Genomic DNA, 72,089 nt, shown 5'->3' with positions numbered 1-72,089 from the left:
TGGATATGCAGAAAAGACGTTGGCCATGGAGGAGAAGAAAATGATTTTAGCTCAGAAGCTGAGCTTTTAGAGAGCTGAATTTGAAAGTCACTGTCCTCTTTAGAAGAGAGTACACATACCCAAGGGTCAGGAGCATGATTATGGAGTGAGAAACAACATAGATCAGTGGTTTGAGGCCTATGAGATAGCTTTGCAAATGAACAAGCTCCCTGAGGGACATTGGGTGGCAAGTTTGTGGAAGCATATCCCAACTGAAGGAAGGGATACCTTACTGGCCCTAGAGGGGGGTGCCTGGGTGAGATATTTTGCCATGAAGGAGGCCTTTACAAGGAAATATGGGTTGATCCCAGAGAAATACAGGCAAATGTTTAGGGACAGTGTGAAGCTTTTCCCACAGACCAGGATGTTTTGTGTTGATTTTTTTCCAAGGCACTGGGTGGCTTAGTGAAGGGCAGTGATGTGACAGATTATCAGGGGGTGTACATTTTAGCTGTGTAAGAGAACACATTTAGTCTTTGTTTTACAGAGCTGCGCCAGCACTTGATTGATAGTGAGCTCAGTGCCCCAAGAGAGCTTGCTAGTGAGACAGACCATTGAGTCAGCACCAGAGTCCACAAGGAGGTATATGGGGGAGATCCAGCTAAAGGTGGGCAGGGTCCCTAGCAGAAGATAAATGGGGGGACAAAAACAAAGGTAAGGACTTCTGTAAAGGGCCCCAAACTAGTTCCTAGGGTCAGGTTTCTCAACTCCCCTACTGAAAAGAAGATGTGGTTCCCTACAAGTAAGCCTGCAGGCCTGAAGTGTTTTGAATGCAATGAGGAAGTACACTTCAAGGGGAATCCAAAGTGTCCTGAGTGGGAACAGACCCCCACCGGTGGGCAGTCACTGGGGATGGATAATGTGGAGCTTGTGGAGGACTTACCCTACTGTCCATCGGTGACAGTAAAATGGTACAGAGAACCCTCATGCCTGAAAATACTAGGAGACGAAGGGGAACACTGGCTGGTTGTAAATTTGTGCCAGTATGGTGATCCCATGCAAAATGTGAGGAAAATATGATGTTTTAGCTCAATTTGAGGTTTGCAGGGGCTTCTGGATAACAAAACATGGGGGGATCCTTGCAAGCCATAGTTCCCTGGACTCCTATTGATGTCTAGTTTTCAGACAAGTCTGGGTTTGGTAGGTTCCCTTAGATGGCCACCGAGCACAGGACCAAAAATGCAGGTGACCCCCTTGCAAAAGCAGGTTGTTTCATGATCGATAATTCTGATGCCTACAAAATAGGTTTTGGGCTTTTACCTGTCCCGGACACTTGACCCACCCACACAAGTGAGATAGCTATTTTATCAGGAGACCTGGGGGAATGCTGGGTGGTAGGAACTTTGTGCGGACCAGTTGATCCCACAACTTTCCCACACAGAAATGTGAGGAAAACATGATTTAATTAGCAAAATTTGAGATTTGCAGGGAATTCTGGGTAAAAATACTTTGGGGGATCCATGCAAGCCACTTCTCCCTGGACTCTTCTGGCTGTCTAGTTTTCAGAAATGTCTGGGTTTGTAGGTTTCCCTAGATGGCTGACAAGCCCAGGACCAAATGCGCAGATAACCCCCTTGCAATACCAGGTCATTTTGCGCTTGATTATTTTGATGCCTTCACAATATGTTTCAGGTCCTTCCCTGTTGCGGCCTCTTGAGCTAGCATTTATATCAGAATACCTGGGGAACGCTTGGTGGAGTAAATTTATGCCAGCTCAGTGATCCCACAACTTTCCCACACAGAAATGAGAGGAAAATGTGATTTATTTACCTAAATTTGAGGTATGCAGGGTATTCTGGTTAAGAAAATGTTGGGGAATCGAATCAAGCCACACCTCCCTGGACTCTCCCAGATATATAGTTTTCAAGAATGTCTGGGTGTGGTCGGTTTCCCTAGATGGCCGTCAAGCCAGGGACCAAAAACACAGGGGAAACCTTAGTAAAACCAGGCCGTTTTGTGATCGATCATTTTTGATGGCTCCACAATATGTTTTGAGCACTTCCCTGTCGCAGGCACTTGGCCCACCCACATATGTGAGGTAGAACTTTTATCAGGAGACCTAGAGGAATGCTGTGTGAGCAGAATGAAATTTGTGCCGGCTCAGTGATCTCACAACTTTCCCACACAGAAATGTGAGGAAACAATATGTTTTGTTAATGAAGCATATTTACAAGGGCTTCTGGGTAAGTGAACCTTGTGGGACCCACACAAAACATATCACATATTGTTCCCTTGGTGACCCGTTTCCAAAAAGAATTGAGAACAACAGTTTTTTACTGCAGAGAAAGTATGCACTGACAGTAAAAAGCAAGAAAAATCATCAAAACATTACTGCAACCCATCCACTAGTCAATCAGAGGCATCTGGTTGGATATGGCACATAGGTAAGTAAATGATGCATTCAAAAAAGTTTATTCACCAATGACTTTATGAAATACAATCCATAAAAGTATTTGTTAATAATTTCAACATTAGATCAAAGAACCGCTGACTTACAGCTTGTGAGCTGTAAAGCCACGTCAAGGCACCAACCTCTTAACTGTCAACTCACATGCCTTCCATGCGTCAGACACAGAAAACCATTCACGCTGCCAGCTGCAGGCCCAACACATTACAAAACTTACATTTACAAACAGCAACATTTAGGGGCCCCTCACTCTCCTACGTCAACAGGTCTAACATGCCAATCTCACCACCAAAAACCCAAATATCACACAACTGACAAACACACCTCAAGCAAGTCCATACACATACTGATTACCAGCCATCAACACACTGCCAGTCCATGCACACTGCCAGCCAAGCACCAGTCTTCACACTCTGCCCACCAAGCAAGCACCAGCCTACACACACAGCCAGCCAAGCACCAATCTATACACACAGCCAGCCAGACACCAGTCCACATGCACTGCCAGCCCAGCGCTAGTCCACGTACACCACCAAACAAGCGCTAGTCCACATGCACTGCCAGCCAAATGCCAGTCCACACACATGGCCAGAAAGTGCCTCTCCACACGCACCCCCAGCCAAACGCTAGTCCACCCACACTGCCAGCCATGCACCAGTGCACACATACCGCCAGCCACATGCCAGTACATGCAGACCGCCAGCTGAACTCCACTTCACACACATCAACTTTCCCTGTTGTCTAGTGGAATTCTGTCTCCCTTGGGGGAAGATGGGCCTAAACGTAAGGCTTATCTGCCCCCGGGGGGGGGGGGACAGAAACATTCAACGTTGTACCCCCATATTGGGAAGTGAGTCTTCGTATCCCTTGCCATCCTTCCTTTTCCCTTGTGGTCTTTTCCATATCCACTTCTCATTTTTCCCCCCCTCGTTTTCCACAGAACCTCGAGGGAGAGAATTCCCTCCCCTCGCACGTCACTGTGCAATCCACTCACAGCTGAAGTCCCCGTTCTCTCGTCAGCGCCTTCTCTTCGTGCGCAAGGTAGGCTTCTAGTCATTGCCTGCCACACCATGACTTCTTCCTTCTCTTCCTTCTCTCTATCTTTTTGCCCCCTAACCACCCCCCCACCGCTCTCCTCTTACTAAAATAGAACCCCTCCTTTCCCCATCACACCCCCCTCTTCGCCCCCCCTTCCCTAATTTCCGTTTCTCTTCTAACCCCCCTTTCTTTTCCGCCCCAGCCTCCTTTCTCTTTTTCCCTTCTGTCCGCCGCTCTGATCTAGAAATAGTTTTTTACAGAGCACTCCCAAATTAGGCGACCCAGGTCCTGATGATGATCCTAAATTGACAGGATCGAAACGCCGTCGACCACTATCCACCAGCCCAAACATCTTTGGCGCATTCAAACTTGGTTCATGGAAATAATGAAAAATACCAATTATACCATTGAGTAAATTGTTATATGAACCTTTTTATTGTATATATTGCTTCTTCTGCGCCGCTTGCTGTGGTTTTTTTCACGTTGTCACTTGCGCCGTTGTTTCACTAGCACGAGCACTTTGTACACCTTCTCCACTAGGGTTGCCTGAGTATTCATACCCTATTGTGCTCATACTACTACTTTTTGAAATTCTTTTGATCTTCTAAATATATGACGCCTATTGGCGCTTTGAAAAAACAACCCTAAAGTCTCCTCTCTTTTGTTTTTGCTTTTTGTAATGTCTTGTACATACCATTTTAAATAATTCCAATATATCCTGCTGAGATATTGTCGAATTTACACAGTATTTACCCAATCTCAGTTGGGTCTACGGGTATTACTCCTGTGATTGTTCTACAGTGTGAGCAGCTGCCTAGCTGCGAGAGTAGGTCTTCTGACCCCTATCTCCAACTAATTTTAGTTGTTTCTATCAGTATTTCTTTCCTGATTGAATATATCAAGAGAGGCCCCAAATTATACTGAAGATTATATTCAACGTATCTTGAGCGGTCCTTCCCTCCTTTCCAATTCTGGTCCCTCCCTTACCACGACCACTCCTACCACCAGTTCCTCGAAGATTTTGCTCGACAGACTTGAAAAACTTAAGAAAAAACAAATCCGTACAACCCTTCATGCCCGGATGCTCACAGAGTACCTCAAAGCAGGGATTATTCCATTAGGCCTTCAAATACGTAACGTTCCAGCCATCTTCACTCAGGATCCCAAATTTCGCACTGGTTTCAGTCATTTGGCCACCACTTGCTCCCGTCACTGGATGGTTTTGGGGATTGATACAGCCATAGAACACAGCCAAAAAGAATTAGAAGAGATTGCTGAGATTGAAAAACTCATTTTGGAAGACAACTCTATACCTGAAGCAATAAACCTTCTGGAGAAAATCAATTCGACCATAACAACTTTCAATACCTTTGAACTGAACAAAAAAGTCACCAAAATACAAAGGGACATTAAATATTACAGCATAGATAAAACCTATCCGTACCTGAAGGACGAATTCTATAATACTCCCTACAATCCACCTAGGACACGCAACTGGGGCAGATTCAGGAATAATCAGCATATCACCTTCTCAGACTCTTCCAACACCTCAATTGAAGACTCGGATCATAACGAAGAGCCCAGCACCTCTAGAAACCAACACAAACTTCCATCTCTGCTGCCACCCGGTTTTTTAGAACAAGGCCGCGGACGTGGCCAGAACCGTCCACGCGCACGGAACAACTACCAAAATCAATACTCCGGCGAAAGACAAACCAGAAACAAGTTTTACCGTTGGGGCCCTCAACAATAATTACCCCGAGAAACATCATGAATGTACCCGTCATCGCCATGGAACCAAATGACCATGAATCGAGTACCAACCCGGAGGTGATCCCCATATTCAATCTTTCCAAGCATACTCTCTCAGAAGAAGAAACTTGTCTGCTCAGTAGGGGCTTGAGCTTTGTACCTACGGAACGCAGCAACTTTATCGATTTACGTGCACATTTACTACAGTTCTTCAGACGCATCAGACTACGGCAATTCTTTGCAGATAAACCGAATCCTTTTCAAACTGACACTCCACGTTTTCACCTTCCCTCTACCTTCCATCCCCCCTCACACACCATGCCTCCAGAAATACTGTCTTTTGAGCGATTGGTGCTCCATGAGATTTCAGACGTGCAAGAAAAGTTTGAATATGTTCCTTACAATCTCCCGCTGGTTGAAAAACAGGCCTTACTTAGCTTGAAAAACAGATCTGAACTAACCATCAAACCGGCAGATAAAGGAGGTGGAATTGTCATCATGGACAATCAGAAATACGACTTGGAAATTAAAAGACAACTCTCTAATGTGGCCCATTACCGTAAGCTCACATGCGATCCCCTTCCAGACATAAAGAAAATGATACACCACGTCACCAAACAAGCTCAAACCAACAACATTATTTCCTCTAAGGAATTTTCTTTTCTAAATAATACCCACCCACGTACACCAGTGATCTACGTTTTACCTAAGATCCACAAGGACCTTCAAAATCCCCCTGGGAGACCCATTGTGTCTGGGTGCGGTTCCGCCTTGGAACCTTTGGGGAAATACATAGACGCTGTCATCAAAGAATTCGTCCCGCTTACTGACACTTTCATAAGAGACAGCATGGATCTTATCAAGACCATTGAAGACAGACCTTTTGATGTAGATACGAAATTAATGGCTGGTTTGGACATAGAGTCCCTTTACACGAACATCCCACACGAAGAAGGACTTCTGGCCATCTTTGAACTACTGGAAAACAGACCCAAACCTACCCGCATTCCAACAGAATTTGTCATGGACTTATTACACATCGCCTTAGAAAATAATTATTTTTTCTACAAAGAGGACTTCTATCTACAAATCAAAGGTGTATCGATGGGAGCATGCTTTGCCCCGAATTTTGCCATTCTCTTTGTTCACAGACTTGAAACCTCCCTTATACTCTCACCCACCAACCCATTTCGACTTCAAATTTCCTTGTGGCGCAGATACATCGACGATGTCCTTCTACTCTGGAAAGGATGCGCCGCCACTTTAAACTGTTTTGTTAATTGGTTGAACAACTCCCAAATCCATCTGAAATTCACATGTGAACATACTACTAATGACTTGCCGTTCCTAGATCTGACCATACATGCTGAGGAGGGATTGATCGGAACATCACTATACCGGAAGCCAACCGAGAGAAACACACTGCTGCATTACTCAAGCTACCACCCACGTGGGCTCAAAGATGGGTTACCTTATGGTCAATTCCTTCGGATTCGGAGAAACTGTAAATGGCGCAAAGACTATTTCAAAGAATCCGAAGTCCTATGCAAGAAACTCACAGACAGAGGCTACCCACGTAGATTGGTTTCACGGGCTCGAAAGAGGGCATGGTACTGCCATCGTGATCACTTACAGCCCAGCCTAAGAAAACCAATTCCCGGATTCCATTTGTTTCCCAGTTCAGTCCGAGTAGTAACCAGGTCAAGAAAATCATTACTCGAAATTGGACACTTCTACGGACGAACAAATCTTTTCAAGAACCGCCCCTGTTTTCATATAAGCGTGGCAACAATTTATCCAACCATCTGGTCCATGCCATCACTTGGCCCAACAAATCGACCACAACTAACACCATTACCTCGAGTTGGGGTTTACCGCCCATACTGGGTCATTACAAATGTCAATCATGCAGCGTTTGTGAATTAACTACCAACACCAAGGATTTTAAATTCAATAACCAATCACATGTCCTGAACACATTTACTAACTGCCGCTCACAGAATGTGATCAATGCCATCGAGTGCCCTTGCAATCTCATCTATATTGGGCAAACGACACAGATCATTAAACAAAGAATCATTCAGCATAAGAGCAGAATAAACTGCAGGACCATTACAGCACCTTTGGTCTCACATTTTCTGGAACAAAATCACGATGTTCTGGACATGAAATGGCAAGTCATTGATCAGCCTCGCCTGCCTCCCAGAGGGGGGAATCTTCAAGCTCTCCTTGACAAGAGTGAATGCAAATGGATAACTCGTTGCAACTCTGTACACCATGGGTTGAACACGATTGATGAGTGGAACAGTACCATCCATTACACCACCTGATGTTTTGCCCTTTCCAGCCCCTCTGATTTTGCCAACATGTATTCTCACCCAAATGTCCTGACAGACCCGGATATCCTTACCCATTTTTCCCAAAAATGTCAGTTCATGCGTATTCCGATTTATAACATTGTTGTTTTTCCACAATTCACTTGTCCATTTCTCCTAGATGTCAGTTCATGCTCATTTCTCCACATAATGTTGTTATTGTTTACTACAATTGAATTGTTCGTATTGTTGAAATTGTCCCCTCTTTTGGTCTCCCGTCTGCCGTCTGTGGCTGCCCCCTTCTTTCTCTCTTCCTCCCCCCCCTTCTCTTTTCTTCTTGTTCCCCTTCCGCGCCCCCTTCCTTCTTTCACCCTCCGACCTGCCTTGGCTTCCCCTTGATTTATGCCCTCCGTTCCCCGCCCTCCCTCCTGCCCTTCCTGCCTTTCCCAATCCTGTATGCGTTGGTTTGATCCCCGCAGCCCCGTACAACTCTTCCCTTTCCTTTCCCCGTTCACTGAGCGTCCTTAGCAACCACTGCGCTTTCTCACACCCCCGGTTACCAGCTTGCTGACTCATACCCCTCCTTCCGTCCCCTGCGTCCTATAGACGGCCTCTCCGCGTTACGCTAACTCCTCCCTCATATAACAGGTACTGTGGTTCACCACACAGTCCCTGATCGTTCGAAGGCTGCACATGTCCGTGGCTTCTCTCGTCCCCGCTGGATTTGTTCCGCTCTGGATTCATTCTCTGACCCGCTGCTGATCTCCCATTGACATCGCGACCGCAGCCTTACTCCTGCTCCATTAATCATCGGGTAAGCTACACCATGTCCTTGCGCGCTCCAGCCTTACACCCCGCATTTACAGCTGGTAACCTCCTGCCCTTTTGTCCCCAGGCTGTATACCGTTCCTTCCCCTGTCTGGACCCCTGTACCGGTTGCCCTCCCTGTGAAGTTTCGTCAATCAAATTACACGGGTGAGTCTTCGTATCCCTTGCCGTCCTTCCTTTTCCCTTGTGGTCTTTTCCATATCCACTTCTCATTTTTCCACTGAACCTCGAGGGAGAGAATTCCCTCCCCTCGCACGTCACTGTGCAATCCACTCACAGCTGAAGTCCCCGTTCTCTCGTCAGCGCCTTCTCTTCGTGCGCAAGGTAGGCTTCTAGTCATTGCCTGCCACACCTTTACTTCTTCCTTCTCTTCCTTCTCTCTATCATTTTGCCCCCTAACCACCCCCCCACCGCTCTCCTCCTCCTCTTACTAAAATAGAACCCCTCCTTTCCCCATCACACCCCCCTCTTCGCCCCCCCTTCCCTAATTTCCGTTTCTCTTCTAACCCCCCTTTCTTTTCCGCCCCAGCCTCCTTTCTCTTTTTCCTTTCTGTCCGCCGCTCTGATCTAGAAATTGTTTTTTACAGAGCACTCCCAAATTAGGCGACCCAGATCCTGATGATGATCCTAAATTGACAGGATCGAAACGCCGTCAACCACTATCCACCAGCCCAAACATCTTTGGCGCATACAAACTTGGTTCATGGAAATAATGAAAAATACCAATTATACCATTGAGTAAATTGTTATGTGAACCTTTTTATTGTATATATTGCTTCTTCTGCGCCGCTTGCTGTGTTTTTTTTCACGTTGTCACTTGCGCCGTTGTTTCACTAGCACGAGCACTTTGTACACCTTCTCCACTAGGGTTGCCTGAGTATTCATACCCTATTGTGCTCTTACTACTACTTTTTGAAATTCTTTTGATCTTCTAAATATATGACGCCTATTGGCGCTTTGAAAAAAACAACCCTAAAGTCTCCTCTCTTTTGTTTTTGCTTTTTGTAATGTCTTGTACATACCATTTTAAATAATTCCAATATATCCTGCTGAGATATTGTCGAATTTACACAGTATTTACCCAATCTCAGTTGGGTCTACGGGTATTACTCCTGTGATTGTTCTATATTAAGTAATATCACGGCGGAACTACAGGCGGATCGTCTTATGACCTTACAAAACCGAGTTACCTTAGACTTTATTCTTGCCGATCGTGGTGGAGTATGTAAATTGATCGGGTCAAGCTGTTGTATTTTCATTCCTAATGACGCTCCGACAGTATACCAAGCTATCTCCAAGTTGCACATAATCTCCGAGTCTATTCATCAGGACGAAGGAGATTGGTCTTTAACGGAATGGTTTTGGGGACTACTATCCAAATGGGGCTGGAAAGCATTGACATTCCTTGGAATAATCTTGACTATTGTATTTTCTTGTTGCCTTTGTATGCACTGTGGTCCCGCTATCTGTGATCTTTGTGCTACTATGTGCATCCCAAATCCCAAACCTCAAGTAACAGAAAACATAAGGATGATGTTACAGCAACAGCTCGATGATCTCATGGCTATTGATGTGGACTCAGATTAACGTGAGTCTATCTTGCCTGAGTTCTGGCAAAAGGAGGGTCTGAGGAACTTCGATTTTCGATCACGATCGCCATTTTGTGCTGCCATCACTCAGGCAGCACGGCGAACGAAGTCTATTCTGCTTTTCCCGTAGCTTGGTGTCGAAATACGTCCTCGGCCTTTATTTGTGAAGCTGGTGTTTGGACTAGCGGAGTACACTAATCCTTGTCTGGCTTTCCTAATCCCTGTTTCAACTATCTGTAGGCTCACACTATTCTTTCCCGATCATATCTTATCGACTGGCCTTCACTGTCTCCTGCTAGCATTCTCTTGTGTCATGACTGTCCTCCAATACACACACACGTATCTCACCACCTGCAAGTTAGTTATAATCTGTTAATGAATTAGTTCGGGGGTGGGATAGCAAACACAGTTGGAGGAGAGGTCTCTTCGAGTCATCTGATATTTCTATTTTCGAACCTTTCTTACTGGTTCCGCTTTGTTTTCCAATTACCCTACTGGCTCTTTTCTTCTATGCTTGGGGCGTGTGTCTTGTTAATAATTATGTATTGTATGATATTTAATCTAATGCGCCAAAGAGTGAAGTGGCAGTCTCCTAAGAACCTACTTTGTGTACTTCTAGGATAACTGTACTAGCTGCAGCTAAATAAATCCAATCTTCTAACGCCGACAGAGTGTCCTGTGTCTCTGTGTAGCAAAGCAGGTGAACTCCGAAGACAGAGGGCGTACCCTGCGCCGCCAGGTCCAAAAGGTTCTGGTTCTTCATAGCTATAGACCACTTCTGAAACCTGAGATCAAAATTGTAAAAAAAAAAGCAAATGCCGAGGCGGTGGTGAGGTTTTAAAAAGACAATTTTTGTAGAAAAGGAATGCCCAAAACTCTAGTGAGTGATAATGGGGGACAATTTATTTAAGACATTTTCAAAAATGTATAGCAAAAACTGAAATAGAACACTAAACTATGGCTCTTTATCATCCCAAAGGAAATGGTACTGTAGAACGTTTTAATAGGTTGATTATAAGTATAATTGAATTGGCTAACAACAACAATATGAATCTGGAGGATGAACTAATGAAAATGTAAGAAGCCTATAGGATAGCTTGATGTGACTCTACAGCACAAAGTCTGTTTGAATTGATGCAGGGGAGAGCTCCTTCTGTCAAAGACAACATGGGGTGGTTTACTAAGACAAAAAAAAATTGGTTGCCCATGGGATTAAAGGAACGGATTAAAATAAACCAGGTGAAGTACAAAAACAGATATGATTCTTTATATGGAGTCAGGAAAGTCAACTTCAAGGTTGGAGATTTTGCAAATGTAAAAAAACGAAGACTAGTCAGGAATGGTAAGCACAGGTGTTCAGATCCTTTATGAGTTGAGAACATTTTGGGCAACTCAGTGTTGTTGAGTGATGGGAACGTGTAGCATGCTCAAAGATTGTCATTGCTTAAAAGTGATAAAATGAATGTTTTAAAATAGAATGAGGAAGGACTCAACCCTGATAGGAGGAGAAATGATTGGGTAGGTGATGTTTGCTCTTGTAAGAGGCATTCTCCCCATTTACACCGCACTTTACAGGGATTAGGTAATTTTGACTCTGAGAAATGCTCACCAGCTGCATAGTACGTTACGAGGAACTCATATGAGTGAAACCCAGAGAGAGGAGATTCATGCAAACGAACCTAGTGTAGTGTGGCTAGGTCAGGTAGACCAATTGTGAAACCACGATGTTATTATGATTTTGTAGCAACTTGCACTGTGAGGTAGGGAGAGTTGTTCTGTCTAGTCCTCATATGTATATTTGCGAAGTTCACCTTAGCATTTAGTGCTTTTTGTTTAAATGTGTGGCATCCAGTAGTTCTTGTACAAAATTCACCTGTGTTTATCTCACATTTATTTATATTATATAATGTTTTCCGTATTGTTTATTTTACATATCATATTATTTCCTTTGGGAATGATCTTGTTTGGACAATTAAAGGGGGAATATATGTTGTGTTATTATGGTATGTGAGGTTGGGGTTGTCATGGGAATGCAATGATGCCATAGAATGTTCATTCGTCAAGAGCTCTAGAATGGTGTGAGCTCAAGGGTGGAGACGGTTGATGGTAGAAGTGAGTAGCTGATGTCAGGGTTTGAGCTATGGAATTAAAGGAGTAAAGCAACTTGTGTGGTTTCCTGACTCAGCACCCTACTTTCCAGAACAGCAGTCCCTAGCTAATGAAAACATTTCCTCCGAGATGTCTCCACATTACCCAGAATACCATAAAGGAGTAATTAACAATGAGCACTTCCTATTTGTTTTCCTCTGTGAAATATGGACACTCTTCTCTGCAGACAGTTAGGTATAACTGCCTCGATTTTAAATCTTGTCGAAATATTTTTTATGTTATTTCCTTCATTTTAGGGCAGCAGGCTAATTTATGAAAAGCCTTTTTATTTATGATGTGCTGAGTGTATTTCCTGGAATTTCTTTCAGGCTGTGCAGAGCACTCTTGATATGTGAGGCTGGTCCAATTTTTAACAATGTAAACAGCAACGGAGTGCTGTGAAATTATTTAGGACTGTGCCTGATTTCAAAATGGAGGCTCCCACAAGATGTCAGGAGCTATGTGAGATACTAAGTCAAACAGGAAACTTTGATTTCTTGTTGGTGTGCTGTTTCTGGCCATAATGGAGGAACAAGATGGCTCTTGCTTTCCTCCCCACTCTTTGCAGTCAATAGAGCAGATGATTTAGGCAAATGTGGAGGCTGTCTTTAGAGCAAGGGATTCTGCTGCAACTCATCCTACGACAATATCTTGCCAGGATGATGTCCCTACAGATGATTTAGAGGAGGAGAACAAACAGGGTCGCTCAAGGCACAGTGTTGGTGGAGATTATTCAAATGTTACAGAAAGTCAGAATTTGCCTACACATTAAACAAGTACTGATGAGGAGGATTTCTTTAATGAGGTACCACTGTCCGGATCTTGCATCATTTCCCCTTCACAGTGTGGTGTGCTAGGTCTCACCCATGAGTGGAAGGACATTGATAAATCCTCTTTTCCATGTTTTCTCTTGAAGTGATATCCTTTGGATGGTTTTGCAGATGAATTCCCTCTTTCAGTGAAGGTGGACGATCTTATGTCTGGACTTCCTTCCCATAGTACAGTAATCTCAAAGGATGTTTTGCCCTCTGATAAAGTGTATAAGAATGTTGAAGGGGTGGTTAAAAGGGCATAATCTGTGACCAATTTTTCGGTACGCACCAATGCTCATTTGGCCTACACCATTCAGTCATTACAGAAGGATTTCCATGCTCTAGCAGAACAGATGAGAGAGGGTCAGGACTCTTCTTTTCTTCTGCTGATTATAGAGTCTCAGGTCTGCTCTCTGTCCGTAATTTCCTTTGAAAGTTTGTGTGCGTCAGCAGCAGCTGCTGGGGAAGCTATTGCTGCTAGAAGTCATATTTCGATGTGGGCTTAGAAGGTGGATTCAGCCCAGAAGCTTATTCTGGCGAAATTGCTTTTTGAAGGAGCTAAAGTCCGCAGCTCCCAGATCGAGGACATGATCAAAAAATCAGTGGAAAAATAGAAGCTTCTATCCCAATCTCACCAATTCTCAAGATGCAGATGATTTGGATATCGCAGGGCTTCTGGTCCTTTCTCTGTTAGACCCTCCAATCAGTGCTTTTGTGGTAGAAGCCGTGGCTCTGGGGCCCCTAACAGTAATAAGCTCCTGTCCCAGCAATCTGGTTCCTCAGGTTCTACTCCTACAAAAGCCTGACTTTGCTGCACTTCCAGTGGGGGGTTACTTACCCTTCTTTCCAGAGGAATTGGGTCATTCGATTTTGGATATCTGGGCACTTCCAACTCTTTTTGAGTATTATCACATCAACTTTTATATCCTGCCGCAGGACAGCTTCTGTCAAACTTCCCTGCCAAGGCATTTATTCTACTACCAACCTTTACTGTCTGGTGTTCAGCTCCTTTTGGAAAAGCCAGCAATCCTCACAGTCCCTCCACACAAACAGGGGCTCTGCTATTATTCCATTCTCTTTTTGGTGAAGAAAGCATCGGGAGACTATCCCTCAAAATTATTTCCTTCCTCATCTCCCATTCAAGATGGTTATGATATATGCCCATTCTGCAGCTAGTCCATCAAGCATCCCTGGACCTGATGGATGCATATCTGCATGTTACGATTTTTCCCCAGCACCAGAAGTTCCTGTGGTTTGCCATCAACGGGACTCACTATTAGTTACAGGTACTTCTTTTCAGCCTTTCCTCAGCCCCAAGTGTTTTTACCAAGCTCTTGGCACCCAGGGTGGGTGTTTTGCATCCTTAAGGTATACCCATATCTTGACAACTGGCTGATTGCGTCTTCTTCCCTTCCGAAGGCAATGGATCATATGAGACGGGTCCGTAATCATCTGATACGGTTCAGATTCCTTCTCCACTACAAGAAATCACACCTCCAGCCTTCTCAGTCACTACAGTTTCTGGGGACTTTGTTTTTCAAATTAGATTTGGGGAAGGTCTTCTTGATCGAGGCCCGAAATAACAACCTGATGTCTCATCTGTCCTGCCTGATGTCAGCTGTTTCAGTGAAACTGTGGCTATGGAGACATGGAGAAATGGTTTCGACTGTAGCTATTCCTCCATGGAGCTGGCTCTATTTGTATCCCTTTGATCACCAACTGTTACAGTTCTGGAAGCCCTAATCTCAGGATTACGAGCCCCTTTTCCCTGTCATACCTTGCATTGCTCAGGATCTTCAATGTTGACTCTCTTCTCTAAACCTAGGCATGGTAATCCTTTTCAATCCTCCTCCATCCTCAACCCTCACCACAGATGCCATTGGGAGAGATGGGGTGCAATCTGGGAGGGACTGCCAGCCCAGAGTAAGTGGAACTCTCTAGAATGGCTTCGAACTTTTCAAATGGAAAGAACTAGGAACTGTGTGGAATGCTCTCCTTTGGTTTTCCCCTCTTCTTTATCCCTAATTTGTATGTCTTCAGACAGACTATCAGATTATCAGGACATATGTCAATCGGCAGGGGGATATGAATCCACATCTTAATCCCCTTTCTTGGAAGATCTGTTTCATCTCTTGGCATTTAATCTCCTGAGGAAGGAGAATGGGCCTGCCGAATGCCTGAGCCTGAAATGTTCTTCCTCGATTCCTCTCTGCCTTTCTCCTAATCTCAGATTGTCCAGAAGTTCTGCCTTCTGTGGCTTAGATCTTTTTGTCACAGAAGAGAACTTTCTGCAGTCATACTCCCTCCAGGAGGGCCAGCGTTCAGGATTCCTTGTCCAGTTCCTGGTCTTAGGGTCTTCTCTATGCATTTCCTCTTTTCTCATTCATCTCAAGGCTGTTGAGAAAGACTCAGAAAGATCGGGAGGAGGTTCTCTTGGTAGACCTAGTCCCTTTTTAATTCAAAAGGTTTCTTCTCAGTTCCACCGGGAAGAAGACATTGTATTGCCAGTGTTTAACCCCAATTCATCTTCTTTACATGAACAGAGCCTTCCTTCTCTAGATGTTCAGTAAGCTATCTCTAACTATCTTCAACTGACTGTTTCATTTCCTAAGACTGATTCCGTGTTTGTCACATGTGGTCTTGCAGGGAAGGGTCTTCACACTTCATCTTCGACTCCTTCAGGATGGAGTAAGTTGCCAACTATTCAGGTTTATGACGTTTCAAAGGTCAGCATTTCTTCTTCTTCCTAATCTAAGTCTACCATGGGCATGGCCTCTTCTTGGGCAAAGTTTAAGGGTGTTTCCTAGAAAGACATTTGCAATGCAGCCAGATGGGCTTCCCCTCACACTTTCATGAAGCATTTCCATCTTTGTGTAGAGTAGGGCATCAGCAGATTTTAGCACCTGAGTATTGTCTTCTGTACATGATGTTTGATGCCACAATCATTATTGATTGTACTTTCATTTGCAGTATTTGGCTTGTGTTTTGTGATTTCTTTTGGATTAAGATTAACTGTTGTTTTTTTGGGTATTGGCTCACTTTCTAAGGACTGCGTCAGGAAGACAAGGAGATAATGACCCAGTTACTTACCCGTAATCTTCATTAATCTCAGTCCAGGTCTTCCTTTCACAGTTCTGAGCTCATCCTTCAACTCTTTTATTTGATATTGGATTATTTTCTTTTTCTTTTCTTTTTAGCTTGATTATATCAAGAAGTGCTCATCTTTAGTTCATCCTTTATGATATTCTGGGTGAACTGGAGCCATCTTGGGTAAACATTTTTATTAGCTACGGAATGCCGTTCTCCCATTCAGGGAACCTGCTCACTTGGTAAGGACTGCGACAGAAGACCTGGACTCGGAGTAATGAAGATTACCTGTAAGTAACCGGGTCATCAATATGCTCTGTGCTATTTGTAGAAAATACTGGGACTGGCTGTTTTAGTTTTCCAAATGTGCTATTGTTAAGATTTTATATAAGATTTTAAATATGACACGACATTATGCAATTAGCAATCGAAAGATTAAATGTCATTACTATATTTTGTATGAGATTTAAAGGAAGAGAGGATGTGAGAAATGAAAGGTGCAAAGAGAACTGTTGCACCAGTAATACTGGCAACATAACAGTTATGCAAATGGATCTAAGTAAAAATACTATTATTATTAAAGTTGTCTTTTCCCCCTAAGTTTGAAAGAAACTTCCCCAAGGAAGCTTGAGATGCCACGACATTAGCAGTGCTTTAGATTATTTACTTTTTATTGCTCTCCAATTCATCGACATTATTCTTTTTCCTATTTGCTGTTTTATTTTTTTCAAAAACATTTTAATGATTGGAAGAAACTCACAGCACTGACCCAGTGGGGCAGCGAGGCTGTCATGGGCCCGATGCAAGGAAGGAAAATGCTGCACTGCTGCCTAATTCCTTAATGCACCTGGTGAATGTTAGACAAGAGCAAGTCCCATCAGCCAGGGCGCTCTGCAGAGCTCCGGGATTCTTGAGGCTCTCCTGCTCTACGTGATTGCTATTCTGAAATTAAAACTGCTTTTCTTCATCAGGCAGAAAACTCTGGGCAGGGATAAGTGAATCAGAGCTCGCGTTAATTCAATTACCGTCCCCTACTCACGTAAAATCAGTTTGGAGCAGTTACTCCGTTCTCTGTTCATGGTTACGCCTTTCAATCACCCTCCAAGGACAACTCGCAAGGACAGGAGACTTAAGAAGACAGAGCATGTAATGTAATGTATTAATGCAGAGTTGGGCAAATTAGGCGCAGACTTGTAGTATCGCAGGTCTGTCTCTATCTCGACCACAAGCCAGAATGTACCTAAGATGTTACAAAGACCAAATGATGCGCGTGCTGAAAAGGTCAGACTTGGAGTGACTTAAAATGGGGCATATTAACAAGCCAGGCGATAAATTTATCGCCGCGTCAGCGGCAGAAAACTGCCGCTGAAACGGCTATAATAGGCTTGAAAATATGCTCTATGGAATTCCATTTGAAGCCCATGTTAAATGTGAAGGACATCTAACATGGGCTTCAATTGGAATTCCATAGAGCATATTATCAAGCTCATTATCGCCGTTTTAGCGGCAGTTTTCTGCCGCTGACGCGGCGATAATTTTATCACCTGGCTTGTTAATATGCCCCAATGTGCTTTAAATTCTACTCCCTTTCACTGTAAAACCAAAAAAATGGTTTGGAAAAATAAAACCCTACAAGCATATTTAAAACAATATTTAAACTGGTTCGTTCAAAGTACGCCTTTAGTACTTTAATGTATTTACTTCATCAGTGCATTTGATTGACTGCTATGTAACCGATAATACATTACATTGGGCCGTGGTTGTAGCGAGTAGGAGAATCGTTCATACCAAACTGTAATGTGTTAATTACATAATGGTGGATTGTTCCACGAGCGCATCAGTCAATGTCCTTTGCAGTGTGTTTCTCACGTTTTTCTGTAATGATTGTCAGGGTGCATGGCACTGCTTGCTGGGCTGTACCATTATCTTTAGATCCTTCGGATTAACAGTCCCTTCTCACCGACTGCCCAGATATATACCACATTTATTCTAACTATGGGCTCAATATAGCGCTGTAGGAAAGATGGGTTTACAAAAGTTCTGCATTAAAGGTGGAGGAGGGATTCGGATGTTTTGTGGTTCATAGCTAGTAAGTCCCCTCAGTAGGTTAATAAAAGGTCAAATCCCGAAGGGGTTAGTTCAGAAAGTTCAGCCTCACCAGGTCGAATAAATGTGAAATAGGTACCTAAAATATTAGGAACTTAAAGGCCAGACTCAAGGTAGCCCTTTGGATTTTTCCCAAATGCATGCATTGCGTATATAATGAATAGAATTAAATATTTCGCAAAAATGGGGAAAGAAAAACATGCATGCAGAAATATAGACATAGACCTTATATGACAGGTAAAGCTATTTGCCCCTTCTTTACCAAACATGATTTTGCATCCTTGGAATGGATTGCAAGGCAAGTCATATTTACCAGAAAGTATTGCAATAGGGTCAAAGATGCCACGAGTGGCTAGACATATAATATTTTGAAGCCTGGTGCACTATGACTTGATGTAATGCTGATATACTGCTGATAGTTGTTTTACATGGAGAGCTTAGGAAGTTTCAAAGGTGCACATGGTCATGTTCAGTACTGTCTACCATTCGTAGACATGCAGTACCATTTGCTCTTGGGACTCTGAATGATTGTGTTGCATCAACGCATCTGAACATATTTTAGCTGTCTCAGGTGGGACAAGGAAGTGGTTGTCCACACGGGTAGGATGATCACTACGGTGCAGTCATCCTGTTATCCGACGGAGCGCTTAACAGAATGCTGGATAAGGAGATATTCACTAAGAAAAACAAAGGTTATAGTGACGTCATAGCGAGATAAAAATGCCTGTTAAAATGTCACATTTTAATTTAAAAAAAAAATGAAATTCACCAGGAATTGCTAATTGAAGTAATTGTAACTCGTGCCCCCGCCATGCACAGTGATGTCATCCATTACATATTATCAGAAGTCGCATTGATTTTCTCAGTGAAGTCATAGAACATGTCCTAAGTGGTGTCATATGGGAGTTAATAAAGTGCTTGATGGGAAAGGAGGGATAGTTATATCAGTTAACTTTAACTGGAGTATGTAATATTTTTTGTGAGTTCAAATGTTACTTTTAAACTCATATTTCCAAATTGTTATATTTTATTACCAGATATTAGGTCTACCCCATGCCACATACAGTTGAAGGCCGTGCTCGTCTTGGGTTGGCCAAAGTGCCTGGCCTGCTTCTGGGTAGTGCCCAAACCAGCTGCGGCCCGTGGAGGGAGTTCCGTGGGGCGGTAAGGCGGGGCGGGGGAGGGGCAGGGTGGGGTGTTCTAAAATCCGGAATATGGATAATTGCAGGTAAGTAAACAATTAAATAAATAAAACGAATTTCGTAGCGCGCGCTGCATCGCATTTGCGATGCAGCGCGCGCTACGAAATTCGTTTTATTTATTTAATTGTTTACTTACCTGCAATTATCCATATTCCGGTTTTTAGAACCCACCACCCTGCCCCTCCCCCGCCCGCCTTACCGCCCCACAGAACTCCTTCCACGGGCCGCGGCTGGCCGAAACCCCTGTGTGAGCCCACTGTGCCTGTGCATAACATTTGTCAATTCGCAGCATGGGGTTGGCCTTGTCTACTGTAAATGGCCAACTCTCCACAGCATGCACAGCCTTTGGCTTTTCGCAGAGTGGGGTATGTCGCAGGGCCTGACACCCCCCCTCCCCCCATGGCAGGCCAACACCTTTCTGCTCATGGCTTCAGGGCACATCATGGAGTTGACTGCAGAGCCTGGCCTGTGACAATACTCTGCGCCCAACCGCCCATTGACAGCTAACACCTTGCTACACATGGTCTTTGGCTGTGTACAGCATGGGGTTGGCTGCAAGGTTTGGCATGCACTGCAGCCAAGGCCCCTGTGCTGACCAGTTCACATGGTCTTGCAGCGCTCCAAGACCCTGCTCCACAGTACCACAAAGATACAGCAAAATTACAAGGGGTCCCATGCGCACCCCCATAGTACTGCTGTGGTATTGCAATGCTGCAAAAAAGAATCTTTTTCTACCACAGGGCCTGGGCTTCAAGGCACCCCTATTCTGCCCTATTACTTCATTATTTAGTTTCATATAACATGGGGCTTAGGTACCCTACTAACAAAATGGCACCTGCAACTTTCACTTCATGTTATGGCCAGGCATTCCAATTTCATGTTTTGAGCGGTAGTTCCACAGTGGTACAATGTCACCTCCATTTCTCAAAAACTACTGAACAGATTTACACCAAATCACAGAAAAATGCTTTTTGGGTAAAGATCTAGGTTTGTGACAAATTTGGTGTAATTCCGTTCAGTTGTTTTGGCACTGCTCAATTTCCCTGTGAGAAATTGCATGGGGAAAATGTGTTTTGGACATCCCCTTTTTTTTAACACCCGCTTGACAGACTTCACCTTGTAGAGAGGTCTTTCTGTTAGGCCATTCCCTCACCAAACCCTATTACACACAACCTTCACCCAGAAAAGAGGTGTTTGCAGACATGCCTGTCCCGCACCGAACCCTAGAACGCAGAGCCTTTGCTCTTTACAGTGATTGCAAACATGCCATTTTCACACCCAACCCTACTATGCACAGCCTTTGCTCTATACAGAGATGTTTATGGACAGGCCTGTCCCTCGCTAAATCCTACTAAGCACAGACTTTGCTTTGTACAGAGGCCAATTGCAGACAGGCCAGTCCTTTACTAAACCCCACTACACACAGCCTTTGCATTGCACAGGGGTCTTTGCAGCCAGACCCATCCCTTGTCAAACCCAACAACCACATACTTTGCAATGTAGGAGACCCTTTGCATTAAGGGGATATCTCAGCCACAATCAATGAGACACGAGTGGCCAAGTCCCTACAACTTACAGGTTACGCCTTCTACAGATGTTTTGTCTTAGATCTAACTTCCTCCAGACATCCAAGCCTCCTAGATGGCCAGGCTCCTTCTAGACACACCCTGTGCCTTGTACAGAAGTCTGTATGGAGAGCAAACTCTCTGCACACACCCATGCCCCCTTAGGTGGGAAAATCTTCTTCTACCTACGCACTATGTCTTGTACAAAAGTACTAACAGGGAGTGCACTCTCTCCACAGGCCTCTATTACACACACACTTTGCCGTGTACAGAAAACTTTAATGATAGCCCACTCCCTCCAGACACTCAAGCCTTATTAGGTGGCCAATGCTTAAAATGCACACTCTCTTTCTATAGAATTCTTCACAGAGAGCCCTATCTACACATTCATAAGGCTAATTATTTAGGAGGAACCTACTATGCACACCCTACACCTACTACAGAAGACCTTACTTATAGCCCACAACCTTCAGACACCTAAGCTCCATTAGATGTGCTAGTCCCCACTACATAAACCCTATGTCTTGTACAGAAGTTTTCATGGAGTGCTTACTCTCACCAGAAACCCACACCCCCTTAGTTCACCAAAGCTCTACAATGCACAGGGCTCACCCACTCCCGGGAACCCACCCCGTAAGAGGCCAAGGCCCTTCTATGCACACTTTTCACATTGTACAGAAATGTTCACAGCAAGCTTAATCTACCTGTACACATTAACCTCCATTTAGGCGGACAGGACCCTACCACACACACTTTTCTCTCCCTACCCGACCCTTTGCAGGTTGGCAATCTGCTGAGGGCAGTCAAGAAGATGTGACCAGCTAGGTCTGTACAGTGCACAGCCTACACCCTGTACAGAAAAGAAACCTATACAGAACTTCTAGCATGATTTATGTCAAATCTAGAATCTCACTGTTTTGGGATGTGGCCAACATTACCCTGGAAGTACTGTATATGTGGCTTCATTGCCAGGTGATGTTATGTGTGACATCAATACTAATTTGGAAGTGTCATACTAGTGACCATACCAGTTACGAAAATGAATACACATTTTTTCTTGCCCTGAAGAAGTTTCATTATTGAAAGGAACAAAATGCGTTGTTGTGTTGTTTTGAATCAAGAATATAGAAATAATACTTTAATTGATATCTTGAACTTTTTGTTGTACTGAGAGGGGGCTCTCCCCCTATTGGATTCATAGATTGTTCCTGCAGCACTTTGCAGTGGTATTGGAGGCAGCTGGGTACCAGGAGAATATGCCTGCTTTCTTTTTTAGTTCTATTATAAGGGACTAATCTGGGGTGTGCTGAGTTCTCCCCTTCCCTTATCCCTTGTTTGCTACAGCTGTCTTTATTTTAGATTTACCCTGCATAGAAATGTTTGCAGATAGCCCACTGCATGCTCACAGACACACACACCCCCCACATACACACACAAACACCATTTATTTGAGGAAACCCCTACAACATACACTCTTTGCCCTGTACAGAAGTTGTCACAGAAAGCTCCCTCCATCTAAGCACCAAAGTCTTATTAGGTAGCCAAGCCTTTACCAAGTTAGGGACACAATGATCCCCCACTCCCTGGTTCCATTGAGTATAGTGTCACCAAAGTTTATGAGAAAGGGAGGAGAGAATTTGGTCCAGGTCTCATAAACCTCGGCTCTGCTAAATAATGACAGTTTGGCAGACCCAAGGAGAAAAGGACTGACTGTTGCACTGTTTCACGGCTCTGCTAATTGTATGCTTGATAGCAAAGTCATGAACACAGCAGAAATTGTTAAAAGACTCAAATGTCTTGAAGGTGTGGAGGGTTATAATCAACTTGCGCCTCCCAGAAAACATTACATTTGAAATTAGAACATTCTGCCCTCATGGGGTAGAACGCTGTAACTGGTTTTTAGCCTACTCTAGGGGGATGTACCGGTTATTAAAGGCCTGCTCCTTTGTTATAGGTTGTCATCTTTGGCTCATGACAATAACACTGGGTTGAGCTTTTAATGGCAGGTGTAGCTTGCTACAGTGGGCTATATGACTATGGTATGAATTGTTTTTTATGTCTGCATTAAAAAAGTGTTTGTTATATTTTTACTTACATGGATGTATTCACCTTTTATCACTAACAATATACTTCTGTAAAAGACTATTGTTATACAGCAGCAAAAACACATGACAAACTACAAATATGATGTTTATTTCTAAACCAGCATAGCAAAGAACCATCTTTTCTGAAGTTTTTGAGACCGGAATGCAAATAAAAAAACAATCAGGGTATCAAAATATGGGCACTTATGCTTCTTCACAAGATGATTGCAAAGGGAATGCTCTGCTGAACACCACTTTGGAGCACATACTGTAGTATAAAATCTGGTCTTCATATGCAGAACCCAGATCCCTATGAGTAGCAAGAATATTAGCATGCACAATCACCCTTTCAGTTTGTGAAGGCCCTGCTGAAGATATTGAAGGTGGGTCTTCTTATTGGAGCTGTAGCTCTGCATGAGCAAGTTTGTACAGGGTGCATGCAGTGCAGGCGTTGCCATGTGCCAATTGTCCCAAATGAGTATTGCCATTTGCGCCTGCGAGACAACTCTTAGTGACAAGTCGTATGAGTCTCAAAGCTGCTAAGAATATTTTTCATCCCATTATAGATGAAAAAAACTACCACACAAGGGACTCCCTCAGAGATCGCTGGGTTGTCTCTTCTTTCTGATCCTCCAAAACATCCTGCTCATCTCCTTATACCACACTTATTACCCAAAGATTGAACTTCCAAAAACAGAAACACAAGCTCTCCAAAGAGTATTCTATCCAGCAATTATGAACCTCAAACAAGAGTCAATGGATGGGTACTTCCTGTAAATGAACCATGACAATGATTTCAACCAATGAGATGTCTTTCTTATATATGACATCACTCAAGTTGAACTCTCAGGAGTCTCCTGTGGGAGCGGGAAAGTTGAAAAGATAAAAGCAGAGCAATTGTCACACAAAAAGCTCAAGGGATCCTCAAGAACTAGCTCAGTTAGAAAACCCTTAGGATTATATCTAAATAAAAAGGACTATTTTGCAATATATACAGCTTTTTAAATGTTTGATGCTCTTGCTGGACTTCCATGCGAGCCGTAACAGGAAGCAGAGCTATCTTGAATTATCTGTTGGGGACTTTCATTTGCCGAGAGACTCCTGAAATAGTTACACGAAACCTGCTAGACTCTCATGGGCTCAGGAAACTAGAACAAAATACACTATAAAATACACTGTAATTATTAGTATTAGATGGGCAAGCCCTGTTATGCTGCTAACTGATTTATAACATGTTTGAACAATGGTCTCCCTTCAAAACTATCAGGTCTCACTCTCATTGGACATTATTTGCCATAACCATCTCATCACCCAACCTTTCCATCCTCAAAGGTGGAGGTTTCCGACCCAACAAGTTGTTCCCCCTCCTTTGGAAGTGCAGATAACGATTGTCAGAGTGGGTGATCATGACATGCTAAAGGAGGATGCGGAGGAACCAGGGATCATCTCACTAGAGAAATCGACATCTCAAGTTGTCCCAGAACCTGTGACCTATTTTTGTTTTACTTTGCCCTTTTTGTTTTGAATTTGTATCCTTTACTTCACCATTTCCTTTCTCATTCAATGACTTGGAAACTCCTTTGTCTTTGTTTCTTATCCACTGATCCCCAAAACCTACTTACTTTCCTCTTAAGTTATACTGTTTTTGTGTTCATTCTTCTCCATCTCATTCACCATTAAAATCTTACCTACACTCATGTGTATCAATCAGTTTATCACGGTCTTGTTGTCAGGGCTCAATTTTGAGTGATTAGCTGGACTGAGCATGAGAAGATATGGGTACTTCATATTCAAATTGCATATTTTATGTCTTACATGCCACTTTCACATTATCACACGTACATGGTGGTGCAACACATTGTCATTGTGTTGGTTTACCAGTGGTGCCGGGAAGTTAGCCTTTTCCTCCTAGCGTGCAGTTCTCATGTAGGGGCAGTGCAACATCATTATCTGTTGGCTCTTTTGTCTGTGGAGATGAGCAACTGCCTGATGCAGGCAATCTTGATGCTGTGCCAGGCACATCATATGGAAAGCATGAGGTTGCTTCATACTTTAGGTTGTTTCTTACATGCAGCAAGTGTCCAACGGAGTTGCATCATGTTCATGCAATGCTTTACCATGTCCAACCTCTCGTTTATTATGTTATAGCAATGTTGCTTTGTCAGAGGTATCAAACAGCTGTTGTAAGACCATAGGAGATTGAGATCACTCACATCCTATGGTTACTGTAATTGTTAAGACATGTGTTATAGGCTTCTGAGTCCCATGAATAGGTTACTCTATTTCATTCTCCTTCTTCTGAACAAATCCCCCAAATGGTGCCTATTTACCATGGCTTTGTCACAATACATGCATATGCTTTCCATTATATGGTAGAATAGTGGGTTACAAAGGTAGAGTAACCAGAGAAAAAGGTGCACAGTGGCATTGCCCCGGGTGTAATCATGTCTGGGAAGTGTAGAAGAAGTGTAGTGGACTGCCATTCCGAGTGGTGCTATACAGAAAAGAAGTACATTTAGATGCATCTCTTGAAGAACAGGGGAATGTGGAGTGATCAGATAAGTCCTGGTCTGTGTTGACCAAGACCAGTTTTGTGGGATATCTGTTCCAATCAGGAGATGGAAAATGACCAGGCCTGGAGAAGACACATCACATAAAGAATGAGATAGCAGTAAAGAAACATGGAAAAGAGGGGCATCAGAACAAGGATGGGAAGAGAAGAGAGGAAACCATGGAAACGTGGTTAGAGGGGAAGAGGGAAGACAGTGGAAATAATATAGACTGAGTTGACAAAGAGAAATAAATAGTGGATTGGCTTGGATTTGCCTGATAGAGTTGCCGAACTCTTTTAAAATGACAGGCCATTCAGATTCTTTTGGTTGATCATGGTAAAGAATGGTGCTACTTGATACATGGGGGATGAGTCAAGGATATATTACCTTGTTGTCTTCCACTAGGAAATGTACCTTCCACAAGCATCCTGATGAGCTTCTACACACAACTTTTTCCTATTGCAATTACACAATATATCTAACCTCAATTTGAGCATTCTGCACTCTGAAATTGTTCTTTTTGTTCAAGGTTTTGGATTCCATCATGTAAGGGAGCACGGTCTAGCATACTGCAGCCAATGAAGATACACATGACTTTTACGGCCCTGTTGTTGATTTTTTTTTATTACTGCTTCTTGGAGATCAATGGCTCAGCTGTGGTGAGGTTTCTGCCACAGATTCTGTGACCCTAGGGACTGCATGCACTTTATGCATTGAACAGCTGCATAAACAAAGTTCCAGATTTGTTAAGCCTTTGCATTGTCCTTGTGTAGCACTAGGCGCCACAAGGACAACACAAAGGCTCCAATAAAATTTGCAAAGCCACATAAGGGGCTATTTGCACCGCCTTGCACAGCTTTGTCAAGAAATGTAATGCAATGTTGCAGCTTTTGCGCTGCATTATATTGCATTTCAAGCTGGTAGGCTTTCCCTAGTATAGACGTTTCAGTGCATCCATCCATGGATTTGATGCTATTTCAGATTTTCAAAGGTTTATAAACCTGGGTTAGCAATAAATGGGTACCACTCTCCTTGCTATTTCCTCTTTCTATGTGTGAGGGGCATGTGGTGTTGCCCACCTTGAAGGCCATGTACTTTGTTTTTTGGAGATTAATCTCCAGACCCCTCTGTTTGCAGAAGATACTAAGGGGCATATTATCAAGGACGGCGTTAAAATTATCGCCTCTTTAGAGGCAGAAAACTGCCGCTACAGCGGCAATAATGGGCTTGATAATATGCTCCGGAGAATTTCAATAGAAGCCCATGTTCACACCAGAACCTGGGATTCTATGCGAATTCACAAGGGCATATTATCAAGCCCATTATCGCTGCTTTAGCGGCAGTTTTCTGCCCCTAAAGCGGCAATAATTTTTAACGCCGTCCTTGATAATATGCCCCCCAAGTTCTCAAGATCCCTCTGGATTCCCATAGGGATTTCACGAGCAGGAGGGTGTCGTCTGCAAACATCAAAGCTGGTATTTTATGATTTGCCAACCTAGGGGCGTTGATGTCCTTCCTGGAAATCAATGACTCTATTAAACCGTTGATGAAAAGGCAAAAGAGAGTCGGGCCGGGACACAGCCTTGACAAACACCTCTCTCTACAGGCAAAGGGGCTGAGAGTTTGCTGTTTTTGCCATATCTAATTTGGGCAAAATTACCCTCGTGTAAAAATAAAATTGCCCAAAGTTTGTCCCTCGGTACCAGATTGAAAGCAAATTTAAGGTCTACAAATATTAGATAGAGTCTGCCACCCTCTATACACATGGTTTTCCAGTGTATCGGTTGTAGCCTAAAAAATGTGATCAGTTGTTGATGTCCTAGCTCTAAACTCGACTTGGAGGGGGGTAAGGACGTTATGTTCCTCCATCCAGGTCTGGAGCCGCACAAGAAGAACACGGGCAAATATTTTCTGGCTTACATCAATGAGGCTGATGGGGTGATAATTGACAGGCAGAAGCGGGGATCCCTTTTTGTAGAATGGTATAATTTCAGCCCCCACCCAGGTAGTAGGGGCCGCCATGCCTTGTAGAATGGCATTAAACAGGGAACATAGATAAGAGGCCCAGACAGTGGGCTTGGAATGTAAAAGGTCACGAGGAATCTTATCCAGTCCTGGGCCTTGGCTGGTTTTATCTTGCTCAGGGCATCAGTAACCTCCCTAAGGAAGATTGGGAGGATGTCAGCAGGAACTGGGCCAGGGGGCAAGACTCGACTAATCACTGGCCCATACCCAACCTCAGCCCTTGCGTAAAGAGATTCGAAGTGGGCCTTCCATACCTCTTCCCCAATGTTGGATTCTTTGGCCGATTTGCCATCCTGGGAACCAGAGGTAATGACGTTCCAGAAAGTCCTCACATCATGATTGATTAGAGCACTTCTGAGAGCGTCCCATTTTGGGGATTCCCAACTTCTTTTTGCCTTGGCAATGGCACTCTTATAGACTTCCCTTGCTTCCTTGATCAGTGGTCTATCGCTGTCCTTAATGGCATCAATAAGGCCGGACTTAGCTGTTCAACACCTTTCGTTAAACCATGGGTGATGGGATTTACGGGTCACCCTAGGCTTTTTGTTTTGATAGAAAAAGGCGGCCATAGAGGCAAACAGGATCCTTCATTAGGATTTCCAGTCCTACCTCAGACAATGTACCTAGGCCATTGACACCACAGTGTACAATCATGAGGTCAGGGACTGGTGAATCCACAATTGTTTTAACCAAAGGCAGCAAATGATGTAACTGTAATCCTCTCTGCCTAATCCCTATAATGTCCACATTAGCCAAACACAGGTCCATGTCAATAATTCTCTTTCTTGAAGCATCCCCAGCCCAATAGACATAGTGGTGTCCCACAATCCACATTCTAAGCATTTTTAAGTGAAGCAATAGTAGACAGGAAAAGGTTCTACTGGGTGTCTATGGAGAATGTGCTGAAGGTGTTTTAGGGGAAGGAGATAGGTATCAGTTTTAACAAATTGGAGAGATTTAGGTGTAGGCATATAAGATTTCCTAGTGAGTATTTTGCAATAAAGTGTAGTATAGTGTTAAAAATATATAAGTATAAAGCAAAGTAGGTTCCCGTTTTTTTTTTGCGAAAGTATTGCGATGATCACGATTACGTCACGAGTATTGAAACAAAGGCATCCATTTTGGGCTACCACTAAAAAGGAGTGAAATGGTTAACTGTCAGTGCCCATTCAGAAATGCAGCTACAACAATAGCAAATAAACGGAATGCTTTTTTTATTCACTGCCTTTTGCTGTATCAGGCAATTGAATGTTCAGAAGGTTGCCATTTATTGCTGCTTTGCATTAGAGTGATGCGCCAATCTTGTCCAAAGTTTTTATAAAACCGCAGAGTATTACATCTATCTAATAAGAGAAAAAAAGTGATTTTACCAATCAAATCAATCTTCTGGTATGTCAACTGTATTTTTTATAAGTAAAAAAATTGATGAACAAATTATATTACTATGTCATATTATAATACAAGAGTTTAAATATATTAAAAAAATTATTTACACAAATAAGATGGTTTATAACTGATACTATGTGTGTTTTAATAAACCTAATAATAGGTGACTAAGACATGTTTTTTTACAGGTGCGCAATAGGTGTCTGTGAAGTTAGGTTACAATGTCTTCCCATCTAGCTGTATATTTCAGTTGTGCTTCTTTAGTCCATCGTGTAAGTGGTAGAAGAAAATATTGCATAGTAATGGTTACAGTTATATATAATAATGTACTATAAGATGTGAAAGTTTGACATTTGTACACGTGATGTGGTAGTCACTAAGAATGTTTTTATGTCAACTGTGATAGTTGTAGTTCTTTTATTCAGTGATTAAATATGGATTTGGGTCACTAGTGCAGAGTGTGCCTTTGGATTTTCACTAGCAGCAATTAAAATTAGTTTGTCAAATATTAAGTGCATGTTTTAGTACATATAGTTGACCTCTGACATATGCTGTAGGTATGTCATAAACAATGGTTCTTTCTGGATAAAATTGTGAGACATATCCATTTGAGTTTAGGTAACTTAGTCACCGTGTGCAGATTGTTATGCCAGGCACTATATAAACTATAGCACGCATGATGCAACTGACATACATGTTTTTAGGGCAAATAGACTCTCTCTCACCCACTGATGGATCAACCAAAGCACCTACACCTTCACTAAGATATATATCTAAATCAACAAAAGCACTTACACTTTCACTAAGATATATATCTAGCAGCATCAAAGGCGGTTACAGATGCATTTCTAATTCCTAATACAGTCACTGAGGTATTCATTTAGCTATGTTTGTTCAAATTTCTAGAGCTTTCAAAACAGTCACATACTGGTACATTTTCTTAAACATGTTATGGGACTGCTAGCTAGGCCACAGGGCAAGTGCTATGTGGTTAATATGTAAGATATGTACTGTGAAGTTTGAGTGAACTGTATGTGCTCATAAACACCCTTGTACTCAAGTATACATGCAGCGTGCCACACAGGCTTCTATCTGACATACCTAAATAGAAACCAAGGCATTATGTCTCAGTTGTGGTATAGTTGAGCTGTGCATGCACTTTAAGCAATAGGGCTGTCTTCTTACTTAAAACTGGTACACAAGATGTAAACTGACCTTCTAGAACATATACCTTCCCCTAAGGAAGGCTGTAGCTAGTACATAGTGCAGGGAGCAATATGTTTAAAACATAACACATTTACTCTGAAGACTCACTCAGCTATATGCACTCCTACAGACACATGTTCCCAATTTTACATGCACTATGCCACCCAGATTTCAATCTGACACAGCTAAATACAAAAGTACAGACAGTAAAACACCAAGCATGCAGCCCCTCAGAGATAGGTTTACACCACCAGACAGGTAACCAAGAGTTGCAGTCATTTATAAAACAGATTTATATATACATGCAACCACAGCCCCAGATATGGTCTGAGACACTCAATTACATTTCTGGTAAAGTTCTGACACTTTCAAGTCTAACATGTACAGAAGTAGTAGCCCTTGCTCCATGTTGTTGGCCTTGTAAATTTTAGCTTTTGGATTCAGTTTTACTGCTAGGACAACCTTTACATTTTAAACTCCTACAGAAGGCATAAACTGATGTTGTACTAGATATACATTACCACTGAGATAGGCTTTAGCTATGCCATAGAGCATGCTGGTATGTAGTTGAAAGGTAACACATGTACTCTGAAGATTCACTGAGCTATATGCGCTTAAATAAGCTCATGTGCCCCATTAAACATCCACTGTACCAATCAGAGTTTAATCTGACACACCTTAGTCATAAAGCACACAGGCACTAAAACACCCAGTGACATAGTGACAGAAGCATCTAAAGAATCAATTATATAGACAGGCAGAAGTGATATCTATGTAGCACTAATGGAGGCAGTTGCACACACATACACACCTAAAAATATGATACTCACTAACAAATCAAGGAGGCAACCCATGCAGCTCTTTACAGACACATTTAGATAACCATAGAGAATAAACAGAGGCAGTCATTTGCCCACAAAAGTACATACACATGCAATGACTGAGAGATTCATTCTCATATGAACGAATGAACTGACACTTTCAAGTGCAACATCCACAAAAGTAGCTCTTGCATCATGTTTTGCACAGTTTAGCGCATGCATACAGTTTTACAGCTTGTTCAACCTTCATATTTTAAACTGCTCCACCAGGAATAAATAGATATAAATCAGCACTGAGGTAGGCTGTAACTAACTATGCCATAGGGCAGGATGGTATGTGCTTAAAAGCTAACACATGTAGTCTGAAGGTTCATTGAGCTATATGCTCACATGAAAAATGATATGCCCCATTACATATTCACCCTGCCAACCAGAGTTTAATCTGACACACCTTAGTAGGAAAGCAGACAGGCACTAAAACACCCAGTTGCATGGTGACAGAAGCATCTAAAGGTTCACTGATATGGGCAGGCACAAATGATATTTATGTAGTGCTAGTATAGGCAGTTGTACACACGCCCAAAATACCTAACACTCACTGGCATACAGTCCCTTAAAGACACATTTAGATAACTATATAGGTTACGAACATAGGCAGTAATTTACCCACAAACCCATATAAATATGCAATAACAGCCCCAGATGTGACCGAGACACTCATTCACATATCTAGTAAAGAACTGATACCTCCAAGTATTAGATGCACAGAATTTCATCTTACTATTAACCTTCCCAGAGTCCTTCGGTCTTGAACAACCTAGCTAGGATCCTCTCACGTCTCCCTAGCCTGGGGAAAGCCTCCCCTCTTGCTATGGAAAAGAATTAATATTTGACAGATCTCTGCGTCTGAATAGGTTTCTATGACTTGGATTCTCATTTGCAGACTTTTGTATTGCCACCTATTTCCTACTAGATGACACATCCATGCTAAATGGTTAGTACTTGCACTACAACAACCTTCATGAACTTAGAAGTGGTATTGTTCTTTGGGAGGATAGCACTTATCACCTAATCAGTATTTTAACTAATTACAGTGACCGGAGAATAAACAGTAGCACGGGTTACATTTCCAATTTACTTTCAAGCAGCACAAGGAACTCTTTATAGAGGTTCCTTATCTGATACATATACCAATCTGCTGTCACGACCGAATTAGATTATTTTTTTATTAAAAAAAGGAATGTGGATAACTTTCAAGAACTGTAAAAATAGACTTTTGATTCAAAATTAGGCCTGTTCGTGGAAGATGTAACTTGGCCTACACAGTGTGAGTGAACGATTTTTGGAAACTCTTCACTATGTGCAAATACTTTTCTATAATATTTAGCATGTTCTATTTTTATAGATTAAGAGGGTCATTAGGATTCTCTTGGAGAATGGGACTGCCCGCCGTCGGTGCGGGGGTCCTGTTGCAGACATTAGGATGCGCCCGCCACACTGGCGGGCGCATCCTGCATACTTGACATTGCGGTGGGCGGTGCTCTCAGCACCGCCCGCCACAATGCCAAGAAGGCATGTCGTGCACTTCCATGCACAACATGGCAGGCACCGTGCGGTGCCTGCCATGTTGTGCATGGAACTGCAGGGGGGTGCCATAGGTACCCCCCATGTGCACCCCTCACCCCCCAGGATCCCTGGGGGCCCGCTATGGGCCCCCAATGGCAAAAAACGCCTGCATAATAATATGGATGGCGGTGTCTACCAGACACCACCACCATATAAAATGCTTTTCTGCCCAGGAGGCAATCTGGCAGATTGCCTACCGGCGGAAAACCGGCGGATGGTCTTCCCGTCCGTCGAGTTCCCCTCCGCCATGGTAATGTGGCAGGGGGTAATTTGCAGCGGGTCGAGGTTTTTGGCGGGCGGATCGCCACCGCCATACGGGCGGTGGCGATCCGCCCGTTATCCTAATGGACCCCTAGGTATCCAGCCCTGTGGGCTTATGTGCCACACTTAGGGGTGACTTATCTATTGATTAACAGGAGATTTTCTACGTGGCAAAGCACCTTTGCCCACGATGTTTAATTGCTTTTATTTGAAATTGGCAGCCAGGACACAATGGTGTTCTCTGGAGTCATACACTTCAGGCGTACGTGTACGTGCTGTAAATATACACTGATACCCTGAGATGGCATTTTACTTCCATACTAGTAGTGCATTTCCAGTTAACTAAGCATTACCGTACTGAAAAGTAAATTAACCCATTTGTAATCAATTTTGCACTCTGGATGGCAGTGTATTATGCACAGGTTCGTAATTTCAACAAGACAAAGAGGAAAATGTATCGGGAACACTGCATAATTGTATCATTTCTTGCAGACAGCTTTTGAAAATATAGGTTTTCGGCATGAACTGAGATTTTTCCTTATATGAATAAAACACACTCAGCAAAATAGGAACTGCTGTGAAATTGCACCTCATGTGGGAATTAACCTTTTGAGAAGGAGAATATATATGAAAAGAGGTCAAATTTGAACCTAATCAAATGTAATCTCCTTGATGATTCGTAACCCATATCTCATTGGGCTCCATTCCTGGCATAGATTTCAAGAAAAAATGCGAATTAGCTGTGCTTTCTATTAAACCTAATGTACCTCTTTTAATTGAATGACACTGAATGAGAGCCATAGTCGCAAAGAGCCTTATTGTATGCTTCTTAACAATTTGCACTTAATAAGTGTCAGAATGTAAATTATACTCCCAGGCCTAATTAGTCAGATTTATTTTTTACATACCTTAGCCAGGGAATATTTACACAATTTTCAAGATGTAGATTCCGTTAAAATGTCATGGTTTTAGGTAGTAGCGTGGCTGCCTCACAATGATATCTACAGAACGAGAGGAGGAGAAACTTTTTTGCAGCGAAGTAATCACAGGTAAACACAAAATCGGTGGAGGGTCCAAGGGAGTTTAAAGACCAGCACGGGCAAATCCCCAAATACCAGAACTAGAACAACAAAAGGGCCCGTGGGTCTAAGGCGATCTACCTAACGATGAAACCTAGAAACCAGTTTGCATACCCCAGTAGAGGATCCTATCTACAAGGACCAAGTCCCATCACCCACCGAGGTGGCATGCTTCATCATCTGGGACCTCCCGTTAACCACACCTGGTGTGGTTAAAGAGCTACTACTCCTTTAGTTACTTAAAAAAGGAGGAGCTCAGGGATGTTTTTAACTATCCAACACGGGGGGAATCACTCCCAAAATGGAAGGAAGCTGCCTATGGTGTAGTGAAATGAAGTGCAGTGTGTGAAAAATGTGAATTTAAAATTGATTACCACGGGAAAACTACTTTATTAAATATCCAGTGATATCAACAGTAAAAAGACGCAGAAATGATAGAGTAAAGCGTGTGCACCAAACAATACGGAACACGTACTCTAAGTGTAGGTCTACATGTTTCAGCCAACTAGCGTCTCAGAGAGATGACCGTGGCTTTCTTCAGGACCAAAATGATACACTACTGCAATGTGATAAAGTGTGCAGGGGGATAAAAAAGGAACGATACAACCAAAAGTGGTACCTGCTTATCATTGGATCTACGGCACCATCTGGGAGTATTCAGGTCACCTGTTAAAAAAGACAGAATGGTCTCTGTTCAACATAAAGTTATTGTTGACCTAGGACAAACATACAAACTGTTGCAAACTGGATCGAAAGGACATGATGGTAGATCTATAGCACACGTTATATAAATGAACGTCTGTCTAAAAAAGGATCAAAAATGCCTCCTTACCCGTCAAGAGATCGGGGAACGTCCCACACTCCTGGTCACAACTCAGGGCGTGAGGCAACGCTCTAAAAAAACAAGAGGAACAGATACACCAGAATATAATCTGCTCACTGATGTCAACATTTACTGCGGTTAGCTCTTCAAACTCAAACATTGTAATTCAAGGTCAATTGACTATGACTCAGAAAAACTGAATGTCCCTCACAAAGGATCTCACTCTGGGGCCATCCAGTGAATCTAAATTGGCAAAGCTGGTCACACCTTGACGATGCCAATGGGGTTAATACGGGCATTCGCGCCCGGCTGCAATAGACACTAGGGCTGTTGTTAAAATACCACAAAAACAGTACATTTCTAGAGTCTGCCGTTTCCGACTCTCTGTCTAATAAGGTCCTAAGAAAATTAATAAACGGGACCTTAACCCTTCTCGAGTGGAGCTCGGGGGTAAAGAAAACACCACTGACATTACAGGGCTGAGCTAGTACAGTATACGGCTCCAGGCTACGCGTTCCCTAAAACAACGCGGAGAATAACTCTAACCATTCAGCCCATACAGTAAAAAGGTTACGCTAGTGCAGAGTGCTAAGAGCTTCGCCTACCTGTCCGTCGCTACCCCGGGCCTCCTTCCTGGATGTGCCGAGTGGTAGCCGGAACCGTGTGGATGTCGCCCTTGAGGCCTCGCAGAGTCGCATACACCAATCACAACCCGGCCCCCAGCACGTGATCTGAGAGTTGACATATTGGGAGGGGCCTATAGGCAGACAGCGGAACGTGAACCAATCGCGTACCCGGCCCCTAGCACATGATATGAGGGTTGACACGTGTGGGGGGGCCTATTAGCGAACAGCGGAGCATGTTGGGTAATGTAGTCAGACAGACGCCCCGACCCGCTCCGAGTGGATCGTTTAATCTGCCGAAAACTCGCACAGTGTCAAAGCACACGTGACCACCAAGATGGTCCGGAAAAGACGTTCCATCTGTCACCAAACCGCACCATATGATTAGAAATAATTACGGTCACAACGTGCCCACAAAAATTGTTATATATCATATGGTATCGAACTAGTCTACGCAACAACCAAGACATTGTGTTTAATTCATGTAAAAAGGTTGTTATCGCCACAACACTTGTGCTAATCCTGTCCATAACTAGTAATCACTCATCCAGCGTGGCAACAGTCTACACAAGGGTGGACATGCAAAAGTAAGACAGTGCATTCTGTCAAGATGTTAAAATTACTCCTACATGACATAAGCACCATCCCCCCAATGTAGTATAAAACCAAGCCGCACAGCAAAAAGGAACATAATGTTTATGTCCTAAAAGTAGGTTAATGTCGCCATAACGATTGTTATGATAATGACAATAGACAGTAAGAACCCAGTGAACCTGGCAACAATGTATACATGGGTGGACATGCAAAGCCATCAGAGTCTATCACGATGACAAGAAGACTTATACATAGGTCAAAAGCCCCCTCATCATCGTCACAATGAGGACCACGGGATTGCCTCGTTGAGCCCTGATTGATCACTCTTCAATTTGAAGACCCAGCGCTGTTCTATTCTGAACAGAAATTTAGAAACATCTGAGACATGGGAGGGGATCGAAGGTTGTTCCAAAACCGTCCACCTGATGTCATCAGAACTGTGTTTCAGATCCAGAAAATGTTTAGTTAGACGTGTCGCCTGTCTATGGCATCTTATGGTGCTTCTATGCTCCATGATCCGTATTTTGACCTTTCTGATGGTCATCCCCACATACTTCTTATGACAGGGACAGGTAATCAGATAGATAACTCTCTCGCTGTTACAATTGGTATGTTTCAGTTGTCTCCAGGGTTTGGTACTGCCAATGTCAATCTCAGTGGTATGTTGTGTGTAGGCACATACACCACAGTTAACTGCCTACACAGAGCTGGGTCTTCAAATTGAAGAGCGATCAATCAGGGCTCAACTAGGCAATCCCGTGGTCCTCATTGTGACGATGATGAGGGGGCTTTTGACCTATGTATAAGTCTTCTTGTCATCGTGATAGACTCTGATGCCTTGGTTTTGCATGTCCACCCATGTATACATTGTTGCCAGGTTCACTGGGTTCTTACTGTCTATTGTCATCATCATAACAATCGTTATGGCGACATTAACCTACTTTTAGGACATAAACATTATGTTCCTTTTTGCTGTGCGGCTTGGTTTTATACTACATTGGGGGGATGGTGCTTATGTCATGTAGGAGTAATTTTAACATCTTGACAGAATGCACTGTCTTACTTTTGCATGTCCACCCTTGTGTAGACTGTTGCCACGCTGGATGAGTGATTACTAGTTATGGACAGGATTAGCACAAGTGTTGTGGTGATAACAACCTTTTTACATGAATTAAACACAATGTCTTGGTTGTTGCGTAGACTAGTTCGATACCATATGATATATAACAATTTTTGTGGGCACGTTGTGACCGTAATTATTTCTAATCATATGGTGCGGTTTGGTGACAGATGGAACGTCTTTTCCGGACCATCTTGGTGGTCACGTGTGCTTTGACACTGTGCGAGTTTTCGGCAGATTAAACGATCCACTCGGAGCGGGTCGGGGCGTCTGTCTGACTACATTACCCAACATGCTCCGCTGTTCGATAATAGGCCCCCCCACACGTGTCAACCCTCATATCATGTGCTATGGGCCGGGTACGCGATTGGTTCACGTTCCGCTGTCCGCCTATAGGCCCCTCCCAATATGTCAACTCTCAGATCACGTGCTGGGGGCCGGGTTGTGATTGGTGTATGCGACTCTGCGAGGCCTCAAGGGCGACATCCACACGGTTCCAGCTACCACTCGGCACATCCAGGAAGGAGGCCCGGGGTAGCGACGGACAGGTAGGCGAAGCTCTTAGCACTCTGCACTAGCGTAGCCTTTTTACTGTATGGGCTGTATGGTTAGAGTTATTCTCCGCGTTGTTTTAGGGAACGCGTAGCCTGGAGCCGTATACTGTACTAGCTCAGCCCTGTAATGTCAGTGGTGTTTTCTTTACCCCCGAGCTCCACTCGAGAAGGGTTAAGGTCCCGTTTATTCATTTTTTTAGGACCTTATTAGACAGAGAGTCGGAAACGGCAGACTCTAGAAATGTACTGTTTTTGTGGTATTTTAACAACAGCCCTAGTGTCTATTGCAGCCGGGCGCGAATGCCCGTATTAACCCCATTGGCATCGTCAAGGTGTGACCAGCTTTGCCAATTTAGATTCACTGGATGGCCCCAGAGTGAGATCCTTTGTGAGGGACATTCAGTTTTTCTGAGTCATAGTCAATTGACCTTGAATTACAATGTTTGAGTTTGAAGAGCTAACCGCAGTAAATGTTGACATCAGTGAGCAGATTATATTCTGGTGTATCTGTTCCTCTTGTTTTTTTAGAGCGTTGCCTCACGCCCTGAGTTGTGACCAGGAGTGTGGGACGTTCCCCGATCTCTTGACGGGTAAGGAGGCATTTTTGATCCTTTTTTTAGACAGACGTTCATTTATATAACGTGTGCTATAGATCTACCATCATGTCCTTTCGATCCAGTTTGCAACAGTTTGTATGTTTGTCCTAGGTCAACAATAACTTTATGTTGAACAGAGACCATTCTGTCTTTTTTAACAGGTGACCTGAATACTCCCAGATGGTGCCGTAGATCCAATGATAAGCAGGTACCACTTTTGGTTGTATCGTTCCTTTTTTATCCCCCTGCACACTTTATCACATTGCAGTAGTGTATCATTTTGGTCCTGAAGAAAGCCACGGTCATCTCTCTGAGACGCTAGTTGGCTGAAACATGTAGACCTACACTTAGAGTACGTGTTCCGTATTGTTTGGTGCACACGCTTTACTCTATCATTTCTGCGTCTTTTTACTGTTGATATCACTGGATATTTAATAAAGTAGTTTTCCTGTGGTAATCAATTTTAAATTCACATTTTTCACACACTGCACTTCATTTCACTACACCATAGGCAGCTTCCTTCCATTTTGGGAGTGATTCCCCCCGTGTTGGATAGTTAAAAACATCCCTGAGCTCCTCCTTTTTTAAGTAACTAAAGGAGTAGTAGCTCTTTAACCACACCAGGTGTGGTTAACGGGAGGTCCCAGATGATGAAGCATGCCACCTCGGTGGGTGATGGGACTTGGTCCTTGTAGATAGGATCCTCTACTGGGGTATGCAAACTGGTTTCTAGGTTTCATCGTTAGGTAGATCGCCTTAGACCCACGGGCCCTTTTGTTGTTCTAGCGAAGTAATCACAACCATGCAGTTCTAGATATAACCCCCAATGTTGCAAAAGATTGGCTTTTGGCGTTATTATATTCCGTTAACATTTCTATCAAGGGTTTAACCCACAACTTGATAGGGCAGAAAATGTTGTGCCTAAAGACAATGTAAACTGCTATCTCATTTCTTTTAGCATATTTTCTTCATATAAGTTAATATTAAAAATAATACTTAGATAGGGAAGACGGGGCATATCAGCAACAGCCAGCGATAATTATCGCTAAGCGCACTTAGTGCAAGTATAATTATCGCCGGCTATCGCTGGATTATATCGCCGAGATAGCGCGTTATCATCAACGCTTATCTCCAATGCGATAAAAAATCCAGCGATAGCGGCAAAATGTGTGACTATCGCTGGAAATCCAGCGATAAAAGCACAGCGATAGACAAATCCTTGTAGATAGGGCAGGGTTGACTTATCCCCACAATCCACCTCCCATAGGATATAATGGCTAAGTAAGATTCAAAGCAGGCGTAATGAAACCTGCGATAAGCGCGTTTCGCTCTACTTTTATCATCGCTACGTGGGTTAGCGGCCAGATTGATAATAGGAGAAAGTTTTGTTAGCAACATTTTCCACGTTAATTTAGTAATCATTACTATCATTAGTGTTGAGACGCTGGGCGTTAAGAACGCTGGGCGTTAAGAAAACAGGCACTGAGGCATGGAATCAGGCGTTAGGGTGTCCTTGCTGATGGTGCGATAAAATTATCGCCGCTTTTTGCCCGAAAACGGATGCTAAAGCGGCGATAATTTTATCGTGGCCCCTTGATGATATGCCCCGACATTTTAATATTTTAGAGACGTTTCTTCGGTTTCCTTAAATACATAGTGAGGTCTCAGCAGTCTAAGAAACGTTTCAGAGCTACCAATACAGCATTGCAGTCAATTTGCCATTTAGTGATCACATTTTCCGATCATGGGAGTTTCTTTAACTTATTCCTGGAACATTTATTTACAAGTTGTTTATATAAGGTTTGAAGAAGAAAGAAGCCAGGATGAAGCCCTGACCGTTACCTATTACAGTGAAAGAGCCTCGCGCTTTGCCCCCTCGATCACAATTTAACCTTGACCCATAATTTATAGTGCTTACAGGATAATAAAGGAATCAAGCCTGGTTCAGCGTTTATTTGTTCGAGAATGCCTCACAGCTAGGCTCAAGTGACACATTCAAAATCTGATGAAAAGTACATAAAGGGTAGATGCATTAAGCCCCTATGGACTTCTTCATTTTTTCCTAGCAAAAGATAGTGTATCATACGCTGATCAATTGTACCTAGGACTGTTCAAAATGCATATTGGCCTCTGATAATTTACTAAGACTGGATGTCCGTATTTCAAAACGCAACATGAGGATCCTTCAAAGGGACCAATCCCACAGTACCAACTTATCCTGTTTGCCAGTAGCAGCTGGCAGAGAATGTGTGGCTTCTTTTTGTCAAACAAAGCACTGCACTTATTAAATCCAAAAAGGACAATTTATCTCCAGAGGAGTAAGAGCTGACAAAACCAACCCATATTGTGGCTCATTCACCTTAGCTCTCCCCCCTTGACCTCTGCAATTTCCTGTTCTAAGCCTGTCATCTGACTGGGGCACAGGATGTGGGAGTAGGTATGCCGGCACGCCTTACTCATCTGCTCTCTCTTTGAGCTCAGCTTGATTTAGCCAACCCCCTCTTTATTACCCATCTATCCTAGCTGACGAGCTCTCTCCATGAGATAATCTTTGCTCTGGCCAGGCCACGTGTCACCTAATCAAAGCAGCCTGGATAAGCCTTTTTAAGGATAACTAATCAGCAAGCAGAGACCACTAGAAGGTTAGAGTTTGGCTTACAGATGAGAAAGTTCTATAACTTCTCTTCTGTACTAGTTATGATAAATTCAACAGAGGCAGGATGTTGAATTTATCAATACCAATCTTTTAAGTCTGTGAATGATATTTTCTCCTTTCTTGCCAATAGCTATGAATCTACAATGGTGAAAAATTATATGGGCAGTTTTTTATCACTGGGGCATATAAACATATCTTTTATAAGGTTCCTCCTTGTAGTTACATGCCCCTACCCCTGGGAGACGAAGAGGAGACCTTGGTGTAACAATAGGGTAGATGATCACTTTTAAAGTGCCCATACCACCAAAGTCGGTTTTGCACATGTTTGACTTGGCCCTTTTTGCAGGGTCATCCCAGGACTTTTTGCCTTCCTCCTGTATTTTTTCTAACCTGTTGCTGTTGGTTTTATGCTGATAAGTGCTAAAGTGCATATGCTCTCCCTGTAAATTGTTGTTATGTATTGGTGTTTCCATGATTGGCTATTTTATTTACTAGTCAGACCCTAGTACAGTGTACTGTGTGTGCGCGTGGCCCGTAAATCAAATGCTGCTAGTGGGCTTGCAGCACTGATTGTGCCACCCACAGAAGCAGCCTGTAAAATGTAACTCTGGCCGGCCACTGCAGAACCTGTGTGCAGTCTAATACTGCCATGTCGACTTGGCAAGTGCACCCACTTGCCAGTCCCTAAACCTTCCCTTTTGTACATATTAGTCACCCCTAAGGTAGGCCCAAGGTACCCCTGTGGGCAGGGTGCATTGTATGTGAAAGGCAGGACATGCCCTTGTGTGTGTGGAATGTCCTGATAGTGAATTACTGGCAATTTCGTTTTTCCCTATTGCAAGGCTGCCTGTTCCCATTGGTCAGAACGGGGAGTTTGTTTATAACAACTTATAAACATAACTACCTCTGCGAACGAGGTAGAAAAATACATTTTAGTATGCCTGAACTCAGAATGTTAAAATGCATCTTTTAATGAGGGTGATTTTTACATTCTGTGTTTGAAAATACCACTTTAGAAAGTAAGGTATTTTCTTGCTTAACCATCCAGTGTGCCTCTGTGAGGTTTGTTTATTGCATGTATGGCTTTTGGATGGAAGGGGCTGGAGAGGGGCAGTAGCTCCAGAGAGCCTGATGAGTCAGGGCTTGGGTGAATAGGCCTGGTCTGCATTTGGAGTGGTGGGAGGTGTTGCACCTGCACCTGAATAGGGCTGTGCCTACTATCCACAATGATGGCTCTGCCCTCTGTGGTATGTCTGGAGCCAGGGCTCACACTGACAATGGAGGTTGTGGTGCACCTACAAAGTGCTCAACAGAACTGGTTTTGGCTGGGTACAGACACTCTCTGCCTTCAGAGAACATAGGTATTTTGGGTATAAAAAGAGGTGCCCGGACCCCAGACTTTTAGATCACTTCTGGGAAATCAAGAGGAACCTTTGCCAAGGAGAAGAGCTGGAGAAGCTGAGGAGGAATACTGCCCCTTGCTGTTTACTGTCTGAGGTTGGCCTGCAGTGGCTACATGCTGCCACGGAAAGGAGAAAAGGACTTTGCTGCTTGCTTTGTCCCCCCTGCTTAAGGAAGAAGATCTCCAAGGGCTTGAACTGAGCTTGCCCCCAGTTCTAGAGGTCTCAGGAGCAGCAAGACCTCACCGTGTCTGTGTGCGCCGTCTCTAATCGTCGCCGCAGAAGAAAAGGGTGACCAACTCTGTCATCGGGTCTGTTGCAGGATTCTGTGTCCCTAAAGCACCGCTGAGAGCAATGCCTCGCTTTGCAACGCAACCTTGGTCTCACCGACTCCATCAACTAGCCACTGCTTGCATCGCGTCCTATGGGCACCGCTACATGCTGCAAGGACATCACTGACTCTGCAACTGCCCGACCAGAACATCGACCGGCTCCATCTCCGCACCCTGACCTAATAGCACCGCACCAAGCACCGTCTCACCCTTCAATGCAAGCCCCGGTCTGACAGACTCCGTCAAAGAGCCATTGCCTGCACTGAATTGTGAGGACATCGTCTCCCACAACGCTCCACTTTACAACGCAACCGCGACGTTTGCCCTGCCTGACTCGCACTGACATGATGGTTGAAACAAGAAAGGTACTGTGACCGAGTCTGTCGACGCTTTAGCTGACCCGTATCAATACAGTTACCTGGAATTGTTAGACTCTGTTGTATTCAGTATCGCAGTAGCCCCAGGAGGAGCTACCGAGTCGGAAGAACTGTGTTTTATTGATTTTTCTGCAATCTAAAGGTTATTTTGCACAAGTACTATTTTTCAAGAGTATTGTATGTTTGATTTTTATTGTATTTGGTCTTGTTGGTTTCGATAAAGATTTACTATTTTTCTAAACTGGTGTGGTGTCCATTTGTAGTGTTTTTACTGTATTACTGTATGAGTTCACAAATGCTTTACACACTGCCTCTGAGATAAGCCTGTCTGCTTGTGCCAAGCTACCAAGGGGGTGAGCAGGGGTTATTTTAGATGTGTATCCCCCTTACCCTGACTAGAAGCAAGGATCCTTATTTGGAAAAAGGTACCTACCTCTGCCAACTAGAGACCCCCATTTCTAACAGCACACAATTTATTTTTAAAGACAGACTGTAAAGCAAGGCTGCCTTTAAAATGACAGCAGGTACACATGCAACTTCAGGAAATATTCTGGGTCTCTAAACTTCCACGCCCTATTCTAAACTAGGGATTGATAGGTAGTTTGAACCCCCGTAGCCTAGTATATACTAAGGACTTATAGGGTCTGTTAATGCCAATTGTGAGAATTTACTTTAAAAGACAGGCTGCAAAGCAGGACCGCCTTTAAGAGGACAGCCGGGGGCATGGCTAGCGGTCCAACATTACGGACACACTTTACCCGAACCAATATCCTTCACCACCCGGCCCAAATCACAATACAAATTTTACCTAACTTGTCTTCGGAGGTTGGCAGTGCATTGGGAACGGTGTGGCGGTGATGGTGAGCCATGAGAGGGGCAGTGGTGCAGGCCTTGGGCGAGGACTAGGAAACAAGGCTCAGGGTTGGCGGGCTGGGGGATGTGTCGGGCAGTGGGGGTGAACGAAGGAGTGCCCCCCCGCTCCTGTGGTGGTCCTGGCCTGGATGCTGGGGGCTGCCAAAACTCTGTGGCAGATAGAGGTGGGTGGCCATACCTGGTGGTCCTGCCATGTTGGTCTGTACCCTGCCTTCACCAGAAGAGGTGGAGACGTGGCCTGGCAGATGCTGCTGTGTGATGTGGTGCATCAGAGTGAGGAGTGATATCCCACAAGCCATGTAGGTGAAGAGCAGGGTGGATGAAGGGGATGTGCGGAGCCTATGTGGCCTCTGGTCTCTTCTGTTCCATTTACGGTGCTGATCTGACTGGTGCTGTTTGCCCGTGAGGACTGCGGGGCCACCCGGATGGGGGCCAGCTTCGGCAGGGTGCACCGAGTCCGGGCCGGATTCCTTTCTTCTGTGTGATGATGAGGCCTTCCCCCTGGGTATGTGCTGACCCACATGCACCCGTGTGAAGACCCTCATTAGAGGTGGCAGTGCGGGTTGGCTCCCGATCGTGGACGTGCTGGCTTGGGTCCTGGTGAGGCCTGTAGTAGGAGGCTGGCCCACTATGACTATTCCCCATTCTCTAAGGCCCTACAGTGTCTGATTGCAGGATCAAAGGTCAGCCTCTACACTTCTGGGACAGAATAGTCACCCTCCTGCCCTGGCTGCTCATGCCACCTTCTTGGAGCTGTGAAGTGTGGGATTAGCAGGTCGGTGGCCCTATTGGAACTGGACAACAGGCGTTTGTGGATTGCGTGCCTGAAGTGGCCACATCATGACAAAAGACAAGCCCATGGGCTAAGCGGCTAAACAAAGCACAATGGAAAGGTTCACTGGAGATAGTTCATGGAGTCTGACTCAAGGGGGGCCCAGAGGCTGTGCAGGATAACGCATCAATTCTGGCCGATATCAACCAGTTCAGAGACATGCTAGATGCTAAGATTGGTGCAGTTGACTCTGACATGAACCTGCTGCACCAAGACCTTTGGAAAGCTGTAGAGCTGATCATCGAAGATGAGACTAGAGTCTCCAATGTATAGGATACCATACCTGCTCTGTAGCAAAAAGTCACCACGCTCACAACTGTGAACTGGGACTTAGCAGCATGTGTCGAGGATGCAGAAGGCCATGCCCATTGCAACAACCTACAGTTTGTGGTCTTCCCAGAGGGTTGTGAGGGAGAGAATATGGGTAAATTTCGTACCCATTGGAACACTACACTTATAACACTGACTCCCTTTCCTCTTGTTTTGTAATAGAGTGTGTCCACTGGGCTCTGGTTAAGACGCCGCCCCCGGGTGCCCAGCTGCGACCTGTTATCTCCAATATTCTCAATTTCCACGACGGAGACGCAATCCTAAAAATTGCATAGAGTAGTGCTGCTCTTTGAGTCTCACTGCATCATAATCTTCCTGGACTATACTAAAATGGTCCAACAAGAACGCCAAGCCTTTGTTGCAGCAAAGAAATGCCTTTGAGGCCTCTAAATTCGATACATGCTTCTCTTTCCCACCCACATGCGAGTAGTGTTTCACTCCCAAACCTGTTCTTCTATGCCCCTGAGGAAATATTTGTATGGACAGATGAGACTGTCTCCATATGTAAATTGTAAATTGATACTTGTATAGCGCACTACTCACCCGCAAGGGTCTCAAGGCGCTTGTATGAATACCGCTGTGGAACCCATCCTGGCTTTCCCTGTGAGGCGTCCACTCCTGGGCACCCCCAAGGTGGAGGCCAGGCATCCTTAGCGTTGTGGGGGCCGTTGTGGAGATTAAGCAAGCTATTGCCCAGAGTTGAAGAGTGGGACTCCATGATTGGAATGGCACTGAGGCGAGAATTATCAAGTCCTTGGAATTTTGAGCCCAAGACCCGCCGAGGCGGGGAATTGAACCCTGGTCCCGGGCTAGACCTCTGCATCAGTGCCTGCCGCTCTAATCATTGAGCCACACTTCTCCACTTCAAGCCTCATGCTCCGCCGCATTTTGACTTTGATTTGCCTTTGACCGATTGTCACTCGCAGTAGGCAAAACCCAAGGAGAAACGTCAAAACAGGTCTCACTCGGCATGACAATCAAAGCATCAGGGTGATGAACACTGAGGGTTTTTCACGGCCCGGGGGTCCGGAACCTTTGCCCTCTGTTGTGGCTGTGGCTGCTGCTATCCTCGATGGTGGCTTGACCATATTTACCCACACGTCTGTGAGGAAGGCACATTGCAGAAGGCTGCAACTCTGGTTTGCATTAGACTAAGGCCCTCCAAGAGAAACTGCGAGTTGTTAGGGGGATTTAGGGATCTATTGGACAAAGCCCACTTTTGGCCTCCATTGGGGTCAATTCTGGGTTCACTCTGCAACAGATACGTCCAACTTTGTGAGGTATTGGGGAGGGGGAAGGGTAGGGGGATTTGTTTCAAGGTTTTAAAAAAAGTTTGTAATGCACATGCCTGGTAGACATCTCTTCATAACCCTGTCTCTAGTTAGTTATGCTGATTTTACCAGTGACCCAGATGGCTGATGCATACTTGGCCAGTCCCACTGGGCGGCTTCGTGGTATACCATGGAATGGCTGTGGCATTTTAGACATGGTTAAATGTGGGGCAGTCCTCTGCAGGCCAAAAAGCTACAAGCTGGCATTCTCCTCATGCAGGAGACAAACCTTCTTGGGTCCAGGGTCCCATGTCTGGATTGATTTGTGTTCACACTAGTGTTCCATTATGGTTTTCTGATGGGATCTCGTGGTGCAGCCATTCTAATCCATCACAAGGTCCCCTTTCTGTCCCTCAAAAAATGGGTCGATACTCAAAGTAGATATGTGTTTGTGGCTGGTACTACCTATGGGGAGTCCCTAGTCGTCCGTAGTGTATATGCCCCCGCTGCTCGAGCAATCCTTTGCAGACCGCATCATAGGCCGCTGGGGAGACATGCCAGATGGCCTGGCTGTAATCGGTGGTGACTGGAATGATTTAATGTCCCAAGAAAGAGACAAATGGCGGGTACATAGGGGTGATGTGGATGCACAAGGGTCCAGGTTAAGGTCATTGGTAAGTGTGGTGGAGTGGACATACATATGGTGGGCCTATCATCCAGTGGAAGCTGGGTATACTCCTTCTCCCAGCTGGACCATCTGCTAGTGCCAGCTGGCCTCAAACACAGAGAGTCAGGGGTAGACATACTGATTAGAGGGCTGTCCGATCATACCCTGGTGGTGTTGTGGCTTCATGTGTGTCCGCAGCATACCCCCTTCAGTTGGCGATTGTCACCCTAGCACCTTAGAAACCCCTTATAAAGGGTGCACATCCTCCCCACCATGGTGGAGTACTTTTCCCTTAACTTTGAGTCCGCCTCTTCCAAAATCTTTTGTGGGATGCGATGAAACCCACCCTTAGAGGCATAGATATTAACTTTTGAGCCACTGACTGCAAGAGTAGATCCCAGGAACTGTCTCAACTGGAGGTGCAACTGTATGAGCCAAAGACAGCTGAGCTTTGCTCAACAAAATTATCAGCGGGTGCTCTTGGAGGAAGCTAAGTGTACATGGTAGGCCTCCCAAAGTCTTATATACCAATGGGGCACCAAATATAGTAAAATGTTTACACAGGCTCTGCCAAGTGTCCCTTGCAATTGACGTGGTCGCAAGCATTCGCAATGGGTGCGGAGTCTGCTGTCTAGCCCTGACGTGGTGGCTCCAAGTTTTGCAGGGTATTAAGAGGCTCTATACACTGAGAGAGAGGTCATGACAGCTGATCAACCTGATGACTTCATAGCTGTCCCTGCTCTTTACATCCTTTTCTGCATCTGCCAGGGAGCAGCTGGACCAGCCCTCACAGTAGAGGAATTAACCGCAGCCCTTGTGGAGCTCCGTCCCGGGAAAGCCCCTAGTCACAATGGGCTCCCCAGTGAATTCTTAAGAGCCTATGTGCCGCAAGTAGGGTTGCTCCTGCTGGAGTCTATTCAGGCTGTGCTAAAGGAGCTGCGTATGCCCCCAGAATGAAGGCACGCTGATATTATTGTGTCTCCGAAGCTGAGGCCTATCATCTGATACCTCTTTAAACATTGAGGTCAAAGTCCTCGCAAAGACCCTCGCCAATAGACTGATGGCATATATTCTGGATCTGGTTCATCTGGATCAAGCTGAGTTCATGCCTCACCATGCCACTCACCATAGCATACAATGTGCACATAATGCTAAGGTCCTTTCAGATTACTTGGGCTGACCTGCAGCACTATTATTCGCAGACATCAATAAAGCTTTTGATTCCGTAAATTAGAAATACTTGTTCACACTCCTCCGTTTCCTTAATCTAAGGTCTAGATTCCTCTCATATGTCTGGTTATTATACACAGTCTTGACAACTTTGGTTCGAGTGGCAGAGGCGGTTTCTTCCCCGTTCCCCATTGGGCGTGGCACCAGACAAGGCTACCCCCTGTCCCCATTATTGTTCACCATATCCATAGAGACTTTGGCTGCCTTGGTCATGGTGGGCGCTCAGGTGCAGTGTTCACTCAGCTTGTCAAACAGAATAGCACTATAAAGCTGACAATGCTTTGTTCTTTATGACTGACCCTGTGGCTTCGGGACCCTATATCTTACGCATAATGGAAGTATTTGGTGAGACCTCTGGGTTATACATGAACATAGACGAGTCCATGCTGTTTTCCCTGGGGGGTCTCCGGGCGGCATGGCTCGGGCGGCGGGATTATCCATCGCAGTCGATGGGTTTCATTATCTTGGGGTGTTCTAGGTGCCTTGCCCAGCTGTCTCGTTGGATTGTAATTAGGCCCCATTGCATGGGTGGGTTAAGACTGACGTCAAGTCTTGGTTCCATTACCTTAATCCCTATTAGGCAGATCAGCGTTTTAATATGATCTTGCTTCCCCATCTTTTGTATCAATTGCAGAATTATCCATATCCTCTACATCCTGCATGGTTCAGACAGGTTAATGTGTTACTGGGTCAGTTCCTGTGTGGTGGAGGAGCTTCCTGTGTGGCCCTTTGAACCTGTTTCCACCTACTTATTGTGGTAGCATTGCTGCCACCGATATTCAATCATACTATGCTGCCACTCACTTGCAGGTGCTAATTGACTGGTGGTACAGTTCACATGACGACCCCGACTATGTCATGGAGCGGCGGGCGTTGGGAGAGGCATCTATACCTCACTTACTACATAGCAGATCGGATGTTAGTGCCCTTCCCCCTGCAACTCGAATTGTGGTGCAGGTGTGGTGGCAATCCCTTCGTAGAATAGATTGGTGGTGGAGCCTGACACAAGAGACACCACCATGGAGAGGTACATTACTCCCACAGGTGGTGGAATTGTGGGGCTTTTCGGAGTGGGATCATATATGGATCTCCACCTAACTACATCATGCAGGGCCTTGTACCTAAATCATTCCAAGAACTTCAGTCTGGATTCAAGATGCATTATAGCCAATTCTATAAATATTTGCAATTACGTCATGCTGTCTCCCATTCCCTTTGTGCTCTCACAGACCTCCCAGACTTCAGCCAGTTAGAGGGCAAGCTTCTGATGGGTGACTTAGACCATCACAAGACCTCTCAGATCTTTCAGACACTAGGTAGTAACAGCTCCACTACACTGTCTGCCCTCTTAATGGCTTGCAAGCAGACTGAGATAACAAAATTGATGATGATTAGACAGAAGCTCTTGAGTCCCCCTGCAGTACGGTGTTATCTTCCAGTTTGAGGTTGATTCAATTCAAATATCTCCACAGGGCATATTTTATAAGAACTTTTGGTGGCAAATGGGCCTCTTAGGCTCGTCTACATGTTTGCAATGTGGGGGCATGGAAGGTACATTCCTACACAATGGTGGGGACTGTATTGGTCTGACCCACTTCTGGAAGGGTGGGGTGTCCTGCTTGGAAGAGGTGCTGGCATGGTATGTTCCATTTGCTCCTAAACTTCTCCTTCTTCACAGCACCAACGGCATAGGCAGAAACCGCTATAAGTGCCACCTATTATTCCTTAAAGTAAACACAAAGAGATGATGGACAGAGCGCTGAAACCTTTCAGACACTCACCCCCAGTCACAGATCTGGGTTGAATCCAACATCATTTTTTTGCTCACTTTGCCACCTCAGTTCAGACCCAGCTATATGCAAATCAGTCTTGACCCTGTACTTCATGGGAACAGTCCAGCCCAAACTGCCAAGCCAGGTCTTCCCTGAACTGGAAACAAGCATACTGGGACCGGTTTCGGGTAACACCCCTCATCAGCCAGGCTAGCTTGAATCCAGTGGCAAAGTGAGCAAGGGACCCACGTGTGGGCTTCCCCTGCCAACTTAAGGCGAACAAAATAAACACAAGGAGATGATGGACGGAGCGCTGAAACCTTTATTCCTTGGCATCACATTGTCAAAAAGAGATATTGCACAATGATGAAAGGCCATGGTGTTTGAGGATATGGATGCGGGGGATGGACTTTGGTATGGGGCTTGAGCGTGATGTATACTAGCAAAGGAGATGCCATGATTTGGCAGAGGTGGGTGGATTACTGGGGCTTGGTTCTAGAGCCTGTACGCACTGACAAACCACAATTAGATGCCGAAATCAAACAATCTGGCTAGGATACACATGCTGCTATGAGGAACTTTGGGACCACAACTGCATAAGATCTTAGACTCCATATCGGGATGGAGGGGGTGGTGTCAGGGGCCTACTGTGCACGTGTTTATGTTTAACTTGTTTTGCCTGGTTTCTTTTTATGGGGCTAGAGAAATAAAAAATGTTATGAGGAAAAATACGTATGTATATTACCCGTTTGGGTCACGTGGCTGGCAAAAACCCAATAGAACCAGTTATGAAAAAAAGGCAGTAGGCACACAGCAGTCCACTCATGCAAGTGCAGGTAATGTGCTGCACCGCTAAACCTTCAAATGCTATTATATATTAGGGACTTTTTACAAAGATTGCACTCCCTTGGCCTGTTATCTACCAGGGACTTATCCGGTCCGTCATTGCCAATTGCATTTGTACCCTATTGCATGTACTGTTTAAAACATAGCACTGGCCCTGGGCCTGGTTAGCAGAGCCCGAGGTACAATCAAAAGCAGTTACCACCTGTATCATTCAGCAAAAAATAGGGGTGAGTAGGGCAAAATAATGACTTACTAATAGATAGACAGACCGACACAATGGTCTTTTATGAGTAGTATCTTAACGGCTGTGGATTGTCCTCACTTGTCCAGATAGGATAGTCCTATCTTTTCATGTGCAGAGACTCCACAATCGTAAAAAAATGATACTACTCCTAAAAAAAGCTTTGGGAATAGCAAAAAATCGTAAACTTACACAAAAGTATACCTTTTGCTTTGTTATTCAGCCACGATACTGAGAAACTTTTACACTGCCAGCGAGAGGACCTACCACAGTACCCGCTTAACAATCTTGAGGCTAAAATGTTCCACGAATCCCTATTCAAAACATTGTTTTCTTGGAATTACGTTCTTGAAAACATGATATACAACAAAAGGGCTCTTAACCGTTTATTGACCTGTGATGCAAACACATCTCATGACTAGTCTAGTCTGGAATAATGTCTCTTTGCCTTTTACTAAGACTTTTTTAAAGGCTTGTATGTTTGCCTCAGGTTTTTACTGTATGATAGCCTTACTGTAACATTTATTTTGTGGTAATACTGCAACTGTTCCAACTATGACAGTGTGCTAACGTGCTGCGGAAACTCACTGCTACTTTAAAAAAAATTCAGTTTTTAGAAATAAAGAATCATATGCACTGAAGGCATTCAGAGGAGTTTTACTGGCCATCGTTTTATTTAATATTGAATTCTACATAGAATGTAAGACAAATATGCAGGTTTTCCAGATTGAAGCCCTTTACCGCCATATCTGAAAAGCATTGTGTATCACTCATGGCTAAGTTTGTGAGTACATATCAACAAGGTAACGTGAGATTATCGCTGGGTTTCCAGCGATAATCTCACGTTAGCCAGTTAGCGTGAGGATTTTTATCGTTATTGAGATAAGCGTTGCTAATAGCTCGCTATCACAGCGATAAAAATCCGCGCTAGCCAGCGATAATTATCCTAGCGCTAAGTGTGCTTTGCGATAATTATCGCCGGTTGTTGTAAATATGCCCCTAGCTGCGTAACATTTAGGAATGAGAAGTGAATGTCAATTAGTTCAGAAACACATTTATCTGCCAGGATTATCTTAAACAAGTTGTACCACTGGCACTGTGCAACATGTGCACCGGTCAAACTTACTCTGGTATAAGCAGATCACTCAAAACATGGAGGAGTTTTGCTTAGCATATTTTTGATATTAGAGACATCAGAGCTAGAGGGGCATATTATCAAGACAGGCGATAAAATTATCGCCGCTTTAGCGGCAGAAAACTGCCGCTAAAACGGCGATATTGGGCTTGATAATATGCTCTATGGAATTCCAATTGAAGCCCATGTTAGACGTCCTTCACATCTAACATGGACTTCAATTGGAATTCCATAGAGCATATTATCGAGCCCATTATCGCCGTTTTAGTGACAGTTTTCTGCCGCTAAAGCGGCGATAATTTCATCGCCTGTCTTGATAATATGCCCCAGAGATCGATGTGGTGGTTCTACAGGGGGTGATGTCTCCTTGTGCTGCGCAGCATACTGGTATGGTTCATCGAATTTAGGTGCACATGGAGCGTCACTGCTATTCGCATGGCGCCCGCCCATGCACTGATTCACCTCAAATGAGGAATTTGTTTATTTTTATTCTGGATGTGTAGACCAAAAAGGGTGTGATTTTCGATGTCATCCTGCTCCTGTGCTGAGGTTTCTGCTGTGTTTATGGTAAAATATTAACTGCAATTAAAGATGGTGTAATAATTGAACTGGGAGTATCAGTCTTGTTGCTTTTGTTGTTTTACCTGGGAATTTAATCGGTAGTACATCAGTGTCTAGGAAAAGAAATTTTAAGTTTACAGTATAGGAACTGCAAATGCCTGTTGATTATAATGAACTTTCTGGTGAACTACATTAAGGAGATTAGCAATGTTGTTGATTACGTAAAAAAAAAAATGAATCCCTTAAAGAGATGAAGAACGCATTTGAAGACTTGTATAATGGAGAAGCTCCAAGGTAAAACAACAAACATTGCCAAAGCCTGTAGGTCTGGCCTTGTAATCTGGTGTGATGGTTATTTTTTTTTTTTTAAATTGTTGCACGATTATAACACAAAAAGAAAAAAAAAGGAAACATAAGCTACCTAAATGTGGCTGCCATATTCTTGCAATTAAATTTCAAATATACAAAATTGTTACTGAGGTGGCGATTCTACTAGTGATGCTTTCTAAATAACAAGACACTCAGTTGCATAGTACATTTTATCATTATTATTAGTGAAAGAGAATGAATCCTCAAGCAGACAAGAATTACTGGCTGCTACAATGTTATAGTAACAGTTAAAGAATTTATACAGGAAACTTTAAAAAGATGTAAATTAAACCATAATTGTACTAGGTACCTGAAGTGCAAACAAAGAAAATAGCTGAAATTTAAAGTTATTAATGAAAATAAAGAAAAAACCAATAAGGGCCTTTTTATGACTTTAGCAGTTCAACAGGGGTGAGCCATCTGCCGTATTCCAAGTTGTGAGTGTTGCCTGTGCAGGGACCATCACTGGACTGCCGGCACCACCAGCAGACTGCCGACCGCTGGGTTCGTGGTCGGGTAAGGCAGCCTCCATCGAGTGGTACAGAGGAGCGAGGCCGCTGCCCATATTATGAGTTTGCTTTCGCACAAGCCGACCACGGCGGTCCGACCACTGGCTAAAGATCATCAAAGACAAAAGATTTGTGGTGCATACTCACCCCTTTCCTGTTCTTTGCAGCAGATTGTGACGTGGATCTCTTTCTCTAAGTCCCCCCTACACAGGATCATCTTCACCCTGACGAATAGGACCATGTCTGTGGGTAAGTGCATCAATACCATATACCCATTACCGGTACTGCCTACATATGTGTCGGACTCCGGCAGTGCGTAGGTGGTATTTTTCAACATGTTTCATGCATATGTGTGCATCTGACACATATGCAGTTGGAATGTACAGACAGGCATCAACATATATTGAAATGCATTGCCCACCACAGCAAGGCCACCTCAGCCACACCGCCGGCTGTTCATCAAATGAGACTGACAGTGCCACAGCAGTCTCCTGTAGGTCACGGGTGTGGTCCTATGATGGTCGGACCGCCAAACTTATGATAAGGTACTAAGAGTAATCCTCATCACTGAAAGTCTTTGAGCAGCTACTCACAGTGCAGGGAGTTAATGGGTAAAGTAGGCTGACCTACTGCCCTTGCTGAGTGCTGTGGTGGGTCTATGCAGAATGTGCATGGCAGTTTAACAGATCAATGGACACAGCTCTATGACCAAAACCCCCTAAATGCATGTATATTTTTTATGGAACAACAATAGTCCAGTATACCAGCTTAAGTTGTCTCAAAGACCAAACCTATTAAAGGAGCATGCTTAAGAAATGAGAAAACATGAGAGTGTTAGCATGTATATTGTGGTATTGTAATTACTGCAGAAGTGGCAAAAAACCCATGTATGTTTATATGTATGTATCCGTGGCGGCTGCTATGGAATGAGATTGGTGAGATGGGGTGGGAGGATAAAAATATAAAAAAGATCACTTAACTGATTACAGCTGCAACTTATCCTCTTCTCTTCCTGGCTCCCAACAGCACACATGATCCCTTAAGCTAATCAAAATGCTGCTGTCACCAGCATGACAGCAGCATCTTGATTTGTCTGATGCCTGGGAGCTTATGGAGTGTTCTCCACCCGGCTGTGTAACACGGTCAGTTGGAGAAATGCTAAATGAGCATGACTGGCCGGCGCAAGACGGCCGGCCAAACTGTCATGCACACTTATGGTGCATAAATATTTCCTCCTCCCTGTGACCCCAGCCCCACCCACCCATACCTGGTCTCGTATCCCGTACTAAAAATAAAATGATAATAAAATTGTGTTATTATCATTTTATTTTTCCTTTTTCCACTGGTCTAAGAGCAGTGGGCCTTAGCGGAGGAGCCTGCGTTGACACTATTGCTCCATGTTATGGGTTTAGGTGCTGTTTGTGGCAAACATTTAACTTGAGCATGCTGATACACACATATGATCAAAACGATGTGGGGCTGCTGTTTGCCGCACTTGTTTTTTTGGATTAGTTTTTTAGAGCAAAAAATGTCCATGTGTCCAAAATAGATGTGAGAATGCTTTTAGTTCGGAAATAAATAACCAAATGTTGATTTTTCAAGTCCTATAATTCCACAATGTTGTGTAATTATGTCAAAGCAAGTTAAGCATTACTTGCACACCCCTAACTTTAATGCCATTCATTATATTCTACATTTAGGTACTACAAAGTGTACAGTAGACTCACCATTCCTTGTTCTATGGTGATGGTATATAACATCAAATGTCCTGATGTATCAAAGGTTTTTTCCTTATTCTGGGTCTATGAAAAAATCAGTTAGTAAGTATGGGCAAAAGTTCCTCTGCCTCTTTCCGGCATATATAACGGGGTGCTTCATCAAAAGCATTTCCGGAGTGTCTCTTGCATTGTTTACTAATTCATCAAATGGTATGGAATGTGCTTTGCTTTTGTTACCTAACCAGCTGATCTAAGGGCCTATTATGAAGCTTCATATAACAAACGTTTCATCACAGCTCATCCTTTTGAGCAATGTATTTGTAGCAGAATGAAAAGCTTTGAACTGGGATAAATGCTAGCCCTGCATATCTTATTAATCTCTCAAGAGGTTGTGATTTTCGACCACCCCCTATCTCTAAGCAACTACACCTCCATCAGTTCCACCAATGAGTCCACTGAAAGCAGCAATCACATTTCTGACCACAATGAAGTTGACAACACTATTTTCTGCTATTGAGGAATATTGTTTTTCAAAGTTGTCTCTTACATTAATATATATTTTTCACCCACTATCCCCAGACCAACTACACTGTTGCTATCAAAAGTAGCAAAGTTTCTTAATTTTGATTGACACAGTTTTTTCAAGCAAGATCAACGGTTCATTTTTCCAAATCTACAGTACCTTTGTGAATTTCAAACAGTAAATGTGATTCTATATTCAGTGCAGAACCTCTTCCTATGGCATGCTGGATCAGATAATCAGATACAAATAATCAGCAGAACCGTTTTTAAAAGTTTACAGAATAAATTGATACCTGCTTAAGACTGATTCAGCCACTTGAAAATGAGACATAACTACCTTTGACTTTTCAGCATTTCAGCAAAATAGATTGTTAGATACAAAAAAAGTTCATTACTTTCAAAGCAACAAATAAATAAAAAATGCAAACAATGTTTTCGATCAAGTATACATTTTCAGTATGCAATATGCGTTTTATAAACATAAAACGTGAATAGAGAAATATGCTAGCCAATTCTACTTTAAAGCCTAAAAACACTGCTTGTATATCATCCAGATTTGGATGTCTAGTGCTTACCTGAAACTCAACTCAATCATGCCAAAATTTCTGTTATCGGCTAAAAGCAATAAACAAGGTACAGTACAAACCTTGCTCAATGACATGAACCTTGATATCTTCCTGCCCTAACTTTTACAAAATACCAAGTCACCAGTGACGGCCCGTGTAGGGCGTTGTACCGGGGCGGTGACGTGGCGCAGAGGAGGTGCCGGGTGGGGGGTTGCAAAATGCGGCATACGGCCGAGTACAGGTAAGTTACGAAAAAAATTAATAAAACGAATTTCGTGGCGCATATCAGTTCCTCGGAAAATAACAGCTCCAAAACTTCACAGCCCACACCTGTTTCATGGAAAGAACCATTATTTCAAGTTTCGAAGCAATTATTATTATTTATCTACTGCGCTTGAAAGACTGTTTCTTAACCGTGGATAACATCAGTATTTAAAAAGTACTTTGCAGTATTGAAGACTCATATTACCGTTTCTTTGTCTTATCAGTATTGCCCAAATTCAGATTTGTGCTTTTAGTTATTACAAATATGGTAATTTCCACGAAACACTTATTGGCTGTGAATCTATGGGGAACCCAACACATTGCAACACATGTAAAAGATCATTAAACCATGAACATTCCTGCTTCCATATCAGCAGGTGTGCAAAACAACCCGCAATTAGATGGTCCTATTTTCCTACAATTTGAATTTATTCTTTCTGTTTGATTCTCAAAACTGTCCCTGTGTTTTGAAGGCATCATGTTTACAAGACATATTCATAAAGTTACTATCTCAAGCCTCTGTCGCAGAAACCGTCTAGGTGCTTTCGCTCATGTCTACTCCCGTTTGTGTAATGTCAGGATGAATAAAGTCAATTTTGGTTTTAGTGGACTGTATTACGTCTTTTACTGAGTTTCATTAGCATGGCCCTGCTTGGAGGTGACACCACTTTTTCCTTAACTGGTGATGATGGTGAAAGTCGGCCTGACTCTTTTTATGGTCTTGTTTGACAGCACAGCTGTTGCCAGACAATTACTTGAGCATTACCAGAGAGGTGCTTTGGCCAGAGCCAGGAGTACTCCAGTTGGGCAAAAGTGCTTACCCTCCACACAGCTGTGATCATTTTGTTTATTTATCCAGCTGCCTGAGTTGGATTCAGGGGTTCACACACGATATTGTAATGCTATTAAAGTGTCATAGATAACTAGATATTTGTTGTTTTTTTGCCTCTTGCAGCATCATAAACGGGAGAAGGGCAGTCATTAATCTACACGGATTTTTAGGTCTGGCCTGACAGTGCAGCTTTCCCCTCACCTCTTAACCTTCACCAAAATTATTTTACAGCTCTTTGCTTCTACACAAATACAGATTCCTTGCCATGCTATTTATTTGTAATGCTTCGTATTACAATCCAAAATTATTTTAAAGCCAGACCTATTGGCATTGCCAATGCTTCCTAGACTCGGAGATTTTGTATCTTTTTCTTTTCCTTCCATCATAGTTACAAATATACTACCTCAGACAAAAGGAAGCTTAGAATAGTGATTATAAGAAACACAATTTCTTTTAGTCTCTACACCAAGGTCAACAAATACTTCATTTGAGGACACATTAATATGAAATCTTTATCATCAGCAGGAGTAACAGGCACTATACAATAAAGGGAAGAGCCTCAGAAAGCACTGACATTAATATTTCCCCATGCAGTCTGACTTACAGAGATGAGCACAATATTCTCACTACCTTAGATGAGATATCAGACATATAAGAGATAAACTGTCCCCTGCTGAACATTATAAGGATATTGCATGTCACCGAGGAGTTCAATAACCATATAAAGGAACAAGGCAGAAGGCTCAGTTCCTTTATAAGGTTATAGAACTCTGAGGTGACTGCAGTATCTTATCATGTACAGCTGGGGGTACTTTATCCTATATGATACATGATCACAGCAACTGCTCCTCCGCAATGGCAGAGGAGCGTTGCCCCACTGGCTCAGCGGCACCAGCTGAAAAATAAAACAATATTTTATTATTATTTTATTTTTCAGCTGCTGGCTGAGCCAGCATGTGTAGGGAGGGGCGTGACCGGTCCATTGAAGGGAGGAGGAATGGAGTGGTATGTGCACTTCTAAGTGTGCATGTCTGTTTGGCCGGCCATCTTAGACAGGCCAAACAAACATTTTCATTTAGGTTCCCCCAACCTAGCTGTATTGCAGAGCTGGGTTGAAGAAACCGCACAGACTACCTGTGTCTGAGCGAGCTTTAAACCAGCCCACTCATGCCGATCCCCAAGCTGCTCTCATAGTTGGAAATAGCATAAGAGCATCTGGGGTAATTCACAGGGAGTCTCTGATGTTGTTCCAGCGACTGCAGTGACCTGGAAGAAGAGGAGCACCAAGGGGCGAGGTGGCCAGCAGCTTCAGATAAGTCTTTCTTTTTTATTTGATTATTAATAACCCCACATCCCTCCCCACAAGCCCCCTCCAACCATCCCAACACATACTATTTTTGTTGGTTGCCACTGCATGATCACACCCTCACCTTTCCAGCAAACCACTTAAAATCATGGTGCATTGATCTTTCAAATGAAATAGAAAGCATGTGTGCAAACATGAAAAATAAAAATAAAACTTCTAGTACAAAATTAAACACATCAAAAACCTATAAGATATTTGTTGTAAAAAGATATTAGAAACAGTCTACTACAAGTACATTTAAAAAAGAAAAAAGAAAAGCTACAGTAGTCCAGAATGTGTAGAAACATGCAGAACGATTCTAAGGTTTCTATAATTATCTAAGGAAAGCAAAAAATAATCATGCCGCTATTGCTAGTCACATTAAGTTAGAAAAATAGAGCTGAAAAAAAGAAAAAAACATTCCAGCTTCTGTGCTTTAAACAGCTGCTCCATGACATGACCTGCTCTTCACCTGGCTGCTGTCTGTAGGCTGCTGGCTGTGGCAATAGGTACTGTGATGTCAGAACTGGACTGCAATAATTTATTAGAGTCGAGTTCTGAGGGCATTTTTTTATAATCGACAGCTGGGTGCATTCCAAGTCACCAATTATGAAGCAATTAGAGAAAGGTGTTTATGCAGATATTGCAGAATCCCATATATTTTACAAACAGTATGAAGTTAAATACATTCCTTTGTGACTTCCAAGCTTGAATAGTGAATCTTTAATCGATGTTGGACACATTCACTAAACCATTTGAGTCATTTTGATACTTGTGATTGGTTAAAGTAGTGCCCTACTCAAAATGTTGCTTGGATAAGCAGCTTTAAAGCAGATTAATTTAGATTGAGCTTATTTTTAAATGGATCCATGTCATAGCTATCTCTCCACGTCATATGTGAATAATTAATTAATTTCGCCTGACTAGGCCGATGGCCCAGTCTATAATCTGCATAATTGCTGTATGCTTCCATGGCAATTCAGGGACAGATAAAAATAGTGAATGTTTTATGCTAGCGCCAGACATCCCATAAGATATAGTATCAAATCATGCCAACCAAGATACAGATTCAGGCCGTGAATGCCCAAGTGAACACAATCTTCAATCCTCGTTTTGCTGCAGCCAGGGTTGGACTGGCCTACAGGGCAGTCAGGCAGTGCAAGAAAGGCTGGTTTTAGAAGGCAGTGTGTGGGACAGTTTTTGGCTGTTTAGAGGTCTGTTTAACGGTCTGCTAGTTGTTTTTTTACTGTTGATTTCACTGTTATTGATACAAATATTGCATGCATCAAGCTCAAATGCAAGCAGTGTTATATCCTGAGTATTACATGTAATTGTAATCAGCCTAGGTCTTCCTAGCTGCTCAGCCAGGGTGAGAGATGGTAGTGAAATGTTGGTGTGACTGTGATGAATGGAATGCCTGGGTGCCTGTGTGGATGAGTGGTGACAGTTGGAGATGGGCTGAGCAGCTAGGCAGGCTGCTCCTGGTGGGGCTGGTGTAAGAGCTGGTACATGGCTGAACTAAGACTGATATCATTTGGAATTGGAACCAATAAAGAAGACTTAGAAACTTACAACATGGCTACCAGTGTCTTCATGTACAGAGTACAGCATAATTTTGGCGACGAGCGGACCTGGACCCAAGTGTGCTTAAGGACTGAACAGTAACCCAGAGACTACAAAGAAACCATTGTAACCAGCGCAACTACAAAGAAAAAAGAAAGATAAATACATGAAGCAGAATGGAGAAAAAGGCAAGCCAGCCCCACCAGTGTCCTGTCATCGGACGGCCCCAACCTGTGTCCTGCCTGATCTTGCTCCATGAACTTGACCACAGGTATGGTCTGTATGTTAGGGTGTGAATGGACTGACTTTCACCCTACCGCTCCCTTTTGAATCTGCCGTATGGATGTATCCACTGCATAAAGGAGTTGTGGCTGTTCAAGATATGAGTTATGGTCTAACTCAGTGAAGTGTATTCACAGGTGTCTCACAAGAGTGGTGTCGTGTTGCTAAGATTTGTGCCTTGGTCTTTATGTGAGCTCAATTAAAGTCAGTTTACAAAGAGAATATTGGTGTAACCCTGAACAATTTTCACAATCTGGAGTCGAGTGCACAAGGAATGGATGATTGGAAGCTCGCTAAGTCTAGTGCTTTGTCTCATGAAGTGCACTACTAAGGACATTTAACAAAGTGGATTTTGTTTTGATCCTCTACATTTCCACAAATTGGATTGGAGTTTGCAACATACATTGCTCGTGGACAGCGTGGGACATGGCTCTCATTTTGTTTTGATCTGCTTGGTTTCTGAAGATAATCCGCAAAAGGCAATGGAAATAAAGGAAATGTGACGTCTGACTTTGGTGTTAGACACTGGTGTATCTGCCTTCATGAATCTACACAGTGCCTTGTTCTATGGTAATGGTAATAGTTGTTGTGCCGGGTGTACAGGCCGTCTGTGAGGCGTGGCATACGTTGTTTATGTGCTCTCACCGCCGGCGGCAGTAGGCAACAGAAGGGGCCAGAAGGGGCTTAATGTCATGAGCTCTGTCGAGAGAATGGCAAGTTTTAGTGAACATTTTATTACCGTCAACGATCTGCCCTCAGCCTTTAGGATCTAACAACGGTCTTTTACAAGTTCAAATTTAAATATGCGCGTGCCACTCACATTATTCTTGGAGTTGCGCGTGTACCTTCTTCGATCTTCTGTGACGTTGGTTGCTGTGCGGAGCTCTGTTGTCAGACACATTCACGCTCTGGCGTGCCGTGAGCCACCAAGCATGACGACGCAAAAAGCGTGCCGCCATCTTGGGGCTGGCACAGTCTGCCTGTTATCTACCTTCGTTTTGCCAACCACGCTACTCTGTATGTGCTGCGAGAGTGTACGCAATAAAGCTTGTTCAAGAGTGTACCACATCGTCGCGTGTCAACTGTATTGGACAGAGCGGCGCGGGCTTGTTTGCAAGTGTCAGCTTTGAAGCAGCCCTTTTTGCTTTTCGGTTTTCCCATACTGTGTGGCAAAAGTCTTCTTCAGCTGACTAAAGGTACATTTATCTATAAACTGTTCGGCGGACAAATGTGGTTCCAGAATCCAGCGTATGGGGAGTCACCACGGGCTTTTGCCAACGAATTCACTGCTCGCTTCCACAGTCTGTATCAACTGTGTGTGTGTGGTACTTTGTTATCTTGGTCATGTCTGTACACACATCATATTGAGGTATGACATGTTATTCTTGGGCATCAAGTTACATGCTAGCCTTTATGCTTAGTTGCACAACTATGGTGGACATATTCTACCTTTCAAATGTTTATTGTCCCCAAATATTTTGGGTGAAGTCCAGCAATTTGGTGGTTGTTCTTGTGTTTTTTTGTTTCCCCTATGTAGGGAAAGCTCTGATCTGGTACAACTCGGGTGAGAGGTCGCTCACTGGCGTGGGGCATAAGTCACTAGTGTTCTACAGTATATGGAATTGTATTGGTATTATCTAGTGTTTCAAATTTTGTGATGCCACAGTTTTACGCTTTTTAGTGGTTGGGACGTCCTAGTCTCCTGGTGGGTGGACATCACAGGTTATCCCTTACATGAGGGTGGTTCTGGTCTTGGGGGGTGGTTTCCCACTTCTTTGTGTTGTGTGTGCAAGTCGTTTTACGTTGCACGTTGGTCTGTTGTGTTTGTAGGTCGCCTTGCGCTGCACATCTTGTCTGTGTGGGTGTGTGTAAGTCGCCCTGCGCCTCACATGCTGTCCTGTGTAAGTCACCCTGCGCTTCAGATGTTGTTGTGTGTAAGTCGGCCTGCGCCTCACATGTTGTCCTGTGTAAGTCGCCCTGCGCTTCAGATGTTGTTGTGTGTAAGTCGCCCTGCGCGTCACATGTTGTCCTGTGTAAGTCGCTCTGCGCTTCAGATGTTGTTGTGTGTAAGTCGCCCTGTGCATCACGTGTTGTCCTGTGTAAGTCGCCCCGCGCTTCAGTTGTGGTCGTGTGTAAGTCGCCCTGCGTCTCACTGTGTATACCCTCTATGTGGTCCATATTGTGGTACACGTGTATCTGTAGTGTTGGTTCACCCTTGTTGTCTGTTTCTGGCCTCGGGTGTTTGTCATGGGGTGTGTTCATCCTTCACTACTTTATTTTCAAAGGTTCATTGGGAAGGTTGGGGTTATTGCTAGTTTGTATTTTAAGTCGCTTGACAATTTTTGATCCTTCCCAAAAGTACGCATTGTTAGTCTCCTTCTCTTCGTTTTAACACAGTTTGTGATTTGATAATCTATTTCTCGCTGTGATATGACTTAATCTTCATGAGAGAGGATGGGGGATTTTGATGCATGTTTTTATATGTCTTATGTTGCCCATCTTTTCTTTATTTGCATTGTTCTCTCTTTTGTGATGTTTTACTTTTAGTTGCATCCTTTAGTTATGAACATTACTGCTTCTCTTGTGTATAGTTCTCTGCTTTAGTATTGTAATCTTTGTTTTCATTTTAAAAGGAAAGGGATAATGTTATATCCTGAGTATTACATTTAATTGTAATCAGCCTAGGTCTTCCTAGCTGCTCAGCCAGAGTGAGAGATGGTAGTGGAATGTTGGTGTGAATGTGATGAATGGAATGCCTGGGTGCCTGTGTGGATGAGTGGTGACAGTTGGAGATGGGCTGAGCAGCTAGGCAGGCTGCTCCTGGTGGGGCTGGTGTAGGAGCTGGTACATGGCTGAACTAAGACTGATATCATTTGGAATTGGAACCAATAAAGAAGACTTAGAAACTTACAACATGGCTACCAGTGTCTTCATGTACAGAGTACAACACAGTTTCTCATATTTTTTTCAACACTTATACAGCATGTCTTTAGAAGTTCAAAACTGTCCCAATGTGTAAATATGGGCCACTGTTTTAACGTTCTAATCCACTAATGGGGTCACATTTGTTTTGGTGCCAGGGCCGATTTTCTGTCCAAGTCCGTCCCTCGCTACAACCATCTGTGTCTTTGCATCAGTCTCACTATGCTCTCTAATTCACTGAGGTTCTGCAGTATTCTATTTGCTGCAATGGTCTAAACATACTGATCGATTAATTTTTTAAGGCTTTTACGCCAATGGTGGTGAGACCCACGATCTATGGGGCATATCAGCAACAATCGGCGATAATTATTGCTCAGCGCTCTTAGCGTGAGGATAATTATCGCCGTGTAATGTGGATTTTTATCGCTGAGATAGCGTGCTATTAGCAACGCTTATCTTCTCAGCGATAAAAATCCTCACGCTAACTGCCTAACGTGAGATTATCTCTGGAAACCCAGCGATAATCTCACGTAGTGTGGCGTTAGCTTGCTGATAGGGACTCATAAACTTAGCCATGATATCCACCTTCCATAGGATATCATGGCTAAGTCAGTCCTGAAGCAGGCGTAAGGAAAGTAGCGATAACAGGGGTTATCGCTACTTTCCCTGACGCTATGCTTCATAGCGTGGGGCTTGATAATAGGAGAAATGTCACTTAGCGACATTTCTCCTGTCATGTTAGGTCAGGAACGCCCACTTTGCATCTCATTAGAGATGCAAACCTGGTCGCTAGGAATCCCCACGCTAAAGCAAGGTTTCACGCGTTAGCGTGGCCTTGCTAATTAGGCGATAAAATTATCGCCGCTTTTCGGCTGAAAACGGCCGCAAAAGCGACAATAATTTTTTATTCCCAGCTTGTAAATATGCCCCCAACTGCTTTATGCCGACATTTTCAGTCCTGCTTTAAAGGAGATAACTGGTGAACAGTTTAGCTCAGGTAAAGAAGAATCAGAGAGCTGCCATTCTCCCCAGTTCCATCCCATGCTTCCAGTATAGCTAAGGTTTTGCCTGATTGAAAGGATTAAGAATCCTATTTTCATTTGTATTAGTAAGAACACCACTTTAGGGGTAGCCATTTTATTCAGTGATTCAGAAGTCTAGTGTAGGGATCTTCATATTTTGATTAATTAAAATGAACATACTGTTCTCCTCTAGTTATACGTCCTGGAGAAATCCAAGGTGTTTCTTCTAATTTAGGTGCGTGTATCTCAGTGTGATCTAGGTCCCTTTATGCATGGCTTAGATTTCCAAGGGGCCAAGAAGCCGTAGATTCAGGCTTTAAAAACAATGGGGCTTATTTACAAGCCGCTTGCGCCACCTGTACGCCACTTTTCCCATTTTAAAAATGATGCACAAGTGGCGCAAGGGGCTTGTAAGTAAGCCTCAATATTTGTTTTAGTTGTTTCTCTTATAACAGTAGCATTATCATACAGCCAGTACCATCATCATCTTTTGGTTCAGATTAAACAACCACAGGGTAATGGGAATTGGAGCAGTAATCTGTGAACATCAAAAATGAGTAGCTTGTGTAACAATTTTATGGTCCATGCATGATTTCAGGGGTTTTAAATCTTTCTTCACAATCCTCCATTTTTCCCAATTGCGTCCCACGGTCTTTTGGGCTATCAACAATTTAATGCAATCCATAGTAGTCCCTTCTCCAAAAGCATATCTTGTGAATTTTCCTGGAACAACCCCTGGCCTAATATTTCACGCTCTCTACCTCCATGTATAAATCTATACCATTTTGTCCTTCTGCCTTTGTGTGCATCCTCAAAGATCCCCAGTTATTTGTCAAGTCTCTTTTTGCCACCATTAGTGCCAATGCAAATTACATAAACTTTCATCTCGGTAGGTCTATATCATTTGGGATCCCAAGTATCACAAACTGGGGCATCAGAATTCATAACTCAGGATCCTCCCCAGCTCCTGTAGTATGCTTTGCTTGCTTAGAATTTATCGAATCCAGAGAGTGTGTGTATGAAGATGCTCTGTTCAATGCCACACTCTAAGAAGGATTTTCAGTTGGATTGGGCATAGCCTTTTTTTAATCGCAACTTCCCTAGGGTGCATCAGGGCTGCTTCCTGGGCTCTACATTCCATAGCACTTATATCCTCCTTCCGTTTCTTCAATAATTCCTTCAACCCATCAGGCATATTTTTGTTAAGAGCTTATAAGAGGTGGCTATTCCCCCATCTCCTAATTCACCCCATAGTATGCTATTTTCCAGTGAGGTATAGTCAGGGATCTCAGACCAGTTCAATTCCATAGCCTGGAGGACAAGCTTCAATTGGGCATATTTAAGCATTTGGCTTTGTGCAATATTATACTTAGTCTGTATAGCGGAGAACACGATCACCTCCCCTTGTGTATGTCCCCACCTCAACCTTCATTATACTAATCCAGCTGAATCTCCTATATCCACGTAACATATACATTTCCTTCAGGGTTTTCCCTTTCCACAGTGGCGCTTCTTTTGTGATCTTATTCTTCCATCTGGTATACCTTGTTGCCCTCTCCCAGGCCATTAGGGATGTATGAGTTGCTGGTAATAGATTTGATGTCCTCTTGCCTCTATATAGGTAAAACATACTTGAGGGAATATCATAATTGCTATTTCCAATTAAACTAAGGAATGATCTCTCAGAGCACAAATCCGGTTGTTGATTGGTAAAATCTGTGTCGAATATTAGTATTTTCTGACCCTCTGGAGTGCAATCCCGCTGTTATAAGTAGATCTGGTCAGTGTTGTTGATAACATTCTCAGGGTGCTTTCCATCCCTTAGCAGGGGCCAGAGTTTCCTGTATAACCCGGTGAAGATTCTTACTGATATGGGGAAAGGGATGTTGTTATGGAATGAAGTAGTTTCGGTAGGGTAACCATTTTAAATAATGATTCTCTCCCCATAAGTGTGAGTGTGAGCGACTATTCACGTTTGTCTGAAATGCAGCAAATATTGTGTTTGCATTCCTTGCCCGGAACACCTTGACCTTTGGAGTTACAAATAACCTGTGGTGCTTAAACATACCTTTAAGAGCTTGATTCTTAGGGGAAGTTCTTCCGGCAAGATCCAGAAATAGTTTTTAGAAAGGACGCCCAACGTATTTAGTAACCTCCATGAACATCTGAAAGGCCCTAGGGATAGTTGACTGAGGCTGTGTGATATTAAGCAGGATGTCATGAAGTGAATTTGTTTCTTCTGTTGAACTCTCACTTGTTCAGAATCCCTTATTCACCCCTAACAACCTGACCCAGCATGCAAATGACGCTATGCATAGTGCAAAAAAGAGTGGGGTAAGCAGACACCCTTGTTGGGGGCCTTGTCCCAGAGAGAATAGACAGAACACCTTTCTGTTGACTTTCAACTAGATGCTGAATTCTGGTCCAAAACCAAACCTCTCTAACATCAATAACAGATATGGACAGGGCATAGAGTCAAATGCGTTTTCAGAGTCCAGAAAGATTATCTCTAATGGTTCCATCAGAGTTCATTTTTGCCAACCAATTATACAACCTTTGCAGTTTAAGCTTTGTGGCGTATCTTTGCAGAAAGGCGGACTTGTCCTTGTGTGTAAGAGACCCTAAGATCCTTATGAGACTAGTTGCCATGGTTGTTGCTACCACTTTTGCCTCTACATTCAATAACAAGATTTGGAGGTATGACCAACAATCTTCTGTGGGTTTCCCCACTTTATGGATCACTGTAAGGGTTGCATATCTGAGTCTGAAAAAAGAATCCCTTTCTCCCTGACTCCCATGCATAGTCAGTGTAAGTGAGTTCCTAATTGTGCTGGGAAATTGTTATATAGCTTCACTGGCATCCTACTCAGGACAAAAGATTTTCAACTTTTCAGTCTTTTAATGGCTTCAGTGATTTCGTTGAGGATTATATCCCTTTCAAATCCCTGCCTATCTTCATCACCTAGCTTTGGTATTTCTAGGTTATGTAGGAATCATTTGATTTTTTCATCTCCGTCAATTTCTCCTCCTCGTAGAATTTGCTACAATAGTGGGCAAATGTCTCTGTTATGTCAATGCATGTCTCTCCTTTCTCCACTTTGGTACCCACCTGGCAGCTACCTCCGTCTTATTGACCCATGCTAATAGGCGGTCTGCCCTGGCCCCTACTTTATATAACTGATGTGGTGTAGCCAACATTTGTTGTTGTTCTGCCCCATGTTGTTGTGCTTTTGTATGAATGCACTCAATTGTTTCAAGTACAGAGGGTTGGACTTAACTTTTCCTTTTGCCTTTGCATGGATTTAATCCCCTTAATGCATTCCTACCTGCATCTTTTCCTATGAGTGATAATGTTCTGTATCAGTAGGAAAGTGGATTATTTATAGGTGAGGGTATTCACTTTCTGCTTATAATAATACCCCAATTATTAATAGGTCGAGTCAAGTCTCAACAAATGAATCCTTGCTGAACACTTTGTAGCTTGGCAAATGAGGATCCTGACTTTACTAAGGAGACAGGTATGTGTAAAGCATTTAATACCACTCAAACAGTAAATAAGTAAAATACAAAACACAATCAAAATCTAACAACAATTTAGAAAACTAGAGATATTTTTATCTTTAAAATGACACCAAAGTGACAAAAATCCAATGTAGGAAACCAGAGATTTGAATTTTTGAAGATTAATTAAAAAATTGTGCATTCTAGTGCCCATTAGATTAAAGCACCACTTGTGTTTATATGGTCGCACTGGACCAGGACAAAGTCAAAGTTTTATGCCAACTGCAAAGGAGCATGGGTCGGATAGGCTGAGTGCTAGGTCCAGGTGAAAAGTTTACTTTTCCTGGAACTATTCTCTCATCGTCGGGCTCATTGGGGGTCCCTCGGGTTTCTCGAATCAGAAGTTCAATTCCATAGTGGCCGTCTGCTGCAGTGCAATGCCTCATTGAGTCTCTGGAAGTCTTTGTCCTCTACAATGACGGCGGGGAGCTCCACAGCTTTTACTGGGACGAATCAGCATGGTCAGGCCAATTCATGAGTCGACATTGGCAGCTTGACTCTTGACGTCAAGCTGGTCTCTTCCTGGAGCTTATCTGCAAAACATTGTTCTGAGGAGCTCTTGCAGCTCTCACTTATTAATACTACATACTTGACTGGCAAGAGGGAAGGACACCCTAAACAATAGAGGTAAAGTCACCTCCCTCTGCTATGACCACTTCCTGCAAAGTGTGGCATATTTTTTCAACCTAGAATGCTTCCCAAAAATCAAAATGGAGAAAATCGCTCCTTGGTGTGTGTGTGTGTCTGTGTAACCTATCCCAAAGGTGTGGCTAACAACTCACCACCTTCCCCTTCCAGTCCCTCTCCTAATCAAATTGAGGGGGCTCTTGCCTTGCTGGGGATCAAGGAAGTGGGGGCTGGCCTGGGTCCTGTGACAGCTGTTCTCCTGCCTTTGAAGTCCGGCTTATCTCCCCAGCATCCTTCCTTTCCCTGACTTCTCCAGGAAGCAGATCTCCTCCCACCAAATGGCTGTATTGTTTCAGCTCCAGGCTCTTCACACCTACACAGGGAGCAGCTTGGCTCAGGCTGTCAAAGGCTGACCAATCAGAAGAGGCTGCTACAGGGCTGCTTTAGGTAATCACAAGATAGCAAGTTCTAAAACTACTTTCCTGTAGTAGTAAAAACAAATCTGACCATGGCAAGCTGTTGGATTTATTGTAACCATTGCTATGATACCTTGAATGATTTTGCTAGCTAGCTTCCAAGCAAAGATAACCTTTAATAACCTAAATAAAGCCTTCCTATGTTAGCCAATGGGGCTAGCAGTACTACAATAGAGAAAAATTACTTTGGCTCTTGTTTTCCAGCCAGAGCAGATACAACATATTTTATGTTGTCCCTGACTTTTATAGCAAAGCACTCTACCCTTGGGACATCTAGGGTAGACTTTAGGAGTGACATATAAGTTATCAAAAGGTAGTTTTTGACTTTGGAAGTGCTTTTAATTCAAAAGTTGAATTTGGGTGTAGTTTTATTTTAAAACTAGCCTGTGAAGCAGGCCTGGTTTTAAATTACACCAGACACTACAGCAGTGCACACTTAAGAGCATTAGGTCGACTGGGGTCTCTAAACCCACATGCCCTACCATATACTAGGAATGTACAGGTAGGCTTTCTTGGCCAATTAGAATTATACCAATTACCATATACCTTTAGAGGAAAGAGCACCATCCCTGGACCTGACTAGCAGAGCCCAGGACACTTTCAGAGTCATTAACCATCATGGTGGGTGATCAGGGCAAAAAGGATGTTTTTCCTACTGTATCTTATCTCTTCTGTGTCTTATCTCTCATTAATGGCTTGAACGCCTCCCAAATTGTCAATGAGGATTCCACCCTAGCTTCATTTTCACTAAAATACAGAGTAAAAATGTCCTCTATAATTTATGCTAAGACTGCTGGATGTCTCAATTCCCATGGGCTTAGTTCCCAGTTGAACCCTTCCACCTCAGTCCTCCTGCCCACCATCATTATTAGGGGTGGGTGTAATGATATTCCCCGGGTCCTAAAATCTATTCCCTCAGCGCAGGGATTTCTCCCATTGTGATGAATATATAATTTAGTCAGAACAATAGGACTATTGTTGTTCAGTTGGATGTTCAATCCTCCATATATTACGGAGTCCTACGACTCTAGTGAATAGTGAGATATATGGTGTACTATGGGCTCATCGGTTGGGTGGTTATACTATGTAGCTCTGGCATCAAAATATCATTGAGGTCTTCTCCTAAAGTATGCAGTGGAGAATCGGCATCCAGAAAAATGTTACCCACTTCTGCTAAGGCACTTTGCTACAATCTAGGTGGTGCATAAACAGTAATTATTATGACCGCTTGCCACCTTCATTCTACTTACATCCCAACAAAGCATTCATTGGGGTATGACCATGTCTTATATTTTGAAATAGAGGGCTTTTCCTTGACAGTATTGCAACCTTTCTAGATTCCTATGAGAAGGCTGCATATACTAGGGATACGTACTGGCCCCATCCTAAAAAGCTATTCTTAGTGCCAGTAGGTGTTTTCCAGCACAATGTCCAGAGTATACCTCTTCAAATATTGCTTTTTAATTCCTCTTTTTACTTTGTTGCTCAGGCTGTTTACGTGCCAGGATAGCTAAATAGGTTGGGCTATGGGTGTCATCCGTGGAGGCTATAGACCTCGTCCTGTACACCACATCTCTCTAACCATCCCTGAGTAATTCTGAGTTGTTCTAGCTGTGTTTGGAATTTCAACAAAACTGTCCTAACGTTCTGTCCCTACCCCTTCCCACTTTTCCTTGATTCCTCAATGACTTAATATGTGCTTGTTGCCCCAACTTAGGAAAGTTCTGTCCAGTGTCCACCCACTCCCTCCCTAACTCCCTCAACCAAACTACTGCAGCTTCAAATACAAGATGTTTTGCCACCTATTGCCTATGCTTACAGCAACTAGGCCCTCCCAAGAGGAGCGGGCATGGGATTACAAGGACAACTCCGGCCACCAATCAATCTCGGCCTGTTCAATATGATCATCCCTCACACCCAACACATTTTAAAGTTGCTTTTTCACTGATGTTCAAAGGACGTTTATGGCTCAGGTGCTTGAGCCTTCATGTCTTTCTGACTCCTCTGAAGTTTATTTACATCCCCCTTCACTAACTTGAAGACCTTTCTCCGATCCTGTCTTTTTGTTATACATCTCCCCTCTGTCGCTTAGACTTCTTTGAATGTGTTAATTCTCCTTTGAAGAGAGATTCTCTGGGCTTGAAACTCTGAGTTAAAGTTCTTTTCTGCTGGCCTCTTGAATGTTTCTGACTTTTTCTAGACAAACATTACTCCTTCGGATTTTCCTTTTATGTTGTTGGCATATTCTGGGCATTATCTCAGCTTATTGACCCATTGGGCAGAGTCCGTTGTTCTACCAAAGTACATATAATCTCAAGTATGTAAAAAAATGCATCTTTTTTTGGAACATCACCTTAGGTTTAGCAAGGAATAGCAGGATGTATTTGAGTTGAAGAGATCAATGCTGGTGCTGAATTTCTCTTGTATAGTGTGGAAAGAGCAATATTGTCTGTGAGTTCTAGAGTACTTTCCCCTTTAGTGTGACATCTCTAAGGATGATTATGTGGGAAACAGGCAATCTTTGGTTTAGGAGGAGGCGGTCTCATCATCAGTGCACTATGGGCCTTTTCACTGCTAAAGCAAGTGGAGAAACATTGCGTTCGATATAGTTGAGGATAGACATGTTTTCAAGAATTCTACCGGGTTCCTCCCTCCTATTCCCTCTGACAAACCAATAAAGTGGAGGTCATTTAAAAGTGATCAACTCTTATGTCTACTCAAGTTGCCAATGCCTTAGAGTTCAGCTATGA

Source organism: Triturus cristatus, chromosome 2_1, assembly GCF_964204655.1.
Source record: "Triturus cristatus chromosome 2_1, aTriCri1.1, whole genome shotgun sequence".
Lineage (NCBI taxonomy): Eukaryota > Metazoa > Chordata > Amphibia > Caudata > Salamandridae > Triturus > Triturus cristatus.
Note: the sequence above shows the minus strand (reverse complement) of the source record.